Here is a 72089-nt window from a genome sequence, read left to right as displayed (position 1 = left end):
CAGCTTTTCTCCTCTGTTGGTTGTTCATGGATGATGCCTGTTCGAATCCCGGAGGATTTCAGGTCCATCCAAGCATGATGAGCCCCACGAACCCAGGCCAGCCCTGCCGTAAAGGGACCCATCCAGGCTGGGGTAGGGGGAGGCGGTGTGGTTTGGCAGGGCCAGACACAGGGTACATCAGCCACTGGGGCCTTGGCAACTTCCTGTCACCTCCCTGCTTCTCTGGGGCCCCCACCTGGGGCAGGGACCCCGCCCCATCCTGCTGCTGCCTTCCCTCCATTCTTACAGAGTCTCTGTGTTCTTGCCTTTTTTGCTTGAACTTAGAAAGTAAATACTCTTTGTAACTCTGCTGGTGAGGACACGAAGCAGACTTCCTCAATTCTCCGTCTGTGGACATAGATTCTAATTCAAAAGAACATGGTATGTCAGCCTGCTTTTCATGAGAAACTGTCTCCCCGTCGAGGCTCTCCCGGCCCTCGGGAGGCCGTGCTCATCTCTGCGCTTTCGCCTGGCTCTGTGGAGTACCGTCACATCCCGTTCAGTTTGAGGTCCTGGTCGCTTGCCCAGAGTGGTTGACATCACTGCCCATCACCTCATCGGTGGCAGTGCGCCCCCCCGGGAGTTTGGGGTGCTCCCAGGAGGAAGGGGATCTGGGGGGGCATTTGGAGCGACACCCCTGCAGGCAGACCATCTTTCTCCACACACAGCATCCCGCCACCTTCGGCTCTTGTTTTACCAGGAATCTGCAGACCTTCTTCTGGGTTCGCTCACTCACTGCACAGGGGCTCATGGAGCAAAGGTGTGTAGGGCAGGGGGCTGGGTGGGCGAGGGCAGCCTCCGGGGGCCAGTTCATTGCACTCGTCTTCCGGCAGATTCTCTCTGATGTTGAACATTTTACGAGGAAGCATCTTGTCAGGTCTTTGGTGCCGGCTCAGCATCATAGAGATGTGTGACTCTGCTTTTTCCAATCTTGGTTGTTTTTCCAGTTCCAGAAACACCCTTTAGCGATGGCTCCACGATTTCTGTGCTGTTTGGCTTTTTTTTTTTTTTTTTTTTTTTTTTTTGTGGTACGCGGGCCTCTCACCGCTGTGGCCTCTCCCGTTGCGGAGCACAGGCTCCGGACGCGCAGGCTCAGTGGCCATGGCTCACGGGCCCAGCCGCTCCGCGGCATGTGGCATCTTCCCGGACCGGGGCACGAACCTGTGTCCCCTACATTGGCAGGCGGACTCCCAACCACTGTGCCACCAGGGAAGCCCTGTTTGGCCTCTTTTGAAGGCTCTGCTTTCTAGGCTCCAGTCTCAGGGATCTCCAGAACCCCACTCCTGTGTTTCAATATATTCTTATACTTTTTTGTCCTGGGTCCGTTGTCAGAGCTTATCTTCTGTTTTACTCACTGAGGCTGTCGGTGCTGTCGGCTGGGTTTTCGTGCCTCTCGTGCTGATGGTAACGACCATGGTGCTCCGATGAGGCCCCTTTTGGGTCCAGACTCCGCTGTTTAGCTGGCATCAGACATGCCTGCATTTCTTCCAGGTAAATTATTCCCATCTTCCAAGCTAGCCTTGTCTGAGAAACATTGAGAGTATGGTTGCCGGTTGTAGGTTCCAACTCACTGCTTCTTCTCTTCTCACTTTAGGAAAAGCTTTTATGTTAATACAGAATGTCCTCTCTCTTTGTTTATTCATCCTTCCTTGAGGGTTGCTTGCTGGTTCCCATGGTGGTTGGGTTACCCAGCACACGAGGGGAGGGCTCCGCACTCTACCAGATGCTCGGTGAACACACGATGCGCGTCACTGCTGATCACCACTGAAGAGGTTGTCCAAGTCCATCTATTAGATGTTCTAATGTAACTGAAGGTTAAGTTCACCTCATCATTGTCCGTTCAGCCTCTCCAGGGGCCCCCAGGTTCACCAGCTAAGCCTTCCTCGGAGAAGGCTCTCCTGCACAGCCCGCCCTCCTGGAACCGTAGGTTTCTCAGGACACAATGACCACAGCAGAAAGTGGTCACACTTTCTTCTTCTGTCCACACACAGCTGGACAGAGAAGAAAGCTGACACTGGCCTTGGTCTTTGGCCATGCACCCCAGAGCCCCAGAGGGCAGACTCCACCAAAGGCAACAGTTTGACCAGAATCCCTGCACCCTCAGCCGGACTGAAGGGGCCACCTCTGGCGGCTCGGAGGAGCACACAGCACGACACGACTACCCTAAAACATCACCCGATGGATCCCCCGGGCTTGTAGGCGCCCTCTTAACATCAACCCTGACACTCTCTGGCCTCAGCCCCGTCAGAACAGTGCTACAGGGCGTGGACCTCATGAAATCTAGATTCCAGATTTCCGATTTAGAATGTTTTCCACTGCACACAGGATAGGTCTAAAAGAATGCCAGAAAGGTTCCTGGTGCCTGCATTTCTTCATGCATTCTCCTTGCTCTGGTTGCTTCTTTGCGGGTTCATTTCAGTGTTGACAGTTGGGACCAACAAGGGCACCCACAGCCAGCTCTCCCTTAGCAGATGCTGACGGCAGCATCGGGGCCAAAACCGTTGTTGACGTAGTGCCCATGCTTTGCCCTCCAAAAGCCACCCAGCGTTCATTACACAGTGTGTGCGACAGCAAACTCACGCTACATTACGGTTGCTAAGAAAATGACTCGTGCCCATGAAAACGAGGGTCTAAATAGCATTCCTGGACAATTTTTAATGCAGAATGAATGATACGTCTACCGATATGGAGATTATCAGGGAAACAGATTGACTTAAAGTGTCACATATATTCACCATGGCTACAACTTGGCTCACATATTAGGTATTTTATATCAGTGGGACAAAGTTCAAGTAATCACCGTAAATGTGCATTTTTCTAACATGAATCCATTGAAAATACCAGATTGATAAGGCAGGTCAGGAGACGTCATTTTCCCAGGAGTACAGGGACCTAACTGATTCAAAAATATATACTATTTTTAGTCTATTAGTACCGTTTTTTAGCTTCATTGAGGTATAACTGACAAGTTAAAAGAGGATATATTTAAGGTGTTCATCTTGATGAGTTTATAGATGTACATACTGTGAAATGATCACCATGATCAAGTTAATTAACATACCCATCACCACACATAGTCAACCATCTTCTTTCTTTCTTTTTTTTTCTTCCAAGTTGAGAACACTTATCTAATCACTGAGCAAATTTCAAGTATATAAAACGGTATTGTTAACTATAGCCACCAGGCTGCACATGAGCTCTCCAAACCCATCTTGCATAATTGAAACTTTGCACCATTTGGCAAACGTCTCTCCATTTCCCCTCCCCCAGCCCCTGGAAACCACCATTCTACTCTGCTTCTATGAGTTGGACTGTTTAAGATTCCACAAATAAGTAGTATCATGCAGTATTTGTCCTCTGTGTCTGGTTTACTTCACTTATCATAATGTTCTCAAGGTTAATCCATGTTGTCACAAAGTGCAGACTTTCCTTCTTTTTTAAGGCTGAATAATATATATATAGATATAGATATATCGCATTTTCTTTATCCATTCATCTTTTGATGGACATTTAGTTTGTTTCCATATCTTAGCTTTTGTGAATAATGCTTCAGTGAACATGGGAGTGCAGATATCTCTGAGACCCTGATTTCATTTTTCAGGTAAAATCCTAGAAGTGGAATTGCTATGATCATATGATCATATGGCAGTTCTATTTTTAATTTTTTGAGGACCCTCCATACTATTTTCCATAACGGCTGCACCAATTTATATTCCCACCAAGAGAGTGCAAGTGTTCCCTTTTCTCTATAGTCTCACCAGCACTTGTTATCTTTTACCTTTTTGATAATAGCTATCCTAACAGGTACAAGGTGATATTTCCTCATGGTTTTGCTTTCCATTTCCCTGATGATTAATGATGTTGAACACTTACTCATATACCTGCTGGCCACTTGTATGTCTTCTTTTGAGAAATGTCTATTTACATCCTTTGCCCATTTTTTAATCAGGTTTTTGTGTTTTGCTATTGAATTGTATGAGTTCCTTATATATTTTGGAGATTAACCCCTTATTAGATATATAGTCTGCAAATATTTTCTCCCATCCGTAGGTTGCCTTTTCACTCAGTTGATTGTTTCCTTTGCTGTGCAGAAGCGTTTTAGTTTGATGCAATCCCACTTGTTTATTTTTGCTTTTGTTGCCTGTGTTTTGGGGATCACATTCAAAAAAATCAGTGCCAAGACCAATGTCATGAAGCTTTTTTCCTATGTTTTCTTCTACTAGTTTTACAGTTTCAGGTCTTATGTTCATGCCTTTTTTTTTTTATGTCTTTATTGAATTTGTTACAATACTGCTTCTGTTTTATGTTTTGTGTTTTTGGCTCCAAGGCACATGGATCTTAGCTCTCTGACCAGGGATTGAACCCACACCCCCTGCATTGGAAGGTGAAGTCTTAACCACTGGGCTGCCAGGGAAGTTCCCTTCTGTTATGTCTTTAACCCACTTTGAGTTGATGTTTGTATATGGTGTGAGAGAAGGGTTCAATTTCATTCTTCTACATGTAGATATCCAGCTTTCTCAACACCATTTGTTGAAGAGACTATACTTTCCCCATTGTCCTTGGCACCCTTGCTGAAGATGAATTGACCATAAATTGACCATGAATTGACCATGCATGGAGTTACTTCTGTACTGTCTATTCTGTTCCATTAGTCCACATGTCGTTTTTTACTCTAGCGCTAGACTGTTTTGATTACTGTAGCTTTGTAATATATTTTGAAATCAGGACGTGTGCTTCCATATTTTTTCTTCTTTCACAAGATTGTTTTGGCTCTTCTGGGTCTTTTGTGGTTCCATGTGAATTTTAGGGGTTTTTTTCTATTTTTTATAAAAGAATGCTATTAGGATTTTGATACAGACTGCACTGAATCTATAGATCACTTTGAGTAGTATGGACATTTTAACAATATTGATTCTTCTAACCCATGGACACAGAACGTCTTCCCATGTGTTTTCTTTAATTTCTTTCATCAATGTTTTAAAGTTTCCACTGTACAAGTTTTTCACCTCTTTAAGTTTATCCCTAAGTATTTTATTTTTCTGTTGCTACTATGAAAGAGATTATTTTCTTAATTTCCATTTTGGATAGTTCACTGTTTATCTATAAAAATGCCACTGATTTTTGTATTTTGATTTTTGTATCCTACAACTTTACTGAATTTATTTATTAGCTCTAATAGTCTTCAGAGATTTCTATACATATGATCATGTCATCTGAAAAGAGAGATAATTTTACTTCTTCCTTTCTGATTTGGATTTCTTTTATTTCTTTTTCTTGCCTAATTGCTATGGCTAGAACTTCCAGTACTGTGTTGAATAGAAGAGGTGAGAGTGGGCATCCTTGCCTTGTCCAGATCTTAGAGGAAAAGCTTTCAGTTTTCCCCATTCATTATGATGTTAATTGTGAGATTTTCACTTGTAGCCTTTATTGTGTTGAGGTTAGCTCCTTCTATACCAATTTTGTTGAGAATTTTTTTTCATAAATGAATGTTGAATTTTGTCAAATACTTTTTCTGCATCTACTGAGATGGTCATGTGGTTTTTATCTTTCATTCTGTAAATGTGGTATATCATAGTGCTTGATTTACATATGTTGAACCATCCTTGCATCCCAGGGATAAATCCCACTTGGCCATAGTGTATGATCCTTTTAATGTGTTGTTGAATTCAGTTTACTAGTATTTCAGAGAGGATTTTTACATCAATGCTAATCAGGGATGTTGATTTGTGTTGGATGTGGATCTCCCCATCCACAGGCCTCCAGCATCAAGTTCAGAAATATAAGATGCCATTAAATCAAGAAGTCAAAGAAAAAAATTTCTACCAAGATTTATATGCAAAACATCAACTTTTCACACTTTGGTCGTTCAGGAGAAGATTGTTCTCTACAGGAAGTTCCCATCTAGGATACACCCAACCTCGTGCCCTGACAAAACTTCAGTGTGGAGATCCTTGGTAAAAGTCCTTCCCTCTGATGAAAACCCTGATTATCTGACACAGACCTCCTGATGGTAATTGGAAACACTAAGTCACTATTCCAATTACTGAACTGATTTTTTTAATAATAACTTTTTTAAAATGTATTTATTTTATTTTTGGCCGCATTGGGTCTTTGTTGCTGCACACAGGCTTTCTCTAGTTGCAGTGAGCGGGGGCTACTCTTTGTTGTGGTGCGTGGGCTTCTCATTGCAGTGGCTTCTCTTGTTGCGGAGTATGGGCTCTAGACATGCATGCTTCAGTAGTTGTGGCATGTGGGTTCAGTAGTTGTGGCTCACGGGCTTTAGAGTTCAGGCTCAGTAGCTGTGGCACACAGGCTTAGTCGCTCCACGGCATGTGGGATCCTCCCAGACCAGGGCTCAAACCTATGTCCCCTGCATTGCAAGGTGGATTCTTAACCACCATGTCACCAGGGAAGCCCCAATAATAACTTTTAAAAATGTAATCATAGACCAAAATTACCAATCCTCCGTTTGCAGAGATATTTTTATCATATTATACTTTTCTGCATTGCAAATAATTTCCTCAGGTATCTTTATCCAGTTATTCTTTCCTTCATTCAACAAAAGTATGTGCCAGGGTCCAGGCCATGTGGACAAAGGTGACCAACTGACCAGGTTCTTTCCTTCAGGTGACTCTGCCCTTTTGCAGGAGACAAATAAGGAAGCAGTGAACATTCAGCACCAGGACGCGACTCATCCTGTGAAGGAATTGAAATGAAGCCAGTGAGGAGCAGGAAAGCAGTGGGCACGGGAGGAACCATGGGTACGACATCAGACAGGCCTACAAGTGCAGAGGATGGAGGCAGGGATGCACCTGAAGGACAGGTGGACAGAGCAGGGGGACTGAGATGAGAGAGCAGGAGCCAGGCAGGAAAGGCAGGGACAGACCAAAGACAGGTCTTCGTTCTCGAACTGGGGAGTGATGTGATCTGCTTTGGGCTCTTTAAAGAACCACCCTATGGAAATCAGTGGGGTGGTTCCTCCAAAAATTGAACAGAATTACCATATGATCCCACAATTCCACTTCTGGGCATATGCCCAGAACTAAAAGCGGGGACTCAAATATTTGTACACCGACATTTATAGCAGCATCATTCACACTAGCCAAAAGGTAGAGACAACCCAAGTGAGTGGAGAAAGAAAATGCGGTCCGTCCATACGATGGAATATGATTCAGCCGTAAAAAGGAAGGAAATCCTGACACCTGCTACAGCGTGGAGGAGCCTTGTGGACATTGCGCTGAGTGTAATAAGCCAGCCACAAAAGGACTAATACTGACTGATTCCACTTATAAGAAGAGGTCCCTGGAGTAGATAAATTCAAAGAAACAGAGTCGAATGGGGCTTGTCAGGGGCCGGGAGAGGGGGAGGTGGAGAGTGAGTGTATTTAATAGAGACAGAGCTTCCTTCTGGGAAGATGAAAAAGTTCTGGAGAGGACGGGGTGGCAGCTGCACAACAAAGTAAGTGTGCTCAGCGCCACAGAACCGTACACGTAAAAGTGGTTACGTTGGGGAATTCTGTGTTTTGCGTATTTTACCACATTAAAAAAATCCTAAATTAAAGAAAGCCCTCGAGTTACTAAGCAAGCAGTGGGCTGTAGAGGGAAACATGAGGCTAGCAGACAAGTCAAGGGCATCCCTGTGTCTAGACAAGAGGTGGTGGGGCCGGAGCTCACCATGACGGAGGCCCCGGCGGTGGCCGGAGTGGCTGGATGCAGAGTAGCCTTTGGAGACAGGAGCTGGATGTGGGGTGGGATCCAGGAAAGGAAGAACAGGACGAGATCCTGGGTGCGGTGCCGAGGTGGGTGCGGTGCCGAGGTACGTGTGCTGTCAGAGGCTGGCTCCGCAGGTGGGCATGTTGGGGACAACGAACTTGGGTGTGAAGGGGAAACTCAGCTGGGCCCCTGCTGGGTGTGCGTAGTCTGCGGGCATCTAAGAAAGGCAGCCGGAGACAGGCCGGCTGCAGGCAAGTCCCCTCGGGGTGTTTCTCACGAGGCACATGCTGACACGGTCAAAAATACATCATCTTGGGAATAATGGACACAATAACTGAGAAGAAAAGCCATTTTCCTGCGGTTAGAAAATATTTATATAACACTTTTAATTAAAAGACACACAGAAATCTATTTTAAAACATAATAGACAGTGCAGTAGGAGGGAGATACGCTGAGCTTATACGGAAAAGAAAGTAAGGCTCTGGGCATCAGAAGACTGAGGAAATAGAGCATCTAAAAAGCAAAAGCCCTTTGAGAGGGGGATGAACCCAAACTGGTTTGGTGAATCTGAGCACCCAAATAACCAGTCTGCGCTTTGCCAGGTGTCCCATGGCCCTGATTCCACTCACTTGTTCCTGTAAACCCTGTCGGTGACAGGACGTGAAATGCAAGAGAACCTTCTCGCGTATGTTTAAAATCAGCCCTTTGAGGGGAGAATGCATGTGAGGGTTTTGTCCGTAAGACTGAGAAAGAACTGAAACCTCAGCCAGCAGGCCAAGGCAAAATGCAGAGGACCCCATCCTGTTCCCTCTCAGGCCTCAGTGGTCACGCAGTGTCCTGTGCCCAGCTTTGAACCTCACAGGTTTCTCTCTCCCAGAATGGAGGCTGGAAATAGGAAACCAAGGTGCCGGTGGGGCCTCCTGCCCTTTGAAGGCTCTAGGGAGGATCCTTCCTGCCCCCTCCCAGCCTCTGGTGGTTGCAGGCAGTCCTTGGCCTTTGGCCACATTCCTCCAAGCTCTACCCCATTATCACACGGCGAGCTCCTTGGGTGTCTGTCTGTCTCTGGGTCTCTCTCCTTAGAAGGACACTGGTCATAGAATTTAGGGCCCACCCCCTCACCTCATTTTAACTCGATTACATCTGCAAAGACCCTCTTTCCAAAGTAGTCACATTTACAGGTTCTAGGGGTTATGTCTTCAGGGGACACAACTTAACCCACAACAGCGACCAGCCCAGATCCTGAAGACCACAGGTGCAGTGGGGAGTGTAAATACCAGCTGCAGTGTCCGTCCTAGAAGAAGAGAGTCGTGAAGGAGGCATACTTTCTTAGGTAAGACAACAGGCTCGATGGCCAAGGATGATAACAGGTTACTGTGCTGCAGAACTGTTTCTGCAGGGCACTAGTGGCAGGAGTTAGCTTTTAGATTTTACGAAATCAAGCGAATCCTTTCTTGTCAACAAATATTTGTGACTGCCTGCTGTATGCTGAGGGACAGGCCAGGTGACACAAGGCAGGGGCAGACCTGAGACCACAGGTAGAATAGAAGGTCCCAGGTGCCTTCCTGGCAAGAAGAAAGTAGGCGGGTGCGGATGGGAACCAATCCAGAAGCTGGCCAGCTCTACCCATGCTGCCTGGGTACCACCTGCACCTGTGGGTTGGGAGGGAGGCAGGGCTGGAGGCTCTGGAAGGACCACCCTGAGCACCCAGTGCAGAGGTGACCCTGAGCCCTGGAGGTCTGGAAAGGCGGAGAGGGGGGGGGGTTTGGCTAAGAAGATGCAGACAGAAGCAGGGGGGCCTGCATGGAGGGGGCAATGAATGGTCTGGGGTGACCCACAGCGAGATTTCCTAAGGGACATATCTAAACGTCATCGTGGACACTTCATGACAGTGAAAATCCACGCCTGGTGAGTTCCTTCAGTTCCAAATGGAGCCAAAGGAGATAACAAAAAGCAGGAAAATGCGGCAGATGCAGAGGCATCGGCTCTGGCAAGCTGGTGGAGGGCCCCCAGGCTGCAGCCGGCCCGGCTCCATGTGGGAGCCATGGGGGATGCTGGGCTAATCTGGGCCAGGCCGGCAGCGGGCTCAGGGCCACCTGCCCCTCCAGCCGGCAGCCTTCCTCTGCTATTTCATGAGTAGGTCTCTCCCAGTGAACTCATATTTGATAAAGGGGCTCAAAAGGGTTTAAAAGAAAAGAATAAAGATCTGAAGTAATCACAAGGTTGGGGGCTGCATCAGCAGAGGCTGTTGATAAGCTTGGCCTCTGCGCTCTGTTCTTCCAAAATTACACACGTGGCACACGCTGGGCGGTGACTGGCCGTGAGCCCCTCCAGGGCGACTGCATGGGGTGCTGCGTGCCGACAGCACCCCACCCATGCCCCTCTCCGGGTCACCGGGGAGTGGTGGCAGTGCCTGGTCGCCTTGGGAGGCCAGTGACAGGCCCAGCCCTTGGACTGGGGAGCAATGCCTCGGGCTCAAACAACGCTGGTAATATTGTGACCTTTCCTCATTTTGCAAATCCTGCAACCGCGGAAAGAGGAGTCCCCCTGGAGATGATCAACCCTTCTAGGGGCTTCCCTGGTGGCTCAGTGGTTAAGAATCCGCCTGCCAACACAGCGGACATGGGTTTGATTCCTGGTCCGGGATGATCCCACATGCCACAGAGCAACTAAGCCCGTGCGTCACAGCTACTGAGCCTGTGTTCTAGAGCCCACGAGCCACAACTACTGAGACCACGCACCACAAGCCCTGAAGCCCACGCACCTAGAGCCCATGCTCCACAACAAGAGAAGCCATCGCAATGAGAAGCCCGCACACCACAATGAAGAGCAGCCCCCGCTCGCTGCAACTAGAGAAAGCCCGCGCGCAGCAACAAAGACCTAACACAGCCAAAAATAAATAAATAGATCGATAATAAATAAATAAATAGATAGATAGATAAATAAAAAAAATTTAAGTCATTGGTGCTTTCATCATGGAAAAAGGAACTGTTTTATTTTTTTAAAAAACCCTTCTAGAAAATGATGGCAGGAAGCTCTGTGGCAGTGAACAGGAGAGCTGGGAAATGTGAGGAGAGGCAGAGCGGGACCTCCAGGAGCTCCCAGGTAGAGGCGGGAGTGCGGTGGAGGTGCCGGGGCTGCTCTCAGCCGGACGGTCTGCATCACGGTGGCCGGCAGAGGGGTGGGGCCTTCCTACAGCAGAGTGGGCCGGCACCGCCCCAAGGCGCCTGCTGCAGCAGGTCCGGGCTGGGGCCTGAGAACCTGCATTCCTAGCAAGCCCCATGGTACTGAGGCTGTGTGTCGGGACCACACCTTGAGATCCTCAGTGCCGGTTCTCGGGTTCAGTGCTGGTCTCCCAGGCGCTCTGCTCACGGTTAGGCTTCATCACCCACGTGTTGAGTAGACTCTGTGGTGTGTGACCTCTTTCCGTTGTTTTCTAAGTTTCAGGTAGAGCGACGTGCGGGATAGATTCCCAAGGCCCCCCGAGGGGCTGGTGGGGCTGCATAACCCCGACTCAGAAGCTTCCTTGTGTGCGAGCTCTTGGACCTCCGTCACCTGCCACCAGCAGAGGGGACAGCAAGTGTGTCCCAAACAGCTCTGCGTCTGTCCTTGTGTGGGGAGGGGGGACCTCACGCAGAGCCCCTCGGGGACAGGACTCCCCATGCGTCACCACCCACCCCACAGTCAGGCCCCTGTGGAAGGCAGGGGTGATTCAGTCTGGGGCCCGGGGGTAACCCTGTGAAGAGAGGCAGTGAGGGCAGGAGGAGAGAGCAGGGGAGGGGACACCTGGAGCCCGCAGGGGGCCCTGGGGTGGCTCAGAACAAGCCAGGGGTCGTTAGAGCCCCCCTACCCAAAGCCTCCCCAGCCAGGACCCCTTGGCAGTGCCCAGGCCCCCATGACCCCACCATCAGCCCCCCAGGCTCTGCCACTCGAGCCTGCCCCCAGGTGGGCATGGATGCCCTGCACACCAGCCCTGAAGTTTCCAAATCCCCTCAAGGTGCCAGGGTTTTAGGCTGCTTTTCTTTAATTAAAGTGAAATTCACGTAACATCAAATTAACCATTTTTAAATGTACAGTTCCGTGGCATTTAGCACATTCGCAATGCTCTGCAACCAGCACCTCTGCCCAGTTCCAAGGCATCTCATCCCCCAAAAGGAAACACGTCCCATTAAGTAGTCGCTCCCCATTCTCCCCTCCCCACAGCCCTAAAAAACCACTAATGTACTTTCTGTCTATGGAGTTGCCTGATCTGGACATTTCCTAAGAACAGAGCTGCATGCTGTGTGCCTTTTGTACTGGACGTCCTTCACTGAGCATCGTGCTTTTCAAGGTTCACCCACCAGGTACCCTGTACCAGACCTTTATCCCCTCCTGTGGCTAATGGTGTCCCTCCCACTGTCTGGACACTGCACATTTATTTATTCACTCATTGCGGACATTTGCTTTGGTGGTGTGAATAGTGCTTCTGTGAACATTCGTGTTCAAGCACGTGTCTAAGGCTGTGATCAGTTCTTTGGAGTCTGTTCCTGGGAGTGGGATGGCTGGGTCCCATGGGAGTTCCATGTGCAGCCTTCTGAGGAACCACCATAAGATTTTCCATGGTGGCTGGACCTTTGCTTCCATAAGACGGCATGCAGGGCTCTCCAGGGCCCCCGCCCACCTCCACCCCAACCTCAGGAGGGGGACAGGTCCTGGGGGCGGGCCATGGAGGCAGGGCCAGGGAGGAGGCACAGGGACAAGCATGGGGGATATGACATCACTTGTGATCTCCAGCTTCTCACCAGCCTCAGGCCAGGAACCCAACATCCCGCCTTTTGAACTCCCCTGAGGGAAAGGTAATCTAAATACTTTTCAATCTGAAATCGAGGAAGTATCAAGGAATGATTTATTCTTCAGAGAGTCACACTGCTTCCGTTTTTAACTTCTAACAATTAAGTTCAGCTGGCCGTTGAAGTGACTTACTTCCGCAGACCCGTGTAAACCGGATCCGCAGTGGTCCACACAGCAGCCTGGGCCACATGGAACACGGCCTGGCCGCGCCCTCAGCAAAGTGCTGAGGGAAGAGCTGAGTAGGAGCTCTCCCATCGAGGGCCACATCCATCTTTCGCAGGCACCAGTCCAGCCACACACTGCCCTGCTCTAGAACTTTCACTGGCTCCCTATGTCCTTCCAAACCAAACCAGGCTCTGAAGCTAATGGGGGAGTGCAGGCTGCTCCCAGCTCTCCCAGCTGCCTTTGCGCCCAGGCCCCTCCGTGCGCCCTGCACCCTGGGTCTCCCTCCTCACTTCCTCAGCTCCTGGCCCTCACTTCAGCCCATCCAAACCACCACTGCTAGCCCCACCTTCAACGCCACCTGTGTGAGGGGTCCCTCGACCCACCCACCCACCAGGAGCCTGGCTACATGGACCCACCACACACACTCCTGCTCCGTTTGCTGGAGAAACAGGCCCCACGTTGTTCCATGTCATTGCTCTCCCTGCTGACCTTGGGCCGTCTCCTGGTCCTGACTGTGGTCCATCCTTCTAAGGATGATCAAGGGAGCTGCCTGCAGCCACCAGAAATGAGGCAAGAGGACCTGAGAATGTGTTGCTGGATAACCTGATGGACTCACTGAGCACACACGGGCAGCATCTCTCCACATCTGAGAACATTTACTCTTGAAGTAGAGTTGACCTTCAATGTTTCAGGTGCACAGCAAAGAGATTCAGTTTTATATTTATATATTTATATATTTATATATTATATATATATATATATTCTTTGCCAGATTCTTTTCCATTATAGGTTATTACAAGATATTGAATATAGTTCCCTGTGCTATGCAGTAGATCCTTGTTGTTAATCTATTTTATATATAGTAGTGTGTATCTTTTAATCCCAAATTCCTAATTTATCCCTCCTACCCTTTTCCCCTTTGGTAACCACAAGTTTGTTTCCGATGTCTGTGAGTCTGTTTCTGTCTTGTAAATAAGATCATTTGTATCTTTCTTTTTAGATTCCACATATAAGTGATATCGTATGATATTTGTCTTTGTCTGACTTACTTCACTTAGTGTGGTAAGTTCTAAGTCCATCCATATTACTGCAAATGGCATAATTGCATTCTTTTTTATGGCTGAGTAATATTCCATTGTATATATGTACCACATCTTCTTTAGCCATTCATCTGTCAATGGGCATTTAGGTGGCTTCCACGTCTTGGCCATTGTAAATAGTGATGTTATGAACATTGGGGTCCATGTGCCATTTCAAATTAGAGTTTTTGTCTTTTCAGGATATATGCCCAGGAGTGGGATTGCTGGATCATATGGTAACAACATTCGTAGTTTTTTAAGGAACCTCTGTACTGTTCTCCATAGTGGCTGAACCAATTTACATTCCCACCAGCAGTGTGGGAGTGTTCCCCTTGCTCCATACCCTCTCCAGCATTTATTATTTGTAGACTTTTTGATGATGGCCATTCTGACTGGTGTGAAGTGATACCCCATTGTGCTTTTGAGTTGCATTTCTCTATTAGCAATGTTGAGCATTCTTTCATGTGCCTTTTGACCATCTGTATGTCTTCTTTGGAGAAATGACTATTTAGGTTCTCTGCTCATTTTTTTTTTGATTGGGTTGTTTGATTTTTTTGATATTGAGCTCTATAAGCTGTTTGTATATTTTGGAAATTAATCCCTTGTCGGTTGCATTGTTTGCAAATATTTTCTCCCATTCTATAGGCTGTCTTTTCATTTTGTTTATGGTTACCTTTCATGCAAAAGTTTATAAGTGTAATTATATCCCATTTGTTTATTTTTGCTTTTATTTCCATTACTCTAGGAGACAAATCCAAAAAATATTGCTGTGATTTATGTCAAAGAGTGTTCTGCCTATGTTTTCTTCTAAGAGTTTTATAGTATCTGGTCTTACATTTAGGTCTTTAATCCATTTTGAATTTATTTTTGTGTATGGTGTTATAGAATGTTCCAATACCATTCTTTTACATGTAGCTGTCCACTTTTCCCAGCACCACTTATTGAAGAGACGGTCTTTTCTCCATTGTATGTTCTTGCTTACTTTGTCATAGATTAATTGACCATAGGTGCACAGGTTTATTTCTGGGCTTTCTATCCTGTTCCATTGATCTATATTTCTGTTTTTGTGCCAATACCATACCATTTCGATGACTGTAGCTTTGTAGTATAGTCTGAAGCCAGGGAACCTGAATCCTCAAGCTCCATTTTTCTTTCTCAAGATTGTTTTGGCTATTTGGGGTCTTTTGTGTTTCCATGCAAATTAAAATTTTTTTGTTCTAGTTCTGTGAAAAATGCCATTGGTAATTTGGTACAGTTTGCTTTGAATCTGTAGATTGCCTTGGGTAGTATGATCATTTTTACAATATTGCTTATGCTAATCCAAGAACATGGTATATCTTTCCATCTGTTTGTGTTTTTAATTTCTTTCATCAGCATCTTATAGCTTTTCAGAGTGTAGGTCTTTTGCATCCTAGGTTTACTCTTAGGTATTTTATTCTTTTTGATGTGATGGTAAATGAGATTGTGTCCTTAATTTCTCTTTCTGATATTTTGTTGTTTGTGTATAGAAATGCAACAGACTTCTGTGTATTAATTTTGTATCCTGAAACTTTACCAAATTCATTGATGAGCTCTAGTAGTCTTCTGGAGGCATCTTTAGGATTTTCTATGTATAGTATCATGTCATCTGCAAACAGTGACAGTTTTACTTCTTCTTTTCCAGTCTGGATTCCTTTTATTTCTTTTTCTTCTCTAATTGCTGCAGCTAGAACTTCCAAAACTACATTGAATAAATGTGGTGAGAGTGGGCATCCTTGCCTTGTTCTTGATCTTAAAGGAAATGCTTTCTGCGTTTCACTGTTGAGAGCGATGTTAGCTGTGAGTTTGTCATATGTGGCCCTTATTATGTGTGTTCAAGGTATGTTCCCTCTATGCCCACTTTCTAGAGAGTTTTTACCATAAATAGATTTGAATTTTATCCAAAGTTTTTTCTGCATCTATTGAGATGATCACATGGTTTTTATTCTTCAATTTGTCAAAGTGGTATCACATTGATTAATTTGTGGATATTGAGAAATCCTTGCATCCCTGGGATAAATCCCACTTGATCATGTTGTATGATCCTTTTAATGTATTGTTGGATTCAGTTTGCTAGTATTTTGTTGAGGATTTTTGCATCTTTTTAAATCAGTGTTATTGGCCTATAATTTTCTTTTGTTGTGATATCTTTGTCTGGTTTTGGTATCAGCGTGATGGTGGCCTCATAGAATGAGTTTGGAAATGTTCCTTTCTCTGCAGTTTTTTGGAGTAGTTTCAGAAGGTTAGGTGTTAACTCTTCTCTAAATGTTTGGTAGAATTCACCTGTGAAGGCATCTGGTCCTGTACTTTTGCTTGTTGGGAGTTTTTATATTACTGATTTAATTTCAGTACTGGTAATTTGTCTGTTCATATTTTCTATTTCTTCTTGGTTCAGTCTTGGGATATCTTCCTTTCTAAGAATTTGTCCATTTCTTCCAGGTTGTCCATTTTATTGACTTATAGTTGCCTGTAGCAGTCTCTTATGATCCTTTGTATTTCTGTGGTGTCAGTTGTAACTTCTCCTTTTTCGTTTCTGATTTTACTGATTTGGGCCCTCTTCCTTTTTTTCTTAATGAGTTTGGCTAAAGGTTTATCAATTTTGTTTATCTTTTCAAAGAACCAGCTTTTAGTTTTGTTGTACTTTGCTATTGTTTTCTTTGTTTCTATTTCATTTATTTCAGCTCTGATCTTTATGGTTTCTTTCCTTCTACTAAATTTGGGTTCGTTTATTCTTCTTTCCCTAGTTGCTTTCAGAACATTCTTCAGTACTGGGCAGAACTGCAGCTCCCCACTGTAGGCTACCTTTGCATCCTATGGTCTGAACGCCCCTCATTCCCCTCCCCTCCCCTCCACAACCTCCCCCGTCTATACCCAGGGCTCAAGCCACTATAACGCTCTCACAGCTCCCTGAGCTCAGTTACTCATGAGGACCGTTTCAGTTGCAGATGACAGAATCTCTACTCAAAGCAGCTTAAGCCAGAGAGGGAATTCTTTGTCTCCCTCGGCTAGGAAGGACCTTGGGACCTCACAGGACTGAAGAGAGAGCTGTGGGACTTGGAGTTTCAGAAGCAGGAACTGGGATTCTACCTAGTATGTCCTCCCTCAACCTCACTTCCACTTATCAAACTCTTATTCATTCCTCAAAACCCATGAGTGCTACCTCCTCCAAGAGGTCCCCCAATAACTTCCCTAAGCAGGGTCCCCTCCATCCTCTGGGATTCCGAAGATCATGTTTGTGCCTCTTTTAGTGTATTGTAAGTATTTTTTTTTCACACACTCACCTCCTCCAGGAACATACGGCCTCTTCAAGGACAACGGCTCTGGGTTCTCCTTGCTCTCTCCTGTATGCAGCCCATTCAAGCACACAGTAGCCTTTCAATAAATAGAATCAGACTCAGCCTTCAGTCCTGTGTCCCTTCACTCGGCGTTGGGCCAGGGGACATAAAGGAGCTTCACGGACTCAGTGGATGAGGTGCCCCGCCCCCACCCCGGGCTCCGCGTCAGGATTCTGCCTCCCGGGGGCTCGGCTCTTACTCACGTTACACATGCAGACCCCACCCCATGTTTGCGTACTTGATACACGTCACACTCGCCCTCGATAATTACAGGCTGCTGTGGACCCATCTCACCCTCCTTTGGAAGGTCCAAAAGCAATTACCACGAGCCTTCCTGTGCACGGAAGACGGAAGTAATCAGGGCTAATGACACGGCACTTACTGTGTGATCATCCTACCTCTACGCTGTAATTACCATGTAGTTAACTGGTCACCAGTTGCCACATAAACATGGCTTACATGGATGTGTCTTAAACAGCCCTACACACTCATTTTAATTTCAAAGTGTTGAATGGAAAAGAGTTGGTTGGCAGATATAGAAAACACAGGATTGGAAAAACATCGACAGACCCTCAGGAAAGAGGAAGATGCCATGGCCAATGTCGGTTCACAGGTGTGGGACAGGGGGGAGCAGACCAAGAAGCCCCAAGCAAAGATGATCCAGTGAGTGTCCCTGAAGGAACAGACCAGGCACCACATGCAGAGCATTTTGTAAACTATACAGTGCCAGCCAAGCTCATGGACTGCGTTATTATAGTTTGGCTGTGCCTTTGGGATTTTAGTTTTAAAGGGAATTCATTTCAGACCTTCTGACAAAATGTCCTAAGGAGGACCCTCTCTTTTCCAGGGAAAAAATTCCTGAGTGCGGCAACTCAAGATTTCTATTCTACTTCTGCAAGGTCCCAGGCCCTCCAGACGTCAGAGGAGAGGGGAAGTTCTTTCTTGCATCCCCACACCCTGAGAGCCAGGGTGGCAGGCACCCTGAGGACAAGGCCAGGCAGCAGACACCCCATGCTTGACCACCTTGGATGCAATTGGTCAAGCCCTGACCTCAACTTCCCCTGCTTCACCAACAAAGCGAGGGCACGGGGCGGACATCCTCCTGTCCCACTGCATCCCACTCCCATCCCACCCCATGACCATGAGTCCTTCAGTGGGGACAGAGCCTCGCTCTGCTGAGCCATGCACACCACTTGTCTGATTGGAGACTGGGGTCTCTTCCTGGGGCCTCCAAAACCCCAGAGGGTGACACAGACCCAGGGACAGACCTCAGGTCCTTCAAATCCGGGGGGAACCCCTGGGGCCACAGCAGAAACGTGCATGACCAGGTGGTCAGTGAAGAGGGTGCTGGTCAGTAGAGGACCTCCGTGTCAGCAAAGGCAAAGCCCCCACTTGGCCCTCACTTGCTCTATCTTCCAGGAGCAGGTGCCGTACGTGATCACGCCCTCCTCCAAGGTCCACGTCCTTCCTTTGGCCTCTGGGCTCTGTGCTTCCCTGGGGTCCAGTTCACCTCCTCTTCCAAAATACCAAGAGCCTCCCGTTCCGGCTGCACCCACCCACTGGTGATCCCACTTCCAGCCACATTGTTTAGACATCATCTTTACACCAGTTATTTCCAAATTTCTACCTCCGTTCTCCTCTCCCTTCTGAACTGCTGACGTATTCCAAGTGGTCTATGTGACATCTCCCACCTAAATGTCGAATATGCGTCCCAAACCTGTCAGGTGTCTAGTGGGTGCCACCCAGAGCCCTCTTCACAGCAAGACAACGGTCATCCCAGCTGCCAGGAGTGTTGGTGGCTGACACCGAAGCCCTCTCTGGGAGTTGCCCTCACCCAAGACTGCACCCAGCACAGGCCACAGGGAACCCCTCCCGGCATCACCCACCAAAGGACTGGATCATGCTGGCACCCAAAGGCCCAGACCCTGCCTCCTTGTGTGACAGATGGAAAGGGGCTGCCCTCTGCAGAACTCCCTGTGGGACCAGCCAGGCCACAGCTGCAACAGCATCCCAGCTCACTTCTCTCTGCACCTGGTCCTGCTTCCCTCTCTCCCTTACAGGTGATCTTTCTGGGAGAGACTCTGACATGGAGATTGTGTATGAAGTTTGTTTCCTGGGGAAGCAAATCTAGGGCTGTGGGTACCAGGAGGGTACCCAAGGAAGCAGGCTCTACAGGCAATTTGGATCCAGATCACCTACTGGCCGGCTGGACATGAAGGGCCATCCCAGGCAGTGGGTGACTCCCTCGTGGCCCTGCAGCTGTGACGGCACTGTTGTGAAGTCTTTCCTGGTTTTGAACCAGAGGGATCTCCATGAAAATGAGTGTGCTGGTGGCACAACGTCTCAGGCATTTGAGAGGTTCAGGGAAGTGGACCAGTAGGGGTTGCAGAACCAGGGAGCGATTGCTGGAGCTATGGATGTGTTAGAGACAGATCATGAAAGACCAAACGTAATTAATCACCATTTTCGGGCAAAGCAAGAAAGTTGGAGGGCTTCCGTGACAGCCCATAAAGAGATTTTCATCTCTTGCAGCCAGAGGGCAGAAAACACTGAGGACCATGGCAGGGCTTCATTATGGTGTGTCAGTTCCCTATTGCCGCTGTAACGAGTTGCCACAAACTTAGTGGCTTGACCCAAATGTAGTATTTTACAGTTCTAGAAGTTGGAAATGAGTCTCCCTGGACTAAAATCACGGTGTGGGCAGGGCTGCATTCCTCCCGAAGGCTCTAGAGGAGGATCCATTTCCTGGCCTTTACCAGCTTCTAGAAGCCCCCACATTCCTTGGCTTGCTGCCCCTCCTCCATCTTCAGATCCAGCAGAGACAGGTCCAGTGCTCACATCTCAACCCTCTGACCTCTTCCCTTCAGCACATCTAATCCGACTCTCATCCTCCCGTCCCCTCTCCGCCTGTAAGGACCCTCGTGATTATGCCGGGCCCACCCAGACGATCCAGGACCATTTATTTACTTTAAGGTCAGATGATTAACAACCTAATTCCATCTGCAACTCCAAGGGAAAACTTTGCCATGTGACAGCATGTTTGTAGGTCCCAGAAGCCATTATTCTGTCTCCCATAGTGCTCCAGTCAAGTTTGCCCATCCAGGGCAAGTCTTCTGCATCAAGGTCAGGACCCTGCTTGGGAAGAAATGGGACCTGAGACTTAGCATGGGAAAATCTGGGTTGACGTGCTCAAGACCTTGCATACCCAGGTCCCCCTGAGCTCTCTGAGTCTACAAAAGAGGCTCCCTCCTTGCCATCGAAGTCCAGTGATCTCCTGTGCTGGAGACAATGCAGAAGCCTCTCTTCCACAAGAAACAGTGTCCCATCCCCCACGGTAGCCACCCCATTCCCTTCTGGCCACCAGACCAATCACCAGGGTCCAGGCACACATAACCTGGTTACAGACATGCTGGGCCTGAGAAGGAAAGAGAGGACTAGCCCTGAAGGAGCTGCAGGACCAGCCGGCAACCGCGGGCAGAGGCAGGAGAGCACACACGGGGCTGCACCCCCAGGTGCTGGGCCCAGCAGGGAATGACAGACGGTGTGGATCTGGGGCACCATCTGTAACACAGGATGTCATACCCCAATAAGGATACCAGGAGACAGTGGAAAAATCAGTGTCCCACACCAAAAAAGCCCAAATTCCCATGTCAGATGGCAGAGGAAGGGCTCAAAGGGCTGGGAGAAGTGGGAACCCAGGAGTTGATAAACTACATGAGGCTGGAAAGCCCACCAGCTCACCGTGGGCCACGGAAAGGCCTGGAGGACAGGTCATCCACCAAAGCAGTAGGGGACGCATGGCAAGGGGATCACATTGTCCAGAAGCCTGGTGGTGGCTGTGCTGTGTAGGACTGGGATGACAGTAGGAGCTGCTGTTTCAGAGTGTGGCTCCCAGACCCACCCCTCCTCACAGCAAGAGGGAAGACAGGACCCCCAAGTGATGAGTAGAAGCGGAGTGCTGGCACCTACACGTCGCAAGAAAGGTATAGGCATAAATACTGAGGAGCAGCCAGGTGACGAGAGGCCAGGAGCCCCGAACCACTGACCTGCAGAGAGCTATGACATGGCTAACAGAACACAGTATTCTTAGGGCCAAAAGAGATGAGCCTCCATCCACCACTGGGTGTGTACCCAAAAGGTCTCAAAGAGGTATCTGCCCACTTGTATTCACAACAGCATTACTCACAATAGCCAAAAGGTGGAAGTAATTCAAGTGTCCACTGAGGGATGAATGGATAAACAGCATGTGCTCCATCCAGACAGGGTATATTGTTCATCCTTTAAAAGGAAGGCAGTTCTGACACAGGCATAAATGGGCCTTGAAATAAGCCAGACTCAAAAGGACAGATGCTTTATGACTCCACTTATGTGGCCTGTGTAGAACAGTCAAACTCCTAGAAACAGAGAGTAGAATGGTGCTTGTCAGGGGCTGCAAGGAGGAGGAAAATGGGGAGATGTTATTTAATGGGGACAGATATTCGGTTTTGCAAAATGAGAGTTCTGGAGATAGTTGCAGACCACATAAATATGCTTCACACGGCTGAACTCTACACTTGGAAATGAAGATGGTAAATTTTAAGTTATGTGTTTTGTATCTCAATTAAAAATAATTTTTTTGAAAAACGTAGATGAACATCCAAGAAGGATATTGCTTAAATTTCACAACCAAAAGAAATCAAGAACAGATCATTAGGAGGCTGAGGGCAGCCCCCCAATAAAGGGTTACAGCCCAGCAACCCCATGACCAGTCTATATGGTGATGACCCCCGTCCTCCCCCAAAGACACCTTCAACCATTCATTAGGGCACTTCTACATGGGGTGCTACGATCTGAAAGCTTTTGTCCCCCCCAGATTCATATGTTGAAATCCTAACCCCCAAGGTGATGGTATTAGGAGATGGAGGGAGCCTTTGAGAGGTGATGAGGTCATGGGTGGAGCCCACGTGAGAGAGATTAGTGCCCTTAACAAAGAGACCCCAGGGAGCTCCCTCACCCCCTCCACCACGTGAGGACACCGCGAGAAGACAGCCGTCTATGAACCAGGAAGCAAGCCCCACCAGACACCAAACCTGTGCACCTTGATCTTGGACTTCCCGCCTCAACTGTGAGAAATAAATTTCTGTTGTTAACAGCAACACATTCTGTGGTATTTCGTTAGAGCAGCACAAACAGACTAAGACGCTGGGGAAAGGAATACCCAGACATTTTAAAGCCTGCTGGATATAGAGTCCAAGTTGACAGTGACCCCTTTGAGACCTGAAGCATCTTCAGAATGTCCTCATACCATAAGATTGGGGTGTATGGAAGATAGGTAATGAGCCAGAGTCTTGGCCCACGTCCTGGCCAACAGTGATCTCCCGATCAGACCCACCCGGTGGTCATTTTCTTGGTCTCTAAATGTATAATTGGGATGGATACATGTGGAAACCTGCACAACACCCACATGGTCCTTTGCCCTGTGGGTGGGAGCCACAGCTGTGGAGGAGGCCAGGTGAAAGCCCCGGACAGTAAATCAAACCCATTTCAGTCCCACGGGAAGTGGCGGAGATTAGTACCACACCCTTAAAGACCTTCAGGAAGAAAGAAGGGACCCCATAGTATCCCCAGAGAATGTATCAGTCTGGCCCCTACATAAGCCGAGTATTAAACCCAAGTGCAGCCGCAGGGCTAGATCGGTCCTTTAGCTTGAGTAAACCACTGCCTCAAAAACGTGACATGCAGCCGGTGAGCTGGAGAACACATTCTTTTCCATCCTTACCGAGCAGGAGAATCAGAAGCAGTCAACGCTCAACGAGGACACAGAACAGCACATACACCTGCGGTCTTGCCGCAGGGTTAGGGTAACTGCCCCATCCTCTGTTGGAACGGTCTGCAGAACATTTCATTCACCCACCGTACTGATGATACCATATTAATTAGACCAGATAAGTCAACAAAGTGCGTCCTACACGTTGGAGGCTTTGGTAAGATAAAAGAGATCCAGAGGGTGGGAGGTAAACTCTCCAAAGATTAAGGGCCAGTGACATCAGTTCAGTTTTCCAGGACTCAGTGACTGGGGCCATGCTGGGACACCCGCTTCAAAGTACAAATTATGGTAGCTCATGCTTCCCACCACGTAGAAGAAGGCCTTCTTGGAGAGCCCCTTTGGTCTAGCCCTGCTCACTGTCACTGCCAGTGACATCACTTTGGAAATCTCCCCATCCTTGCAAAATTTAGACTGTATGGGTCCAGAGGAGCCTGCTTCCACCAAGGGACCAGCAGGCAAGGAACGGACCTGCCCTCCTGGCAGGGTCATCAACCCTCCGCAGAAGGAGGTGGGCGGTAGCTCGCACACAGCAGAGACAAGCCCAGGTGATGCTCTGGGGCACATTTTAGCTCTTCCTGTTCATTTTCGATGTTAAAGGGACAAAGACTGCCCTAACTGGGGCTACAGTTCATCTCACTAACCTTCCCTATACCTTTGTCCAGAAAACAATATGGACCGATTCAGAAGGATGTGTTCCCAGATGGGGTGAACTCACCATAGGACACGAGGAGACCTGGGGGGCAGATGTGCAGACCTTGGGGCACCCCTACATCTCCCTTTGGGACCAAGGTACTTTCAAGGTGTAGCCCCTCTCCTATCCGCACCCACTGACACCAGGGAGGGAACAGGGACTGGCCCTGCCCCGCACAGACCTCCTGAGCTCCGCAGCCTCCATCTCAGGGCCGGTTTCCAGGGAACCCAGTTGAGGAAAACACCCAAAAGGGAGCTCCTGGCTTTCCATCCCATACCTGCTTCCCCCACACGTCTGCTCTGGCTCACACCCTACCTTCGTTTGCTCAGACATGAAATCTGGGCACCGGTGTTGACCTCCCTCCTGCTCTCATGCTACACCTGCCCCATGAGCCAATGGTCCCAGAACGAACTTCAAAACCGGCACAGAATGTGGTCCCCGTGACTCATGACCTCTTCGATGGACCTTCTGGCGTCTCTCACCAGGGCGGCCCTGCACCCCACTCTTTTCTTTTTTTAATTTTTGTTGAAGTATGGTTGATTTACAGTGTGTTAGTTTCAGGCACTCAGCAAAGTGATTCAATTATACATATACATATATATATTATACATTCTTTTTCAGATTCTTTTCCGTTATAGGTTATTACAAGATATTGAGGATGGCTCCCTGTGCTATAGAGCAGGACCTGTTGTTTACCTATTTTATATATAGTAGTGTGTATATATTAATTCCAAACTCCTAATTGATCCCTCCCCCCTCCTTTCCCCTTCGGTAACCATGAGTTTGTTTTCTATGTCTACGTGTCTGCTGCTGTCCTGTATACAAATCCATTCGTATCATTTTTGTAGATTTCACGTGTAAATGATGTCATATGACAGTTGCCTTTGTCTGGCTGACTCACTTCACTTACTATGATCATCTCTAGGTCCATCCGGCGCCCCACTCTTGACCCGGCACCACACACACGCGCGCGCGCGCGCACACACGCACACGGACGATTCTTCCCAGAGCAACACAGGTGGACATTTTAGCACAAAATTAGATCATGTCACCCCACTGCTTCAAACTCCCCCTCGGTCCCCACCCCCCTGTGGGCCCCCCCCCCCGGTCCCTACCGTCCCTCGGAGAACCTGCATCAGCTCCAGCTCACCCCTCCCGCTGCATCCGCCACTCTCGCTCCTTCAGCCCCAACTCCTTCCTCCTGGGACTGGGAACACACAGGACATCATCCGCCTCATGCCTTGCCAAGCCGTGCACTCTGCACAACGTGAGGTCCCAGCGCCAACGCCACCTCCTCAGAGAGGCCTACCCGCCCACCACCGTGAAGGCCACCTCTGTCACCCTCGGCCCGGCCCCTCATTCCATGACTCAGCCAAGGACACACCCAAGCCCAGACGAGGCAGGAGCGCCTGCCTGTCAGTCTAGGACCCAAGTCTGACATCCGAGATGCAGACATATCACTCTTCCTACCCAGGCAGGGCCCAGGGGCACCCACTAGGCTCCCCACGGAGTGTCCCCAGGGGCTATTGTCCCTTTCCTGTGCTGGTTCCTTTGCTACGAGTAAAGCTGAGTCCTGCTACAAGTAACTAGCACCTTGACATCTACCAAGTGGGGGAGAAGTGAGCAGGGCGTACCCGGGCCGCCTGCTCCAGGACCAGAGATGAACGCTGGAGGGGGGCGCCATAGGGGACCGCAGTCAGGAAAGGTCCTTGGTGTCCGCCAGCTGGTCCTCAGATGAAAGCCACACCCACCGGCATGGCTCAGCCCCTCTGCTCAGCACCCGCCTCTCTGAATGAGTTTCTCCCCTGATGACGGGGCTTCAGCTGCCTGGGGCCAAGGAGACGGGCAAGTGGGGAAGGGCGGCCCCGGAGCATGTGGAACCAAGTGGAAACCGGCTGTAAAAGATTAAAGTGGCACAGGTGCTTCAAACCACCACCTTGTGTGGGCTTTGAGAAACCCTTGCTGAGAGGCACAAAACCTGAGAACTTTGGTCTTAACTTACTCCATGTGGCTCATTCAGAGGGGAGAGATGAGAGACTACAGCTTCTCTGCTTCCCAACCTTGAGCTCCTCACAACTCACCGAAGTCCTGGGGTGATGTGGATGGGGGTTAGGGGAGCGATGAGGTCTGCACGCGGGTCAGCCGGGTGCCCACCAGGTGACCTCAGGTTCCGCCCCGGTGCCCGCCCCGTACCCGCGGGTGTCTTTGAGGGCTTCTGGGCACGCTGCCTGTCCCCAGAGCCTCTTATCTCCCAGCCCCAGCACACAGAGGTACAGCCCAGCGTCTTCTACTCCAGATGGCTTCTTGACGGCCAGCAGCATAAGTGCCACTTGGGAGCACTTAGAAATGCCACCTCTGTGTCCCCCATCACTGTCTCCACCTCGTCCTGCCCCTGCCCCCAGGCAGCTATGTGCCTGCGTGGGTCTCTCCCTTTACCCTGAGGCTACCCTAACTGACCTCCTCCTGGGCCTTCCGCTGGCTCTCCTCGGAGCTCACGAGGAGGGCCCACGGCCCCTGGAGTGGAGGTCTCCACCCCACACATCTGCCCCCTCTCCAGGCTCCTTCGTCGCTGAGGGGCACCCCTTGGCTCCGGGTCCCAAGGTCCAGGGCAAGGCTGCCCCCCTGCTGCCCCCACCACTCTCGGCTCCGCCCCCGCTGTCACCGCAGTTCAGCCACCCTCCCACGCCCCCGGGTTACGGTCACAGCCCCACCCTCCCCTGCCTAACAGGCCCCTACACCTTCTCCTCCAGGATGGCAGTTGTGAGGACCCCCGGGGTGGCAGCCCCCCATCTCTGCTGAGATGGCAGATAGGTTTCAACTTGTTTGCCAATTCTGACTGATTGGGAGAGGCTTCCTGGAGCCTTGGTGGAGGATTCTGAGGGAGCACCTGCGGGACTAGCCACCTGTCACAGGATTGGGAGCAAGGGCTGAGGCCACCCTGCGGCCCAGGCTCTTGGTCCCTGGGAGCCCCTAGAATCCACGGGGCGTTCTCACCTGGGTCAGCTCTCCTGCTTCTGCCAAGTGGAGTTTCTAGGCTTGTGACCGAGTGGGCGGGGGACCAAGGAGCCACCTCTACCATGTCACCCTGCCAGAGTGGTGGCATCAGCTTCAGGCCCCAGCTCAGAGTCCATACTTTCTCCATTCCGGGTGGCGGGGAGCAAGGGTGTCTCCTGCACCCCTGGGAGACAGTCTCTCCTCCTGGGAGGACGGTGCGCCCAAAGAAACGAGGCACACCCTCCCCAAGGAGCAGCCGGGAGCATCGTCCTGGCCTGGAACAAAGGGTCCGGGGCTGGTCCCCAGCACCTCAGATGCGCCTGGGCCAGCCCTGACTCCCTCCGAGAGGTCCCCACCTCTCAGTCTGCCCCACCCCACTTTCCAGGGTCCACAGGGGCTTCATTTAAAGGGAGTTTCTGAGACATGCAGTCCAAACCCCTTGTCTTACAAGTAGCAAGGTCAAGAGGCACAGGGGAGCTCTGGAGCCACCTGTGATGGTGCAGGACCCCGGAAACAGGGACCCCAGAACAGGCCCAACAGGCAGGGCAGGATGCATGTGCAGTGTGATGCCCAGCTCCTCTCTGCGGCCCGGGGGCCTCCGTGTTCCCAGCTCACACCTCTTGTGCATGTGCCCGGGCCCTCCTGCCCTGCAAAGCCGTTTCCCATGGATAGCGGCCACCCGAGCTCTGTGTCAGGAGCCGTGAGCACAGCCTGACATTCAAGAGCCTGTTTAGAAAGATGCCCTACGTTTAGCTGATCTTCTGCCGGTTGCTAAATATCTGTTTAAATACGTGAATTAACACATCTGACAACAGCATTTAGAGTGGAGATAAAACACACTCATAGGGAGGAAGGTAATTTAAAACACAAACCCACGGCAGAATGAGCCTGGGGGGCGCCCCCCCTACAACAACAGCCCTCGCCCTGCGTTCCTGGGGCCCAGCGACGCAGGGCCACCAGGCGAGGGGGCCCATGACCACTCTCCAGGCAGGACTGCAGCAGTGACGGGCCCACGGAGCATCCAAATAAGAAGCACGAGAGCCCCCAGCCACCCGCATCGTGGCAGCTTCTCATGTCACCGGAGCCGTGGCTGCAGCAAAATGAAGAGCCCGTGTTTGAAGTCGGCCATCGGGGGCAGCGCCCAGCATGGAATTGGAATACTGGTTATACCCGCAGGGAGCTCCAGGCTCGGACACAGCAGGGCGCTGGGGACCGGCCCGGAGCCACTTTTCTTGGGGTCCTGGATGCACCTTCTGGGGCCACAGTAGGCCTGAGAACCTGCTCTGTGTTTTCCAAACCATGTGCCACCAGCCCCTCCGTCCTCTGGGTGGGAAGTCGGGAGACTGTAGGAGCAATTTGTTATCTATCATTGGACAATTTTGCCAGGAAATGGGAGGATTTCCTATTACAAATGAGTCCCCAGTGGCCATGATCACTTGATTCGAATGACTGACCTGTGACCTCTGCTCCAGCAATAAAATGCCAAGCAGGGCGTGTGCTCCCTGGTTAAGGTGGGAAGCGCGGACACACGCAGGGCGCTGTCTTCTGTCTGCCGGGATTAAAAGCAGCCAGGACATTCCAGGAAGGGAAATGGCTCGATTCTCCCCAGCTCCTCCCTAAGCTTTGGGCGGGAATTATCTCGGGATTATTATCTCCGCTTAATGGGACCGGAGTGATCCGTTAGGCCACCCGGGGCCCAGGGGAAGGCAGGCTGCGTTGTTACAATTACCTACTGTTATTTCTAAAGATGAGGAGTAATTTGCAGAATTACAAAGGCATTTAGTGATTATGCCAACATCAATGACATTGACGGCAATAATCGCAGCTGTGGACGCCCGTGAGGATCCAAAGGTAGTAATAATATTTCCAGAGAATATCCACAGACAATTCTCTCATCTAGAAAATAGGACTGATCTCAAGCAGTGAGGCTGTTTTCAAACAAATAGACCAAATGTTATGCATCCACATGGTTACAAGAAGAGTCAGGACCAGTCTGAGGAATCACTGGTCTGTGCGGCGCTCAGCCACACGACGGAGGGGCTCCTAGGGTACCTTGTGCTCAGGAACAGCCCTGTGGTCCCCAGACCAGCAGCCTCCGCATCACCTGGGAGCGTGTGAGCAATGCAGATTCTCGGGCCCCTGGCCCAGGTCCACACCCTCACAGCCACCAAATCAGAATCTGCATTTTGATAAGATCCCCAAGATATCTGTGTGCAGGTTTAGGCTTGACAGCCACCAATCTAGAGGACTCTACTGTGTCTTCCCCACCATCAACACCCAAGCAGATGATCCGGAGCTGACCATGGTCTGTTTTGTCAGGTCTGGGGCTTTGTGGAACCTCCTCCCTCCTCCCCACACCTTCCGTCTCCCTGTTCAATAGAGAGCAGTGTGTTGACAGACTCCACCCATCCGAGGTCTGTTCATCTGCTTCCGTTCCTCGAGCCTGGGCCTGCCGCCCCCGGGAACACACATGGCCCTTGGGAGTCACTCTGCAGAGCATGTGGACGTCTCCAGCCGGGAAGGGATGGCTGCCTGGGCTTCAGACGGAGCCAGGTTCAGTCCGAGCTGACTGCCCCTACTTCCTTTATATGCAACTTCTCCTCTGATTTTTCCCATTTCCCATTATTAAATACCTCCCTGGAGTAGCAGCTAGAATTGAAACCAGCCTGTCTGGCTTTTACCTCTAACCTGTGCTTTCTCCTTTGGTGCATCTCTGCAGCTAGAGAGACAGGTAAGCTGAGGCTTCAGGGAGGGGCGTGGGGAGGGAGCTTGGTGCTCAGACCCTGTTCTCCATTCACAGAATCACGTGGGGCATCGATTGGCTATTTTGCAGCTCTTGTCAGCGATCAGGGGTGTGTTCATTTGCTGTTTGTTTTTCTGATCCAAAAAGACCACTCGAGACCTCAAGCATCTTGTACCCGTGTGTTTGCTTCCATTGTCTGAAAACCCACTGAAATGACCAAATAAATGTAAACTGAAATACAATCTGTAGTAACACCTGGAAACAGAGGATTGTAAATGAAACAGTCTTTGAGAAATCTCTGCAACGCATGATACAGATAGGATGAGTTGAGCACAAAATGGGTCCGGGCAATCTGAATCTGACCCGTGGTCCGTGCAGGCCCAGAGGGGGTGCACTGCGATGGTAACTATGGGAAACCCCCCAGCCTGGAGCTGGAGGGCCTGGAGACCAGGGCAGGCTGGGGACAGTCTGAGAGGTCCACATGGACACACTTTGTGAGCCATGCCAAGCAGCAGGGGGCAGCGGTCAGTGGCTCCTGCTCCCCCAGGCACAGCCCCTGCTGAGCAAAGATACGGAGAAGAGTGGGCATCCCCTGTGTAACAGAGGCCACCAGGGCAAATGCAGGGAAAGCAAAGGACCTCCCTAATGCCTGGCCTCCACGGCCATGCCTCCCTTCCATGCCTCTGCAAAGATGTCTCATTGCAGACACATAAGCCCCTGAGATTGCACCAGCAGAGGAGAGGCATGGAAGGACAATCTGGAAGCAGCTACTGGGAAGCAAAGGCAGGACGTGGGAATTCCACCAGCGACCCATGTCCAGAGCAGCTGGCCAAGCACTCGCACCAGGGCGACTGGGAAAGGACAGCACAGTGAGTGAAGTGAGATCTTTGCCACAGGGAACCTCCACAACACCCGAGCTTGCTGGGGGACCATTCCTGGCCATGCATTTAGAGGGAAGTCTCCAGCAAGCCCACACATCCACACACTCACTAGACTCAGCCCAGCCATACAGCCCACATGGCGGAGGTGGAGAAAGGAGAGAGACAGCTTGATGAAGAAGTGCAATACAGCCCACATGGGCTACCCATGTGTGCAGGCAACACAAACTCAACAGAAGCATGGGATGCAGCATCAGGGTGAAGAAGAGGCAGGTGGGTGGCAAGAGCAATGACCCTAGTGAGACAAATACGCATAAAATATGAAAAAAACTTTAGAAGCCAAGTTCATAGTCACCAAGAAATTTGAGAGGGTAGATGAATTCTGAAAGTATGGCAGACTGGGAACATTTAGGAACCTAATAAAACAGTCTACTGACTTTTGCTTTATATATTTTGAGAACTATAAGGAAATTTTGATTAAATAAACTTTTTAGTAATAGTCTTCAGTATACCTTTCTTGATAGCTTTAAAAGATTAAAGTTCATAACTATATAGACTATTAGAATGTAATCATAAAATGCCTTATTTATAAGGCACATGTAGAAATACATCCTTAACAGTTAGAGAAGATGCATTTTCCCCAAGCACACGTGAAGCACTTACATAAAAATTGACCATGAGCTAGATCATAAATGAAGTTTTATCAAATTTCAAAAACTGTCATACAAATAAAGTTTTCTTAGCACAGAGCAATTAAATTAGAAGTCTTTAACCAAAAGATATATATATTTAATGACACAATGACTTACAATGCCAGAAATGGCAAACTAGGTAATTGTAAAAAACTTTCCACTCTGAGGACAAATAGAAAAGCTAGATAAAATATAAGAAAACCATCTACTTAGAGGTGTTAGCAAAATAATGAAGATAAGATAGCAAACATAAAATGACAGGTAATGAAAAATTACCAGACTATGATCTGGAAGAAGAAAGAATTCCACAGAGCTGAGCCCAGCGTTTGGATCCATGTTCATCCTTTTGACAGCCTCCAGGGTTAGGATTCAAAAATTAGAGACCAGAGCCCACTGAGACTGGAGGCACTGTTAAGCCCCCATCATTTAGAACAGGAATCAAACATGCTGTATCTGAATGTAAGGTGAATTCGAAGTAAAGGAGCCCTTGGACAGACTGTAGTTGGTTGTGAGTCCTCTGAATCACTCCAAAAAATCTCAGGTAATTGCCCCCTTGCTAGTATCCCTAGGTGCCTGACAGACACAATGAAAATATTTTCTGAATGAAAATAGCATCATCCCTAGCTCTCCAATTAATTCTACAACAACTTTTCAAACACAATGCCCAGCACAAAATCAAAGATAACCAGGCATAGGAGATAAGACAATACAAACAAAACCCAGCAGAAACAGCAGTCAATTTAAAAAGATAAGCATGTGCTTCACATACTGAGATGAAAAGACACAGGCTCTAAAAGAATTGTGCTCAAGGAGGATAAGGACAAGAGTGAAAATTTTGGCAGAGAACTGGAAAATACTCCTGAAGGACCTCCAAAATTTAAAAAGTATTGACAAATAGAATAACTGATATAACTGATTTTCTTTTCAAAAAAACTGAATGGATGGGTTTAACAGCAGTTTTGAAATGCATAGCTGAAGAGAGAATTGGTGAACTAGAAGACAGATAAGAAACAAATATCCAAAATGAAGTACAAAGGAAGAAAAGTTAAAAAGGTAAGATATAGAGAGAATTGAGTGAGAAATTTGATGTATGTTAAGTTTAAGTTCCAGAGAGAGTGAAGAGAAGAAGAGGAGAGGAGAGGAGAGAAGAGAAGAGAAGAGAGAGAGTAGGGCAGAAGCAATATTTGAAAAGATAATAACTGAGAATTTTCCATAACTGATGAAAGACATCAATTTACAAATGATTCACAAAGTTTAGTGAACTCCAAACTAGATAAAGAAAAAGTAAATCATACCTAGACACTTCACAATGAAAATGCAGAAGAACAAAGACAATTTTAAAAACAACTGGAAACAGAAATTATTATCTGCAAAAGAGCAACTATTATATGGACAACTGAACAGTCCCAACAGAAACAGTGAAAGTTAGAAGAGAAAGAGTTTTTAAGGTGCCTTTAAGGTACTCAAAGAAAAGAACTATCAACCTAATGTCACATTCTCAGTGAAAAAATCTTTTAAGAATGAAAGTAAAATAATGACTACCCACTCACAGACAAAAACTGAGAAACTTCATCAACATCACTCTATTATTGAAGAAAATGCTAAAATTTTCCTCAAGAAGAAGAAAATGATTTCAGAGAGAAAGCTAGAAATACAGGTAGGAATAAAGAGCAACAAAATTAACAAGTATGTACATAAACCTAAATAAACATTAATTTAAAAAATTGTAAGAACAAATTAATGGGGTTTTAAATAGAGGGAGAATTCAACATATGAGAATAAGGTCATGTAAGTAAGAGGATGGGGTTGTGAATGGGGAAGTTGAAGTCAAAGATCAGCCCCACCACGTGGAGAAGTATGACTGAAGACTCCCATTCTTCATGTCTGCAAAGTTTGGTCTACAAAGGACTATATCTTCCTGGGTAAGGAAAAAACAGAAAAAGCCATAGCAGAAAAACTGTTCTGGTTCTGATCAGAGCAGGGGTAATACAGTCCCTGAGAAAGTATTAACGATACCAGCCCTAGTAGAATTTGCAGCCCAAATTTACGTCACCTGTGTGGTTCATAAATCCTCAAGTTTTGAATTTATTTTAAGGTGTTCCTGTACTATAAATTCCCCTAAAAATTGTACAGAAAAGAATGCATATTGTCTCTGGAGGAGTACATTCTTCATTTTAAGCCTCAAAGAATGTTCACATAAATTTTTAAGAAAAGAGTGCTTCCCATAAAAACTGATCAAACACAAGACAAAACAAGTCACCATCAGCGAGGCATGTAGAAAGAATAAGTTGTGAAATCTGACCTGAAAAGATTCAGTCTTTTTCTGTGACTGTCATTTTCAGTCACAGATTTTAATATACGTCTGTACTATGTTCAAAGAAGTAAAACACAAGCTTGAAAATCTCTACAGCACACAGGAAACTGGAGCATGTGTCTTAGCAGATTTGAAAAAGATTCAGAACTTATAGAAATTTAAAATACAATAATCGACATCAAAATACAGGGTATAATTAACAAGTTATTTGATACCGCTGAGGAGAGAATGAGAAAGCTGGAAGAAAACTCAGAAGAAATTATCCAAAATGTACCACAGAGAAGCAGAGAAGTAAAATATTTAATAGAACAGTTGATAAATGAACATTAAGTTTAAGTACTAAAGCTAGACACATTCTCTAATGAGACTGCATTTCACTAAAGACAAGGGAAAAATATCTAAAATCTAAAAGAGGAAAAAAAAAGTAGTTTATTCAAAGGAATATAAGTTAGCTAACTTCTTAACAACAACAGAAGCCAGATAACAGTGGAATGAAATCTTCAGTGTATTGAGGGGAAAAAATGGCAATCTAGAATTCTAGAATGCTATAATCAGAAAATATATCTTTCAAGAATGAGGAAGAAATAAAGACATTTTCGGATAAACAAATAAAACACAACAGAGAATTTCCCACCAGCAGACCCTCACTAAAGGAAATTTTTAAGGGAAAATAATCTCAGATGAATGATCTAAACCTCAAGGAGCAAAGAACATATATGGGGGATGTAAATAAACTGACTAAATGACCATAACAACGTACTATGGCGTTAAAAAATAGAAATAAAATACATGACAACGAAGTGTTACATTTATATGCACCTCATAACATAGCGTTGAAACATACAAAGGGAATGTTAACAGGACCTCAGAGAAACAGACACATATATACTCATAATAGGAGATTTCAACACACTTTTTTCAGTAATAGATAAATAAAGCAGATCAATAATTAGTGAGTATACAGGTTTGTACAGTAAAATTAACAAATTTAATGAACATATATCAAGAATTCTGCCCATCAACAGCAGAATACACATTTTTCTCAAATCCATATGGGACACTTTTTCTAATTGACCATATACTGTGCCATAGAGCAAGGGATGAATTACAGAGGGCAAGTTCTCTCACTACAGAGATTAAGCTACAAAGTACAGGTAGACCTCAAAGATATTGTGGGTTTGCTTCCAGACCACCATAATAAAGCAAATATCACAATAAAGTGAGTCATGAATATCTTGGTTTCCCAGTTGTGGCCTCTCCCGTTGCGGAGCACAGGCTCCGGATGCGCAGGCTCAGCGACCATGGCTCAGGGGCCCAGGCGCTCCGCGGCACGTGGGATCTTCCTGGACCGGGGCATGAACCCGTGTCTCCTGCATCGGTAGGCAGACTCTCAACCACTGCGCCACCAGGGAAGCCCCATTATATATTTTTAAAAGTTCATACCTTAATTAAAAATACTTTATCGCTGAAAAATGCTAACCATCATCTGAGCCTTCAACTAAACATAATCTTTTTGCTGGTGTAGGGTCCTGCCTCGATGTTGATGGCTACTGACTGATCAAGGTGGTGGTTGCTAAAGGTTAGGGTCACTGTGGGAATTTCTTAAAATAAGACAATGAAGTTTGCTGCATCGATTGACACTTCCTTTCATGAAAGATTTCCCTGTAGCATGCAATGCTGTTTCATAGCATTTTACCCACGGTAGAACTTCTTTCAAAATTAAAGTCAATCCTCTCAGACCCTGCTGCTGCTTCATCAACTAAGTTTATGTAATATTCTAAATCCTTTGCTGTAATTTCAACAGTCTTCAAAGCATTGTCACCAGGAGTAGATCCACCTCAAGAAACCACTTTCTTTGCTCATCCATGAGAAGCAACTCGTCATCTCATGTAAGTTGTATCATGAGATCGCAGCAATTCAGTGACATCTTGAGGCTCCACTTCTAATTCTAGCTCTCTTGCTGTTTCCACCACATCTGCAGTTACTTCTTCCACTGAAGTCTTGAACCCCTCAAAGTCATCCATGAAGGTTGGAATCCAATTCTTCCAAACTCCTATTGGTGTTAATATTTTGACTGCTTCCTATGAATCACAAGTGTTATTAATGGTATCTAGAATGGTGTATCCTTTCCAGAAGGTTTTCAGTTGACTTTGCCCAGATCCATCAGAGGAATCACCATCAGTGGCAGCTATAGCCTTGCAAAAGGTAATTCTTAAATAATAAGACTTGAAACTCAGAATTACCTCTTGACCCATGGGCTACAGAATGGATGTGTGTTAGCAGACATAAAAACAACATGAACCTCATTGTACATCTCCATCAGAGCTCTTGAGTGACCAGGTGCCCTGTCAACGAGCAGTAATATTTTGAAAGGAACCTCTTTTTCTGAGCAGCAGATCTCAACAGTGGGCTTAAAATATTCAGTAAACCACATTGTAAACAGTAAACCAGGCTTTGCTTTTCCATTTCTAGAGCACAGGCAGAGTACATCTAGCATAATTCTTAAGGACCCTAGGATTTTTGTAATGATAAATGAAGATTGGCTCCACCTTAAGGTCACTGGCTGCATTAGCCCCTAACAAGAGAGTCAGCCTGTGCTTTGAAGCTATGATGCCAAGCATTGACTTCTCCTATCTGTGAAAGTACTAGATGGCATCTTCTTCCAATAGAAGGTAGTTTCATCTACATTGAAAATCTATCGTACAGTGTAGCCACCTTCATGAATTATCTTAGCTAGATAAGATAATTCTGGATAACTTGCTACAGCTCCTACATCAGCACCTGTTGCTTCAACTTGCACTTTTACATTATAAAAATGGCTTCTTTCCCTCAATTTCATGATCCAACTTCTGCTAGTTTCAAACTTTTCTTCTGCACCTTTCTCATCTCTCTTGCCCTTCACAGAATTGAAGGGAGTTAGAATCTTGCTCTGGCTTAGGCTTTGGCTTCAGAGAATGTTGTAGCTGGTTTGATCTTCTATCCAGACAACTAAAACTTTCTCCTAATAAGGCTGTTTTACTTTCTCATTGTCCGTGTGTTCCTCAGAGCAGCACTTTTAATTTCCTTCAAGAACTTGTCCTTTGCTTTCACAATTTGGCACAGGATGCCTAGCTCTAGGCCTGTCTCAGATTTTGACAGGCCTTCCTCAATCAGCTTAATCATTTCTAGCTTTTGACTTAAAGTGAGAAACTTGTGACTCTTCCTTTCACTTGAACACTTAGGGATCATTGTAGGGTTTTTAATTGGCCTAATTTCAATATTGTTGTGTCTCAGGGAATAGGGAGGCTGGAAGGAAGCAAGAGAGATGAGGAGACAGCCATTCAGTAGAGCAGTTCAGTAGAGCAGATTCACACATGTATCAATTAAGTTCACCATCTTTTATGGTGCCCCAAAACAATTACAGTAGTGGCATCAATGATCACTGATCACAGATCACATAACAAAATAATAATGAAAGTTTTGAAATATTGTGAGAATTACCAAAATGTGACATAGAGACACAAAGTGAGCAAATGCTATTAGAAAAATGACACCAATAGGTTTGCTCAAAGCAGGGGTGTCACTAACCTTCAATTTGCAAAAACATAATATGTGCAAAGCACAATACAGTGAAATGCAATAAAACAAAGTATGCCTGTAATAATAGCAAGATAGCTAGAAATCCACATATTATTGGAAATTAATATGCTTCTGAATAACCCATAGGTTTGAAACAATCACAAGAGAAATAGGAAATTATTTGTACTGAACAACAACAAATATTACTTAACAGAATTGTGAGATGTAGGTAGTGTTGTATTTAGAGGGCAAAATATAGCCTCATAATGTCTCTGAGGGAAAAAAACACTAAAAATTAATGAGTTAACCATTCATCTCAGAATATTTGGAAAAGAACACCAGAATAAATACAACAAAAATATCAACAAAGAATAATAAAAGGACTACAGATTAAGAGAATAAAAAAGAAAACATTTATTAGAGCAGATGTACACATTGGTTATTTGAAAAAACTAATATTAGTGTCAGTACTCTGGTGAGATTCATTAGGAATAAAGAAAGAAGGCATAAATAGGTAATGTCAAAAATGAGAAAAGGGACATCATTACAGGTCTTCAGATATGGGAAAGATAATAACGATATTATTTAAGAAATCCAATAATTTTTGCAAATAAGTTTGAAAATTTAGATGAAATGGGAAATTTATAAAAACTTGTCAACACTTAAGAAGAAGTGGAAAGCCTATAATCACTAAGGAAACTGACTTATAAGTAAAATTTCTCCCTCAAATAAAACTCCAGATCTAGAGAACTTCACTGGAAAATTCAGTCAAAAAACAGAACAGATAAGTAAACTGTATGAATCCAATATACTGGAATACTTACAGCAATAAAAATGAACAAACAACAACTACACTTGAATAAGACTCACAAATACAATTTTAAACCAAAGGAGTGAAATACAAAAGTATACCTAGAATAATTTGATTTGAAGTTCAAAACCCTGTCATAATGAATTGAGAGACACTTGCTTTCTGAGAAGGAAGGGCAGACCATTCTCCCACAACCAGGACAGCATTAAGACACTCGCCTTTTTAAGAATTAAATCACACGATTAACTCCAGGACCTGACACTGTCTAGGAAACTGAACTGCATGCAACATGATGAGTTATACCCTCCTTTCTCTGTCCTTTGCCATTTACTCATGGCCTATGGTACACATTTGGCACTCAATAAAGTTTTGCGGGTTGAAGAAAGAACCATCAGGGCCTCTTGCCGCTTCTCAGACATAACTTAAGCTACGGGTCCCATCCAAGAAGTTGAAAGTTTTGGCAGTTTGGGAAATGCTGGGAATAACAAAGAAAAAGTTTCCAAGACACAACCTGGGAATTCCTCTATATCTTTTACAAAAATCTCCCCACTTGACGTTCCTGACAAATAAAGTCCCCCTTTATAACTTCCTTTCAATGCAAGGAAAAATTCCTAGAGATTAGAATAGCTCTACCACCAATAAGGAGGAAATATCAATACCTCTTACATAGTGACATCATTCACGTTAATATATGTTAATGATACAAAGTGTTAAAGCACTACTTATGAGCAGACTTTCTGATGATAAATTGGGCTTTTCTCTACTTAGTTATCTAATGGGGAAGTCCCACATTCTTAGCACATTAGAAGAAAAAAAAAAGCCCTCTGTTGCCAAGAAGTTTTCAAAAGTTACTATTTTTGTAGGGCCTATAAAAATTCAGCATATTCCCTCTCTCTGCTGACTCGGCAGAAGCGTCTAACTCACAGGCCCTATTTCCAGAACCCGGTTGCCATCTGGGCCATGCACAGATGTTTTGGCAGGACAAGAACCCTCCAAACACAAGTTTTTGTTCATTGTATTAAAACAAAAGCAGCCCTGTTAATTTCAGTTCCATTCAGGACCGAGTTTGGAGGGGGGGAAGAGAATCAATATTTGCTAGGAGGAGAAGAACGAAATCAGTAGGGGGAAAACAATTATTTGCTGGCTTTTCAGAGAATATTACAAATAATGATGGTTCCAAATCATAAAAAACTGTTCAAAGAATTGCCTGACATGAGCCCTTTAATCTGTGGTACAGTTTACCCTTTGGTTCATTCTTTCTATGAAGAACTTGAATCCATGAAAATTTGTGTAGGAATACAAACTAATTGCTATGCAAATACCAACCTTCTCTGGTGCAGAAGGCTTTCAGCTGGGAGGGGACCACGCAGCACCCAAGCTCACTGCGACACGCTCGGATCGGCAGGAGGGCAAAAGATGTCTGCCGTATATAACAGGCAAAGTTTAGGTGCCCACGAGTCAGGGAGGCGTAATATATTTCACAAGTCCAAGCATTAGGCATTCCGGAAGATGAACCAATCCCAGAGGACTCCTTCAAGGTCAGCCGAGGAAAACATCTCCTTTTTTTTGCACACTCCTACTAAATGTTCTTCCTTAAGACATTATTAAAGTATAAGCACTGGTGGGAGATAAAAGAATGGCTAATCAGATGTAATCATTTTTAAATAGATTATCACTCAGTAGAAATCATTTTCTCCCTGGAACAAAGGGATCGTTAGCCCAAATATGATTCACTTCATTAACATGGGGATTCAGGTTGGATTTCGCAAAGCCAGAGGCTGGACTGTTTCAAAACACCAGTATTCCTTCAAGGATATAGAAATCAAGGCCTCCTGAAGTAAGAAAGGAAGAGGCTTCTGATGGTTTGAAGGGAATCTAAATTGCTCTCTGCTATTTCAGCCGAAGGGGCCACCTATAACAGAACTAAAGATGACACCTGGCTCCTGGCACCGACATCAGAGGTTTCCTTACTTTCAGTGATTTGCCCAGTACACCCAAGGATGGATCAGGTAGTGACAGTGGCTGACGCCATTTGCTGGATGGGGAAACTGAGTCAGTGCTCAGTGAACTACACTGGCCAAAAAGAGCTTTATTGACATAGCACGACAAGGGAGCTCTCAAATTCCTCACCCTTCCCCCGGTCTTACCCATTTCGACAGCGATCTCCTGTGCTTCTGGGGCTTCACGTGGCTCCATTTCTCCACCTGGGTGGTTCACGCCACGTAATCCACGACTCCAGGCACTGACATTTGACTCGTCTTTCTCTAGTGTGTTCTTTTTCACAACAGACGAGGTTTAAACATACAGCGTGGAAGTGGAGGGCCGGGGCCCCGCCCATCTGACTCCAGGGCTGGTATCCTGGACGTCGGTGAATATGGGAGAAGAGCTGTCAGGACTCCCCAGAGGGTGAGCCATCGGTGAGCAAACCAGTCTTCCCTGCCTGGTGAGGCAGGACTCCACGCGACCTCACAGCAGTCGGGAAGGAGCCACGTGAAGACACAGCCTCCGGTGGTTTATGAATGAAAGAGCTGGGCTATGTGTAATGAGGTGGATAGACCTAGAGTCTGTCATACAGAGTGAAGTAAGTCAGAAAGAGAAAGACAAATACCGTATGCTAACACATTATATGGAACTTAAGGAAAAAAATGTCATGAAGAACCTAGGGGTAAGACGGGAATAAAGACACATACCTACTAGAGAATGGACTTGAGGATATGGGGTGGGGGAAGGGTAAGCTGTGACAAAGCGAGAGAGAGGCGTGGACATATATACACTACCAAACGTAAAACAGATAGCTAGTGGGAAGCAGCCGCATAGCACAGGGAGATCAGCTCGGTGATTTGTGACCGCCTGGAGGGGTGGGATAGGGAGGGTGGGAGGGAGGGAGACGCAAGAGGGAAGAGATATGGGGACATATGTATATGTATAACTGATTCACTTTGTTATAAAGCAGAAACTAACACACCATTGTAAAGCAATTATACCCCAATAAAGATGTAGGAAAAAAAAAAGAAAAAAAGAAAGAGCTGGGCCTTGGACTGGGCCTTGAAGGATGGCACAAAAGAGGCCTCCAGACCGAAAGGGCAGCCAGAAAATGTGCTAAGGCAGCCCCAGGTAGAGGGCACTGTCCAGAGGCTTTGGTTAGGGAAACAGCGATGTGAGAAGGTGAGAGGAAAAAAGAATAACAGAGCCCGGAAAATTAGCCCAAGGATGTCAATGATGGGGACTCTGTGACCCACCCGCAGGGCCCTGACGAAGACCAGGCAGGGAAAGGGTGTCAGGAAAGTGGGGACCGGCCCCTGGCTGTTATCATGGGCGATTTTCAGAGCTCGTTTACTGCAAAAATTCAATCTGTAAAAGGATGTTTAAATTTTCCAGATTGTTGATCTGTGTACACGGGGGAATGCATTTAACTTCAGCAACGTGGCTTGGGGAGAAGCATCAGTTCCCTTAGCAACACCTTCTTCCCAGTCTCGAGGCCCCTGTTTGGGATGATACTCTGCTGTCAAACATGAGAGGCTTTTTGCGTGGAAGACGGAGGGGACGTTTGGTGGCGCTGCAGCCCCCAGAGGGTGGGAGGGAGGAAAGGAAAGATGAAGGAATTCCTCCAATGAGCCAGACTGTCCAGCAACACCAGGGCCTCATGAAAGGCAGGGAGCTACAGGACCACCTCCCCAGCGCACCTCTTAAAACAGAGTCCCGCTTTGACCCAGAGATGAAACAAGTGGCTCGCAAGCTCCTTGGTGCCGAGGTGCCATGGCCACACCTGGGCACAGAGAAGCTGGTCGCAGCCGACGTGCACACCAGGTGCACCCGGCAGGGGAGCCCCCGAGCTCACTTGCTTGTGCTCCAAGGGCCCCTCCCTGTGAAGCCATGAAGAGGACCCCATGAGACAATGGATGTGAAGTGGCCGTGAACTCCCATCCCTTGACCCCTGCCCTTGGTGTCAGATGCCCTTCCAGTGCCGTCCCAGAGGCAGCCTGGGCTCCTAAGAGCTGCCTGTTCATCTTCCCAGTTCTGCTGTTAGTAGCCTGACATCTACCACCCTGGGAGCATTTACACCAGAGAAATCGGCAGATGCTACAAATCAGGGCTTTTTACTTTTCAGAGAGCTTGTCAATAAGCGTTTACCAGCACACCACTGGCTCCAGGGCAAAATCCACGGGAACCCAAAGTGTCAGAGTGTCACTTCTCCGCGCCGTCCTGCCTGGTCCTGTCTCCACGTCCACGTCTGACCCCGGAGCTCACGTTCAGCCTCAGTCAGGAAACTGCATCTGGCTCCTCTCTGCTCTGCCTCTGCCCTCTCCACCCACTCACACTGCCTCACTGCACACACGAGACAGTCAGCAGCCACTAAGGTGATCACTGCACACATGCGAGCTCACTGCATCTCCCCAGCTGAACTCAGGGCAGGTCCTCTCCTAGCACTGCCCCCGGGCTGCAGAGGGGGTGCCTGGGGTTCAGGAATGCTCAACAACTTGCCATAAAAGACACAAAATCCAGGTAACCCACAAGAGTGCTTAATCGAAAGTTGGCTTTTCTTTGGGGGAGGGGTGGAATACGTCACATAATTGCGGTGCAGGTTTAGCTCCCGATAACTTGTGCTTTATCCTCTCCCTGAGTGAGACTGTATTCCCCCTGAGAAAGAGACAGAAGAGAGCCTATGGTTACAACTTGCTGAAGAAAACCAACAGAAAGGACCGTTTTATATGGGGACCAATTAAAGCGATCATAGATACACACAATGCCTAGCGGAAGCCCATTTTAACACTCGTACCCGGGAACAAGGACAAGTTCCCTTCAGATGCTTCCCCTCTGACCACACAGGTGCCTCTTTGTATCTGAGACATCTTCTGACTTGTAGGAACGAGTGGTGTGGGCGGTTCCGAAAACCTCTGAGTTTCTTCTTCTTCACGTGTAAGACAAGATAGTCTGCCCTCCCCCCTCCTCCAGGACCATGGAAGGAACGGAAGCAGAAAAATGCACATGAAGATACGGTGCAGATTAAAAACCCTCCATAAATGTGATTCTGAGGACTTAGCTGAAGGTTTTGTGAGGTAATCTGTAATGAGAGCTTAGAGTTTAAGCTAGAAAACGTAGGCAATGGATGCTTCCAGATGTCCCAGGTGGAACATCAGAGCAGGGAATCAAAGGGCGCTTTTGGATTTCAGATTTTTATGGACGTTTATCCAGAGGCCCAGATTCTATTTGTCCAGCTCTCTGATAAAGTGCTCACAAGGGGAGCACTGCAAACGTATAGAACAAAACAGTGATCGCTCCCTCCAAGCGGATGTCAGCATCAGAATCTCAGCGATTGCTCTAGATGTTTAGAGAAATGCCAAAGGGAAAGAGCTGGCCGCGGTGCCTGAGCTCACTTTACGATCCACGGGAGGGTATGAAAATCACTCGGTGTTTTAGGCCTTGGGTCGTGTTTCCACCTCGGGCTCTTTCAGGGAAGAGGCGAAAGCTTCCCTGGCTCTGGAATAAACACTGCCACCACCAACGGTAACGGAGACTCCAAGCGCGGGCCAGGAGGACTGACCCTGGAGAGTATTTTCACAGCTGTGAGAAGACTTTTCCACTGGAGTCTTTAAAAATAGGTTGTCATCCCTCCAGCTGCCCTCCACCATCCCCAGGAGGAGTGATGCAAGTAAAGCCCACATCTCCTTCCAACCGAAAGAGGTTCAGTCACCGGTGCGCTCTGTTTGTGCCTTGTCCGCCAGCCAAACCCAGCCTCAGTCAGTACGCGGCCCCTGAGGGTCTGACGTCACTCCCACCAGGTGGTCTTCCGGGGCGTCTCGGAGTCTGAGCTGTGCTGGAGGGGGAGGGACAGCCCCCCGCCTGAGTGGTATTCGACAGCTCAGCCCCAGGGGTCTGCCAGCCTTGTTTGGCCAGCGGAGAGGCCTCACGCCTGCCAAGATCCAGCTTCAGAGAGAGCGCAGCTGGGCAGAGGCGGGTGCGGGGAGTGGGCAGGGAGACAGTCTTTCCTCCCTGGGCCAGACGCCCCACCGGAGCTGCGCCCCCTGACCTGGCATCTGAGGCCGAGGCCCACCTAATTGTCGATCCAAGTGCATCTCACACTCCATCCTGCAGTGCGCCGGGCAGCCGTTTAAAGACCGACAACGGTGTGCAAAACAAGTCTGCTGCTCGTGCTGGTCAGAAGCGAAGCCCACGCAGCTCAGCCCCCTGGGCAAGCCCGGGGTGGAGTAGGAGCAGAGGGGCTGTGGTGCTGTGAGCTCACCCCTCCTCGTTATTCTCTTTGCCCCGCTACCAAGGCTGGACCACTGGTGGGTGATGAGACAACAGATCTGGGGACTTAGAGGGGCATTTTCTATGCAGTTCAGTAATTTTCCAGATCAGCTGCATGAGGACGTGGATCATTTTCCTGGGAAGATGCCCTCCCAGTTTTCTGTTAACCCGCCGAGGAGTTCTGCCTGCCAGCTCCTTGGGAGGCAGCCTGAGGACTGATTGTGCAGGAAGGACCCACCGTCTGGGCCCAGGGATGGCGGCTGGCACGTCCACTCAGTGATTAAATGGCACTTAGAGGTCTCGGCCCTCTACCCAACACTGCCCAGGAGCTGGGATTTGGACAGGATGGGTACTTGCCTGCCTCATGGAGCTTGAAGGCCATGGGGAGACAGGCAAGTGGCAGAGGGGCCTGGTTGGGACAGAGCTCCAGCCACACCTGAGAGCCACAGCCAAGGGCCCTTGGGGACAGATGGTACCGTCTTAGGGATGAGAGGTCTCTGAGTCCCATTCTGGGCCTGCTTGGAAATGACCTAGCACATCGGCAGCATCACGTGTCCGAAACCTCGTGCTAACGTGCGTGTGAGCTGTTTCTATCGCTCTGGGGAAACCAAGACAGCCACGGCTTAGGGTCTTCTGTGAGCTACACCATCAGCTCCCCATCGGCACCACCGCCCCCTGGCAGGGAAGACTGTGGCATCCCGATTGCAGAGAGGTGGAGACAGAGGCTCTAGCAGGTCAGTAATTTTGCCAAAAGGTACCTGATAGGACATGGTGGGATGGGACCAAGCCCAGATCATCTGCCCTGTACGTGAGTCCTTCTCAGGACTTCCTGTGGCATCCACAGGGATCGAACTCTTCGGATGCCAAGGACTTAGCCCCAGAACCCCCACTTGATGAGGCTGGGTGAGCTGTCCAGAGTATTTCAGAGGTTCTTGTCACCTCTGTGTCCTCTGCAGAGGTGAAGAATCAGGAGCGCTTGTGCAGAGCCTGTGGCCTGGTCCTCCCTTCTCTCGTCGTCCTCCTTGCACTGGTGTGGAATGAAAAAGGCCACCCAAATGAGGCAAAGGCTGCTCACCCAGAGCTGGCTCTAGCGAGGGACTCCGCCACCACCACCTGGGTTTGGCAGAGACTTGAGGCAGGCAGGGGAGCGGGGAGCTTTACGGTGGACAGAGGGATGCCTCCAGAGCGCCCTGCTCGGAGGCTGGGGGCCCAGGGAAGTGGGGGTGGGCTAACTACCATTGGGGCGTCCCATGTCATTGGTTGGGGTGCATATTTGGCTTCCTCTGGAAGGTTGGAAACAGGGACAGAAATTAGAGATGCTGCCAGTTATTAACCATGTCCTGGTTGTTTGGGGCCAATTGTTATAGGGGTTATTGTTTCACTTCCTGGTTCCTAGAGACAGTTGTCTGATTTCCTATATAGTAGAGTCCGACTTACAGCAGCTGCCTTCCTGGGCTGGTTACTGCAGAGAAGGGGTTGGTTTCCTGGGCTGGTCACAGCAGGTTGTGGGTCAGGGTTCTGTTTGCATATGCGGTTGGTCTGGCCATTGTCCGTTTGTAATTCAGGCTCTCAAAGGAGACTCCATCCTGGACAGCGCCCTCCAACCCAGGGACTAGACAAGCAGGTCTGGGAGAGCTGGCCCACGGCTAGACCAGGCAGCCTCTGGGGCTTCAGGAGCCCACCACCCACGTTAGCACAGGGCTAGGCACTATTAACTACAACTCAGGTGGGAGGGGGGTAACACTTTTCTTATTCATTAAAACTGAATTTAACTTCATTTTGGGGTCTCCACTACTGGGGGGAAACTTAACTGTTCCAGTGGAAGGTAAGTCAATCACTCTGGTTTAAAACTCAGTGTCCATTGGTCCAGGATGCCCCCCAATCCTTCCCTGCTCACCAGGTGGAGCTCAGGTCCCAGGGGGGCCTCAAGTCCACACCAGATCCCGGGGGCCACCTGCGGGGGTATTGGCTTCCAGAAAGCATGACTCCTGTCCAGCCTCAGAGAGTGTGCAACCTGGGTCCCGGCGTATCTGCAGCTGGCTCGGGCTTGTGGCCTGGCAAGGCCCCCAGAGCACACGAGGCTGCCCTGCTGGTGTCTCCCTGACCCTCCCCAGGGCTGCTGTGCCCTCAGCCAGACTCTGCCTGCCCCTCGGCCGTCAGGACCCCGCCTCGTCCCACCCGGCCCTTCTCTGGGGCCTGCCTGGACCTTCTCTGCAGCTGGGACCACTGTCCCACCTCTGACCCCCATCCCGGCCCAGACCAGGCTGGGCTCCCAGGAGAAGCCCTCACCCCCAGGCTCCACCTGGGCAGTGAGCTACACACCCCCAGTCCGTATGAGTCCCTAGGTTTATCGGGGTTCCCACCCCCGCTGTCAGGGTTTAAAGCCAGCAAAGGGGGCTGGGCGGAGAGCAGGCACCCCGCCTCCTGCTAGGGCTCCCCCGAAGCCCCTCCCCAGCCCAGAATGGGTTCTTCACCCCACCCGGCCTGCCCCTCCCCCATGGGCCCCTCCCAGAGCAGAGCCCGCCTGCGGCGTCCGGAAGGCCAAGCACAGACTGGGAAGGTGCGGCACGTGGGAGGCGGCAGCGGGTGGACAGTGCTGCAGCGTGAGCATCAGTGGCCCAGGTGAGGCGGGAGCGTGCAGCATCCGCTCCCAGGACAGGGCTGCCCTTCATCCGCCGGCCTCCAGCTGTGCGATGTGGGTGCCCAGCAACCTCCAACCATAATGACTGACAGGGTAGTTCATGCCTGGGGTTTTAAATGTCACTTCTTTTGTGAACCCAGGAAGGCCTGGTAAGTTCTGCCTGCCCTGCCTGTCACTCTTTCATAACTGGCTGTGTGCCCATAAAACTTTATTCACAAAAAAGATGAAAGACAGTGGCCTGGATTTGACCTATAGGCTGCATTTGCCACGCCCTGTTATAGGAAAACCAAGATTGTCTAAGTTCATGGTTGTTGAAGGTGAGTGATGAGTACCTAGGTGTTCTTTATAAGTACATATACATACACGCTCACACACACACATACGCACATGTATACATTTTGCATATCATATATATCTATGTGTTTGAAATTTTTCAACTTTTTGAGAATAAGACGTTAAAATTTAAATTCAAAATCGTGGATTTAACTCTAAGCATGTTCGTTACAATGTTATTTATCATTGCAAAATTTTGAGAAGTGACCTAAATGTCCAGTAACAGGAAATTGATTAAATAAGGTGTGGTAAACCATGCAATGGAACACTATGTAGTTACGAAAGATGATACGGTAGAAAATGTTTCATGACCTGAAAAGAACTTCTCAATGTCTATGTACCAAGAAAAACAAGTTGTGGTACGCAGTACCGTATTTCTGTGACAGAATATGTTAGGAGACAGGTAATTCAGAAAGCACGTGTAGGTAGGTAGGTTAAATAGACAAATTGATAGATGCAGAATAGAGAGAGTGAGAAGGAAAGGAAGGAAAGGTGGGAGGGGGAGGGAGGAGGGTGGCAAGGGGGATGTATTAAAAGTGGGTTATCTCGGGGCAATAAAATTATAGATGCTTAGAATTTTATTCTTCTTGCTAATCTATTTTATGCAGTTTTCCAATAAGTTTGTACTGCTTTTGTAGTAAGAAAGAAATAACAGTTTATTTAAAAACAGACACTGTCAGTATTTTGATGCACTTCCTTCCAGGCTTTTGTCTCTGTGTACACATGTGACAAAAGAAGCATGATTCATCTGTGCGCCTTCCCAGTGCCTCAGCCCACCACCCTTTCTGCTTCTCTCCACCACCTCGCCCCACCCACCACTGACTGTCCCCCTGACCTGTGTTCTTGTCTGTGGTTTTTCGCTGAGAACCAGGAGAACTGGGGAGAGGAGCAAAGGCAGAGAGAAAGCCCAGGGCCGGGGGAGGGGGGATCCCTTCCAGGAGATTTAGGAAGAGACATGAAGGAGCAGGGCAGTGAGAGGACAGTGGCTGGGCGCGAAAAATAGGCTTGAATCAATTCTCCCCAGATAATGGATCCTCCTCACACCCTGCGTCCAGCGTTGGGCCCAGGAGACCCAGTTGTGGTCTTCTGGGGCTAACTCTGCTGCAGACGGGGACACATGGAATCTCTGGGGTCTCCGCAAAGATGTTTGACAGGTAACCCCCATATTACCTGCCTGGCACAGCATCCCACACACGTGTCATAGCATCGTGGCCTGTAAGGAAACCTTGTCTCCTGGGGGAGGTACTGTGGGTCCTAGCCGGTCTCTCCAAGAGGGTTGGGATGCCTCCAGAAAGTCAGTCCCAGCCAAAGCTTTGACAGGGAGGTGAAGCAAGAGGGACAGCGCCCAGGTGTGCTGCTTGGACAGGTCCTCTGACTTCTCTGGGCCCCCACTGCCTAAAGGGGTGTAGCGCCCACCTGAGCTAGGCCCACCCCAACGAGGGCCTCAGAGAAGTGCTGGGGGTGGAGGTGGGTGAGCAGCTGGCTGAGGCCCAGCAGGGTTCCAGCACCTCCTGTTCCAGCTGCCTCCTGCTTTTCCTCCCTGTATCCCTTCTCATCTCCTGACAGGGAGGAGAACCCTGCCTCTTCTCCGTCAGGGCCAACCAACTCATGCTGGCATGGCCCCTGCCAGTGTCCCAAGGGGCCACAGTGCCAGGCCTGCTGGAGGTCTCCTACTGGCTGGAGCAGAGCAGTGCTGCCGCCAGGTCGGTACCTGTAGGAGTGCGGCACCCACGTTACCACCAGTCCAGCCCGTGCTCAGAGTACCCTAGAATTGGAGGTCCACTTCCTAGAGCATCTCCCACGCCATCCTTCCTGGAATGGTCCGCACATTAAGCCTCCAAAAGAGATGTGATAACGAAGCAATTTTGTGCACGTGTGGTGCGCCATCTTCTAAAGGTTTTGGATTGCAGCGGCTCAGCATTCTGCCTGGTGCAGCTGCAAATTAAAAGCTTCAGAAATGTGTATTGACTAAAATGTCTCCAAGATTGCACGTGATTTCGGTGAGAGGATTTTTCCCTTTCTCTCCCTTGTTCCTTTTCACTTGGCTTTTTCTCACTTTTAAAAAACAAGGTCATTAGAGAAGATCCCTAAGGAAATGAAACACAGAACACTGTGTTAACATAGCATAGAAGTTCTGACTTTCAATACCCAATTCCCCAGAAAATTTTGAATTAAGCCGGTTAGTTCCACATTTACAGAAACACTGGAAATTTTCTGGGGAAATTATTTCGAACGAAATGAGTAGCTGATCTAGTCTCTCTCTTGCTCTCAATCTGCCCAAAGCTACTCTTTCACTTATGAAATTTTTATGAATGAAAAACCATGATTACCAGCAGCTTCAGTGTGTCGGCAGCCACGGCCGATCTCAGGTGGGACAGGCCTTGAAATGTGCTGTTACAGAACCTGCTGGTGTCATCCAAGCTGCTATCAGATTTGTGTCGTAGGACCTGCCTGGACATTTCTGGAAAGCTTAAAAGATAAATGTGACTCTATATTTTAACAAATGACCATATAAAATTCACCTTCTTATATAAATTCAGTAATTTCTAAAATCATAAACTCCAACCCCATCTCAGATCAAAATAGCATATGTGATTATTGCTAGTTCAATATTAAGCTCTCTTGGTAAGTACATGAGAGGAAATTTAAAATATGTGTGTATATTTGAAAATAGTCTGTGATAATACCTTAGTTCAATTAAATATTTAAATATTAAATATTTTCTAAATATTTATATTTAGAAATATAATTATTGGAACTTACGGCATAATTGCATTGCATAATTGTACTATATGAGACAGGGATTGTTTCAATAATTCTTTACATTTCATGATTCCTCAGAAAGAATAATTTTTGTCATACAGAAATAGCATGTTCATTATAACCTGGATAGTTTTTCCATAAGGCATAGTCATATAATCCTAGCAAGGTGATACTGAATAATATTCTGTCATTTTATTCATGTTTGATTATGTAAAATAAATTTAAGACTTTTCAATTAGCATGAAGTAAAATTGACTATGGATTTTAAAGCATGTATAGAAAAGGAAACCTTTGTGAAGTTTAGAAATAATTTTCATCTGGCATTTTTCAAGCATCAATATGACAAATACATTCTAAAATAGTGTCTAACAAGTGAGCTAGCAGAAAGAGAAATTAAGAAAACAATACCATTTTGAATCACAACAAAAAGAATAAAATAAGACCTGTACACAGAAAACTATAAGATATTCTGGAAAAAGATTGAAGAAGACACAGGTAAATGGAAAGTTATTCTGTGCTCATGGATTAGTAGAATTAACATTGTCAAAAAGTCTATATTACCTAAAGGAATATACAGATTCAATGCAATCCCTATCAAAATCCCAAGGACGTTTTTCACAGAAATAGAACAAAAAATTCTAAAATGTATATGGAACCACAAAAGACCCCAAATAGCCAGAGAAATCCTGAGAGAAAAGAACAAAGCTGGAGGTATTATGCTCCCTAACTTCTAACTATATTACAAAGCCATAGTAATAAAACAGCATGGGATTGGCAGAAAAACAGATACATAGATCAATGCAACAGAATTGAGAGCCCAGAAACAAACCCACGTGTATATGTATAATTAATTTGTGACAAAGGAGCAAACAACATACAATGGAGAAAAGACAGTCTCTTCAATAAATGGTGCTGGGAAAACTGGACGGCCACATGAAAAAGAATGAAACTAGACCCCTATCTCACACTATATACAAAAATTCATTCAAAATGGATTAAAGACTTGAATGTAAGGCCTGAAACCATGAAACTCCTGGAAGAAAACACAGGCAGTATGTTCTTCGACATCAGTCTTAGCAATATCTTTCTGGATCTGTCTCCTCAGGCAAGGCAAACAAAAGCAAAATAAACAAATGGGATTACATAAACTAAAAAGCTCCTGCACAGAAAAGGAAACCATCAATAAAATGAAAAGATAACCTACCAAATGGGAGAAGATATTTGCAAATAATATATCCTATAAGGGGTTAATATCAAAATTATATAAAGAACTGATACCAGTTAACAACAAAACAAACAACCAGATTTTTTAAATAGGCAGAGGAGCTGAATAGACATTTTTTTTTAATGAAGACATACAGATGGCCAAAAAGCATGTGAAAAGATGTTCAACCTCACTAATTATCAGGGAAATGCAAATCAAAAACACAATGAGATATCACCTCACACTTGTCAGAACTGCTGTTATCAAAAAGGCAAGAAATAACAAGTGTTGGCAAGGATGTGGAAAGGAAGGAACCCTCATACATTGTTGATGGGAATGTAAATTGGTGCAGCCGCTATGGAAAACAGGATGGAGGTTCCTCAAAAAATTAAGACTAGAACCACCATATGATCCAGCTATCCCACTTCTGGGTATTATACAAAGAATACAAAAACACTAATTTGAAAAGATATATGTGCCCCTCTGTTCACTGCAGCATTATCAACAGTAGCCAAGATATGGAAAAAATCTAAGTGCCTATCAGGGGGTGAATGGATGAAGATGTGATATATATATAGAAACATGGATAAATAGATATAGATACAGATATAGATAAATATATACAGTAGAATACTACTCAGCCATAAAAATATGAAATCTTGTCACTTGCAACAAACTGTATGGAACTAGAGGGTATTATGTTAAGTGAAATAAGTCAGAAGGAGAAAGACAAATACCGTATGATTTCACTCATATGTGGAATATACAAAAGAGATAAAATAAAATACATGAACAAACCAAACCAAGCAAAAACAAACATGTAGATACAGAGAGCAGAGCAGTGGTTACTAGAGGGGAAGGGGTCAGTGGAGGGTGAAATGGGTAAAGGGGATTAACTGTATGGTGATGGTAGAAACTAAATTTTTGGTGGTGAGCACGCTGTAAGGCATACAGAAGTAGAAATATAATGGTGTACACATGAAACTTATGTAATGTTATAAATCAGTGTTATCTCAATAAAAATAAATAAAAAGAAACCCCAAAAAAGTTTTTTAACACTGGAAAAATAAATAAGGAAATTTTTAAAATAGCATCTTATCTGCTACTACAGAGTAAGAGATATGCTTTATAATATTCTAAGGACAGCCAAGAAAACAAAGGTAATAATTTTTTTGCTGAAATTTTAGTAAAAAAAGTTACTGAAAATACTGTTTTTATACACAACTCTGGAACTCAAAATATAAATACAAAAGAGAAAGAGAGGTCATGGACAACTTCTTTGATTATTATTGTACTTGTCAACTCTGGTCAGAATCCTCCCTTATCAACATTTTAGGTTCGTCAACATTACAAAATCAATCTGTGTGCCACCTCTGTTAGGTATTTTCCCTTGAAATAAATGAAAGTAAATAGGAAAAGCTAATAATATAAAACAATTTTAACAAGTCAGAATGAATGATTTTTTAGGCAAATTAATATTCAACAGTGAATCTTTCATGCCTATGAATGAAGATGTTGACTTTAAGAAAAGCAATGAACTGGTCCAGATGGTGAAGTCATAACTTTCTTTCTATAATATGACTTTCTTATTCTTCTGGGACTAAATCCAGGAGATTTTTTAAAAATTTTATCAGACTCCTTAAAAATCACTTTAAGGAAAATAGAACCAGACTTCAAGTGTGTGTAAGGAGATGGAGGGAATACAATTCTCCCAGCAGCTAGCATCAGAACTGTTTTTAGGAAAGAATCCAGTTTTACTGCAAACTTTCTTGCAGAAGGTGAATCCTCATGGGAGAGGTGTGGGAAGTCAGAAGCTCTTGAATCCAGCCAGGTAAGTAAGGGTGTGGGGAGCCGGGGGAGGTGCTGACCTGCACTATCTGGAGGGGGAGTCGCTCCTCAGCTCCAATCAATTTTTGGAGGAACCTGGCTAATTCTCCCATCTTTTTCCAGGAAATCCAGGAATGTAGGTGTCTCTGAGAGATCTTTCACTTTTTAAACATTCACTCACATTTTAAAAATATAAGTTTCTACAAACTTACAGTTACCAAAGGGGAAGGGAGGTGGGGCGAAGGATAAATTAGAAGGATGGGATTGACATATACAAACCACTATATATAAAATAGAGAAACAACAAGGTCCTACTGTACAGCACAGGGAACTCTACTCAGTGTTCTGTAATAACCTATAAGGGAAAAGAATCTGAAAAATAATATATATATATATCCTATATATATTTTATATATATATAAAAGTGAATCACTGTGCTGTACATATGAAACTAACATAATATTGTAAATCAACTATACTTCAATTTTTAAAAAGTCATAAAGGCAAAATTCAACACCCATTTCCTCAACATAATAAAAGACATATATGACAAACCCATAGCCAACATCATTCTCAATGGTGAAAAACTGAAAGCATTTCCTCTAAGATCAGGAACAAGGGTACCCACTCTCACCACTATTATGCAACATAGTTTTGGAAGTTCTAGCCATGGCAATCAGAGAAGAAAAAGAAATAAAAGGACTCCAAATTGGAAAAGAAGTAGAACTGTCACTGTTTGCAGATGACATGATGTTATACATAGAAAATCCTAAAGAAAACTATTAGAGCTAATCGATGAATTTGGTAAAGTAGCAGGATACAAAATTAATGCACAGAAATCTCTTGCATTCCTACACACTAACAATGAAAAATCAGGAAGGGAAATTAAGGAAACACTCCCATTTACCATTGCAACAAAAAGCATAAAATACCTAGGAATAAACCTACCTAAGGAGACAAAAGACCTGTACTCAGAAAACTATAAGACACTGATGAAAGAAATCAAAGATGACACAAACAGATGGAGAGATATACCATGTCCTCGGAGTGGAAGAATCAACATTGTGAAAATGACTATACTACCCAAAGCAATCTACAGATTCAGTGCAATCCCTATCAAATTACCAATAACATTTTTCACAGAACTAGAACAAAAAAATTCACAATTTGTATGGAAACACAAAAGACCCCAAATAGCCAAAGCAATCTTGAGAAAGAAAAACAAAGCTGGAGGAATCAGGCTCCCTGACTTCAGACTATACTACAAAGCTACAGTAATTAAGACAGTATGGTACTGGCATAAAAACAGAAATATGGAGCAGGATAGAAAGCCCAGAGATAAACCCACATACACATGGTCACCTTATCTTTGACAAAGGAGGCAAGCATATACAATGGAGAGAAGACAACCTCTTCAATAAGTGGTGCTGGAAAAACTGGACAGCTACATGTAAAAGAATGAAATTAGAATATTCCCTAACACTATACACAAAAATATACTCAAAATGGATCAAAGACCTAGATGTAAGGCCAGACACGGTAAAAGTCTTAGAGGAAAACATAGGCAGAACACTCTATGACATAAATCACAGCAAGATCTGTTTTTGACCCACCTCCTAGAGTAATGGAAATAAAATCAAAAATAAACAAGTGGGACCTAATGAAACATAAAGGCTTTTGAACAGCAAAGGAAACCATAAACAAGATGAAAAGACAACCCTCAGAATGGGAGAAAATATTTGCAAACGAAGCAACTGACAAAGGATTAATCTCCAAAATATACAAGCAGCTCATTATCAAAAAAACAAACAACCCAATCCAAAAATGGGTGGAAGACCTAAATAGACATTTCTCCAAAGAAGACATACAGATTGCCAACAAACACATGAAAAGATGCTCAACAACACTAATCATTAGAGAAATGCAAATCAAAACTACAATGAGGTATCACCTCACACCAGTCAGAATGGCCATCATCAAAAAATCTAGAAACAATAAGTGCTGGAGAGGGTGTGGAGAAAAGGGAACCCTCCTGCACTGTTGGTGGGAATGTAAAGTGATACAGCCACTATGAAGAACAGTACGGAGGTTCCTTAAAAAACTAAAAATAGAACTACCATATGACCAAGCAATCCCACTACTGGGCATATACCCTGAGAAAACCATAATTCAAAAAGAGTCATGTACTACAATGTTCAATGCAGCACTAATTTACAATAGCCAGGACATGGAACCAACCTAAATGTCTATCGACAGATGAATGGATAAAGAAGATGTGTCACATATATACAAGGGAATATTACTCAGTCATAAAAAGGAATGAAATTGAGTTATTTGTAATGAGGTAGATGGACCTAGAGTCTGTCATACAGAGTGAAGTAAGTCAGAAAGAGAAAAACAAATACCATATGCTAACGCATATATATGGAATCTAAAAAAACGGTACTAATGAACCTAGTGGCAGGGCAGGAATAAAGACACAGATATAGAGAATGGACTTGAGGACACAGTGGGGATGGGGAAGCTGGGACAAAGTAAGAGAGTAGTGTTGACATATATACACTACCAAATGTAAAACGGATGACTAGTGGGAAGCTGTTGCATAGCACAGGGAGATCAGCTTGATGCTTTGTGATGATCTAGAGGGGTGGGATAGGGAGGGTGGGAGGGAGGCCCCAGAGGGAGGGGATATGGGTATATATGTATACATATAGCTGATTCACTGTTGTATAACAGAAACTAACACAACATTGTAAAGCAATTATACTCCAATAAAGATATAAAAAAATTTTTTTAATTAAAAAAATTATTTTTTAAAGACAGTAGGAGGGACTTCAAAAAAAACTCATAAAGGAAATAAGAAGTGGAGTTACAAAATAAAAATAAAAATTTTGAAATACAATAAAATAAAATATAAGTTTCTAGTACAGAATGCTACTTTTCAGATTTGAAGAGAGAAAATCTGATCCGAGTGAGGCTCAGAGGGCTTTGCTCCTGCCAGAGCACAGGAAAAGAAGAGAAGGAAACACACAATGTCATGAGGGGATTTCTGTCCTCGAGCCCCCACTTCCACTTCCAGAAGATCCTTCAGGCTGGGTCTCTCAACACTCACATCAAACCCCTGGTACTACAGAGAATGGAAATTAAAAATTCAATCTTGCAGCCTCCCCTGAAGATCATAGTTGCCATGTGGCAGCTGAGTAGCACTTCTGAATAAAAAGATACAAACTTATCAAAGCACAGCTCTTTACCCATTTTTCCTTCTCCTTTCTTCCTTCCTGAAATGTGGATGAAAGATGGAGAGGCAGCATCCCTATGGTAACCATGAGGGTAAAAGCCACAGGTTAAGAATGGTGGAGCAGGAAGGTGGAAAGAGTCTGGGTGTTCAGGAAACACTTGAGTAACTTCCCTATCCTTACCCTGTTTAGCTCTAGACTTCTGGGTAAGTGAGAAAAATAAATGCTCTTTCTTACCCTGGTTTCCTTAGAAAACAGAGCCTGAGGCAAGGATTAAGTGCCAGCACTTAGTTTGCAAGAGTGAGGAAAAGCAGCAAGAGGCCAGGGGTCCCCAGCCTCTGGGCCTCACAGCAGGAGGAGAGCGGCAGGCGAGCGCGTGAGCGAAGCTTCATCTGCCGCTCCCCATCACTACCCGTCACTACCCGTCACTTGCGTTACCAGCTGAACCACCGCCCCACCCCCATCCATGGAAAAATTGTCTTCCAATGAATGGGAGATGAATTGGGAGATTTTGATTGACATATATACACTAATATGTATAAAATAGGGAACTAATAAGAACACGCTGTATAAAAAATGAATAAAATAAAATTCAAAAAAATGTCCTTTTTTTTAGTGATGTGTTGGTGATGGTAGATGGTATAGCGTATTCACATATTCATGTGTTTCTTGTTAAATAAATAAATAAAACTTTCTCTTTGTAAAAATTTCATGAATTACAGAAAAAGCTACAGCTCCCCTCGACAACTACCCCCAGTCACCATCACCCTCCCAAAGGTAATCTAAGTCATGGGTTTGGTATACAACCTTTTAGTCCTTCCCTGTGTTTCTTGTATAAATGGGGTTTTGTTCTTCTGTGCTCCGTTTTCTGTGTCATTTATCTGTTTTTCTAAATCAGTGGAAGAAATAAAAAGAAACCATATAAAACATAGACATCAGAGAGGAAATATTTTCAAATCACATATCCAACAAACGACTTGTATCCAGAATATATAAAAAGCATTTAAAATTCAACAATGAGAGAATAAACAATCCAATTTTTAAAAGGACAAAAGAATTGGAGAGACTCAACCAAAGAGGCTATATGAAGAGGCTATATGAATGGAAAACGAGCTCGTGAAAAGGTCCTCACCATCACAAGGAATTACGGAAATACAATTTTAAACTATGATGGGATACCACTACACACTTACTGGAATGGCTAAAATAAAAATAAAATAAATACATATACACATACATAAGTAAGTAAGTAAATAGAGCCTGATAGCATCCAGGGCTGACGAGGGGGCACAGCAGCTGGCACATTCATACACTGCTAATGGGAATGAAAAATTGTACAATCACTCCGGAAAACAGCTTGGAGTTCCTTTCAGATCTGAACACTCACTCGCCATATGACCCAGCAATCTCACTGCGCTTGTCATAGAGAAATGAAAACCTATGCTCACTCCAAAACCTATACATTAGTGTTTATAGCAGCTCTGTTCATAACTGCCTAAACTAGGAAACAACTCAAGTGGGGCCAACATTTAGGGTTTCTTCTGTGCTGATGGACTTGGGTGTGGAAAAGGAGGTTAAGAGGCTGGTTTGTACATTTAACAACCTTGTCCGACTTAGGGGACAAAAATTGGAGTCTGGGTCCTGCCAAGGGCAGGGAGCCAAGTAAACAACCCCACACTTTAGGTGGAAACCCCGAAGGGCTGAACCCTAGGAGGACTCATATGGTGATAAATTTTTAACAACTGGCTCTCCAAGATAAAATGCCCTGATTTGTAACATTTGCTAATTTACATGGTGTAAATACTCCCAGCAGAGCCAATTTCAAGCTACCAGTATGACCTCACTGAACACGTCGTTGGGAAAAGACACTCATAATCGGCTCTGATTAGCTAGTGCTAGCTGGCCCCAGCACACCACTTCCTAGAAGTCAGGATGAACATGAGTAAGCCACCTCTGGTACTAGCTCTGAATCATTAGGATGGTGCAGAAAATCTCTCAAATCCTGAGACTGGATTAAAGTGATTGTAGGCTGCCAGTGACTCACAGGGCCTCACGCATGACTCATAAAGAAATGAAACTCCTCTGAAAGAAGAAAACATAGTACAGTTCTCGATTTTCTTCTGGAAATAAAATTTCCAGAAGAAAAATTTCCAGAAAAAAAAAAAAAGCACTGTCCCCCACACCAGCAAAGATAACCAGGCAGGTAAGTAAGCAAGACCACGTGGACAAGAACCAGCACAAACAGACGAAAGCAACCGGCCTCCAGATACTCCAAGAATGGAATAAGCAGGAAAGAAGCCAGTGGAAGGACTACTGTATGGTTGATTCCATTTACGCAGCAGTCAAATGGCAAAATGAAATCACGGTGTTTGGAGATACATATTTGGGTTGAAAACTATAAAGAAAATAGGAAGTGAATACAAAAAAACCAGGATTGTGTCTGGTTTTGGGGGGTGAGAAGGGGCTGTGCCTGGGAATGGACGTGCAGGAAGATTCTGTCTCTTCTCCTGAATGGTGATGACCTGGTGCTCAATGCATAGTAATTTATTAAACTGGAAATGTAGGTTTTATGCATTTTTCTCTTCATATTCTAGTTCACAGGAAAAAAAGTTTAAAAATAGTTCATTATGTCCAAGGAGTCTTTATCCAAGTAACCCAGAGGTAATTCAACATTTGCAAAATATATCAGTGTCATCTCCATAATAGATCAATGCAGTAAAGAATCTCAATTTTTATTCGCCAAATAAAAGGGGTTTGATGGATTGAAACCACATGTGTGTGACTGAAAACAAAACTCTTAGGAAACTAAGAATAAAAGAAAACTTCTCTACTTGTTAAAAAGCATCTACCAGATATCTAAAGCGATGACCATACTTAATGGTGAAGCAGCAGAAGCATTTTTCATTAACATCAAGAAAAAAGGAAACTGTGCTCATTACCTTCGTATCACGCAGCATTTTACTAGCAGTTTCAGCCAGTACAATGGTAAGTAAAAGGAATACAGAGAATAACAATTCAAGCAGAAGAGAAAAAAAATGGTCATTCTTTGCAGTATATAGTTATCTGCATAGAAAACCTAGGAGAATCCGGTGGTTCTGCCCAGATGCTCACCCCTCAGGGCTGCCATCTAACAGAACACACATGCGTGATGCTGCCCAGAGGCCCTGAGCAGCTAGGAAACTACGAGAATTAACAGGAACGTGCAAGGAGACAGGGTCACAGACCGAGACACACAGCGTTCACCTTGAAAACGGGATAGGAAAAGAGCCCTCATTCACAACATCAACAAAAACGGGAAAAAGCCTCAGAACAAATCCAATAGGAAGTGTGCTTTGACTGTCTAAAGGAAACTATGAGAGTGCATGGAAGGATTTTGTTTGTTTAATTTGACCTCAAGAAAATAGAGGAAAATAGTACATTCATTGATGAGAAGACTCAAATCATACAGACAACAACTCTCCCCTAAATTAACCTAAAAATTCAGTGAAATTCTAACCAAAATTCCACCAAGATTTCACATGGACCCTGGCAAACTGTCCCTAAAATTCATGTACAAGTATAAGGCTCACAGAGAGTTAGGAAGGTTTGGGAAAAGAACAGTGTGGGACACTTGCCAGCCAGATATCAAGATACGTTGGGAAGCCGTTATAGGTGACACAGCATGGAATCAGCCATGAACTGACACGTCGGTTCTGGTTCTGTTTCCCGGGATCCCTGTGGAAGAGTTGGGTTCCGCCCCCAGGGGGACGTGGGAGTGGACGAGACATACCAGCTGAGTCGTGGGCAGGAGCTGCAGGGGTTCCTGTGGCTCTGAGTCCTTAGGTGTGCTCAAAAATCTTGCTGAAGATTCTGGACTTTATTAGAACCTGGAATTGGGGAGTAGGAAAATGGGGTCCTTCAGAGAAGTTTCTTTCTTGGTGCAAAGGGCAGGAGGCTCCCAGCTGACATGGGAGCCTAGCACATGTGTCCAGCATTAAAACAGATGTAAAAATCATACGGGACCCCATGAGATAGAGAACTGATTAATAATCATATGACCTTCATTCACCATCATAAGAATATTCTGAAATTTCTTTTTCAAATATTTATTTCAATTTTTAAATTGTATTACTTTTTTATTGCGGTAAAACACGCTTAACATAAAATTCACCATTTTAACCATTTCTGAGCGTCCAATTCGGTGGCATTAAGTGCATTCACATTGTCGTACAGCCAGCACCTATATCCACCTTCGGAACTTCGTCCATGTCCCAAACTGAAACTGTGTCCCCATTAAACAGCTCCCCGATCTCCCTCCCCCCGCCCCTGACAACCCCCATTCTCCTTCCTTCCTCTATGAACTTCACTATTCTAGGGACCTTATATACGTGGAATTTACATACAGTATTTGTCCTTTTGTGACTGGCTTCTTTCACTCAGCCTAATGTCCTCAAGGTTCATCCATGATGGAGCCTGTGTCAGAATTTCCTTCCTTTTTAAGGCTCAGTGATATTCCATTATATGGATGCTTTTCCTTTCCTCCTTTGATGGACACTTGTTTCCACCTTTCAGCTGATGTGAATAATGCTGCTGTGAACGTGGGTGTGCAAGAACCTCATTGAGTCCCTGCTTTCAATTCTTTGGGGTATGTACCCGGAAGTGGAATTGCTGGATTACATGATAATTCTCTGTTTAATATTTTGAGGAATATTTCAATTATTAAATGCGCTATTAATCTACCACAATGTGTTGTACCAAAAGTATCCATTTTTGTGGTTTCAAAAAGAATCCCAATGCTAGGGATGGTTTAGGAAAGGAACATTTTTTTTTTCAGACATAAGTAAGGTATAATACAATGCAGCATTCACAGAACAAGCAAATGCTCAGCGATCTCACAACTTTTTTCAAAACAGATCATCTACATTTTCTGAAGCTGATCATTTATACTTTACGGTTGCATCTGGAGTCTGAACGAAATGATAGGGAAATGGCAGCCCCTTGTGCAGGCTTGGTCCAGCCAAGGGCCTCCTCCCCAGTGGCCTGAGGAGCTGGGTGGCCTCAGAGCCTGGCCTGGCCCCCTGGGAGCATCTCCCAGGATGGTCCTTGGGACCACGTGCACGCCTGGCCCTCAGCATCCCCCGCCGCCCACGCTGCGCGGCTAGTCCACGCACATGCGCGTTCCAGCTACTCTTGCAGCCGAGGACCCGCTCTCCTACCTTTGTGGGAGGAGAGAAGCCGGCGTGGGTTGCTCTCCCTCATCTGTGCCCAACTTGGGAGGAGAACCGTCATGCATCCGTTTTCCATTGAATCCACAGAACCAGTCGTGAATCAAGAGTTAAAGGGAATTTTTAAAATTAAATCTGAAACCACAGGATATGTACAAGAGGGTGATGATTATGCCTGGGAGTTTTTATCAGCCACAGCTGTTCCATTATGTTTGTTTACTTTAGGATAGAAATGGTCCTTTGAAATACATGACCAAAATAAACACACTGGCAGCTGTAGTTAGCATGGGTAAGTGAGCAAGCAGAGCCCGCCCAGGAGGCCGCGGGTTCACAGTCACCCGTGTCAGCGGCAAAATAAATAATCCTGTGCTTTCTGCCCGACAACACCCGAGAGCAGAAATCCTCTATGAAGAATCCTACTGGAATCTAAGAATTAGGAAATATCGTGGAATGTTGCAATTCCAGCAAAAGCCAAAAGTTTTTTTTTTTTTTTAATACTGGGTATGGAATTAAGTGTGATGCTATAAGAAACCACTATGATAGTATAATACATTTGTACTGTCGATAATTAATATACACCAAGATTTACTGAGCAGTTAGTATGTGCCAGGCATTCTACTCAGTTCTGGGCACCCAGCAGTGAAAAGGAAAATCAAAATCCCTCTCCCACAGGAAAACCAAAATTAACAAGAAAACCAATAAATAATATAATTTCAGGTAACGATTTAAGCTATTAAAAAGTTTCAATTACAATTAATTTAATTTAAATTATTGAATCTGGTTGATCACATATGTATAAACACATGTTACTTGAATTAGGTTAAAAACTTTATATATTTACAAACCCCAAATCATCTCTAACCGAAAATCAATAGAGGAAAATAAAAGCAAAGGAAGTCATAAGGGACTTGTTCACATATAAGAATGTGCATTGTCTGTGAATTCACAATATTTCCCTTCCTTTACTTAACTTTTTTTTAGAATGTTGGGAAGGAATCAGATAGGAAAATTTTTCATTTCAAAGAAAAAGGCTGAAAAAAATTAAATTTGAAATGTTGGCATTGGTGTCCCAATCTGAGATAATTTCATTATGGTTTCTGACAGTGTTTCCCTTTTTATTGTAATTGAAACCACTCCATGAGTAAGGAACCACTTATAAGAACATGTTGTATTCAAATATCTGTTTCCAAGATAGAGGGGATCTCAGTGGTACAATTGCTCTCTGAGGTAATGGCCCAGAGAAAAAGTGATCATGTTTGCTTCTCATTCCCTTGAACACAAAATGCATCAAAGGAGAGAAAATAGAACCAGTGGGACAGTTAAATGAAGAAAGATTGTGCAGGGACATCCCGTGGATCATCTGCCCCGATTCTGATTCTGACTTTGCTGGAAAAAGACAGACTGGAGGCAGCACTTACATTGCAAGACTGAAAAACAAACTGGTGCAAACTGGGAAGCTCTTTGATCTTAAAGTGACTGAGTCCCAGGCTGTTGCATTCCCTCCCAAGCAGGGCCATCTTCCAGCGGTGTTAGAAGATTATGAAGAACAGACACACAAATGTTAACACCACTTTCCGGGAAAGCGTATCCTTTAGTGCACAGAGCCTCGTCACTCTGAGACACCCATCCTTGGTTCTCAGGGTCAGACCTGCATTTATTTCCATCTAAGATACAGATGTGCCCACTGATTCAGGTTTGTACTAAGTGTATCTATACTAGATGAAAATGTAACTGAATCAGTAGGACTTTTCTAGATTACAGAGAGCTAAGTAACGTGCACCATGGTCCTGCTACCTCTGAGTATATGTGGAATCATTTTAAATTATACCTTCAATCGCTTAGGAACGCTTTGGGCTGCCTGTAAAGTTTACTCAGCCTCGGCAGCTTAAACCACTGTGTGTATTTTTCTCACATACAAAGTCTGGAGGTGGATGGCCCAAGGCTGCCACAGCTCCTCACTGGTGCCATCCAGGACTCCAGCATCCTTAGCAAATCAACTTTCATCTTTATGTTTTTTGCCTCCTGATTACAACAGGCTCCTGCGCCTCCAGCCTCACATTCATGTGATTCATCATACTCAGTTCATAAAAAGGGAAGAGCAAAGGGCAAAACGGGGAAGGCGTACCAGTCTATCACTTTTTATCAGAAAAGAAAAGGCATCCCTGGTAACCGACCTAACTGACTTCCGTTACCTCTTGTCGGCATTAGGACTCCTGGCTGCCCCTCTACTGTATACTGGCCGAGAGACATGAGATGCTAATCACGGGTTAGATCAACCAGATTTAAACCCCAGACTGAGGTGAGTGGAATATTCCTGAGATCTAGAGATGGCCATCCAGATGTGGACAAATGGCCTTCTGTTATCAGAGAAGGAGCATAAGGATGAGGTGGTCGGGGGAGCAACGTCTGCCTTTCTTTCTCGTCAACCACGTGGAGGCTCTCGTTCTACTGAATCAACTCTGCGTCACTGCTCCAGAGGAGCTGGAGGGGAGTAACTCTTGTACAAGATGGTTCAATTGTAAGAAACCTAATTAGCTTTAAAAAAGGTAGCAAATTGTATTGACCAGAATTCTTTTGTTTTTGAATTTTATTTTATTTATTTTTTTATACAGCAGGTTCTTATTAGTCATCAGTTTTATACCCATCAGTGTATACATGTCAATCCCAATCTCCCAGTTCATCCCACCACCACCACCACCCGCCATTCCCACCCCCCCTTGGTATCCATACGTTTGTTCTCTACATCTGCGTCTCTATTCCTGCCCTGCAAACCGTTAACCAGAATTCTTAGGGAGCGAACTGCATTTGTTGGGAGAGGGCTCAGGTAGAAAGTGAGAGCCAGGGGGCGCGAGTGTGGGTGGGACTGTCCCACGTGAGGCAAGGGGAGGGCTCCTCTGGAGGCAGAGGAGGGTTCAGGGCTCTAAATCCCAGGAAGGACCAAGTTCTTGGGCTGTGCTCTAAGTTGTGTGGTGTACTGACTTTCTTAATCCTCCCAATAGTGCCCTGAGGCGCTATTCAGTGAGGAACTTGATGCTGGAGAGGTTCATTAACTTCTCAGCCTCACAGCTGCAGTGCTGGTGCCCGAGGCCGGGCGTCTGTGCTCTGCCCTCCAAACGGGGAGAGAAAAGTGGAGAGGGGACCCACCCTCCTCCCCCATCCACCTCGCAGAGCTCTCCCTGCATCACTTGTGAGGTCTGAGCTCACAAACGTCTGAGTAGAAATTGGTGAAGGAAGGGGCAGTGAGCCTACAGCCTTGAGAAGGGGGGAAAGGACAGTGACGAGGATGCAGGGAAGCTGTCTCACTGGTTCTGGACCTAAAATTATGGAATTCGAGTTTTCATCAGGTTGGACCAGCTCCGTGAAGGACATGGGCCCAACTGACCTCTGGGCTCTGTCCGGGGCCTTGCCACACGTTGATTGGACTTGGAGGGAGGCCGCAGGGAGGCAGCTGCCCCGGTGAGCTAGGTTCACCTGACATGAGCGGAGTGAAAGTTTCAAAGGTGTGGTCTTTGTACCTCGTTCACCGCTGTGACACTCTACTTACAAAAGATGTTATGGGTACCATAAACTCCAAGCCTCTGACTGTCCCTTCTCAAGTCCCTTGGAATCCAAAGTAAAAAGATATCAGTGTTCAGATGAATGGATAAAGAAGACATGGTATATATATACAGTGGAATATTAGCAATGAAAATGGATGAAATAATGCCATTTGCAGCAAAATGGATGGACCTAGAGATTGTCATACTAAGTGAAGTTAAGTCAGAAAGAGAAAAACAAATACCATATGATATCACTTATATGTGGAATCTAAAATATGACACAAATGGACTTACCTGCAAAACAGAAAGAGACTTGTGGTTGCCAAGGGGGAGGGGAGGGAGGGGAGGGAAGGATTGGGAGTTTGAGATTGGCAGATGCAAGCTAGTGTATATAAGATGGATAAACGACAAGGTCCTACTGTAGAGCACAGGGAACTATATTCAATATCCTGTGATAAACCATAATGGAAAAGGAAATTAAAATGTCAGTGTTGCCCAGGCATCCAAGGTGGGGGTGGTGGGAGGAGGGCTCAGGGCTCTAAATCGTGAGCACAGGAACCGAGAGCCCCCCTGGGACCACAAAAGCCAGCGGGTGCCTGGGGGCAGCTGAAGGGGGGAAGGGGGAGAGTGTGGGGTCCCCAGTGCAGGTGGTGTCGGAGCATGAGGACGTCTGTACCGAGGCTTCAGGCCTCAGGGTCAGTGTTGCTCCTACGTGGGCTGGGGTGGGGCGCTCCTCAGGCCTCTGCAGGAGGTGCCCACCCAACCATCACCAGGACCTCTCAGAGCAAATGTCTGGGGAACACCGACCTTTGCCTTTGGATGTGTTTGGGGACATCGTGTCGGCAGACGAGGCAGCTCACAGGAAAGCAGTTGAGTGCCAGGAGTGATGCTGTGGTGACATCGTTTTGTCGTTTCAGCTGCTGGTCCAGCTTTCTCTAATTCTGAAACAGGCTATCGCGTGTGTGCCACGGCTGACGGTCGACGGTTGTTCCTGCCTCTGTTAAAAAGGCCGTCCTAAAGAGCACGATGGGTACTCGCTCCCGCAGTGTCCTCCTCAGCCTCCGGATTCGCCCTTCTGTCTCCAGATGCCTTCCAGCAAATCTCACCCCGGTGCTGTATACACCCCCGTGCGGTGCTACCTTTCATACAATCCTCGTCTTGAGTGATGTGTAAGTCTTAGGTCTCAAAACTATCTTTCTCTGTCCTCCCTCTAAAACTACCTGTTTGACATCAACTTTTTCTCCTTTGAGACCTCAGTCTTGTCTCACAAATAATGCTTCCAGGTCTCATGCACTGTGGTTAAAAAACACCTAGGGAAAGTCATTTTCCACCAGGTTGGACCCCTGAATCCCTGCCTCAGCCAGTAGGCTTCACCCACCGCTCAGTCCTGGTCACCCAGCCCCCTTCCTGGGCCGGCCCTGGGGACAGGCACCTCGGACAGCCAAGGTCTGGCTCACAGTGCACCCGGGCTGGGCTCCCTGGGGCTCACGCTGGGCACACTTTGGTGTCCCGACCCCGGTGCTAAGGGCCGGCGTGCAGTGCCCAGTGGTCAGAAAGCCGGTATGAAGACAGTGGAGCAGCCCTCACATGGGTCCTGATGAATTTGAGGTGCAGACCCCTTTCTGAGTTCTGGGGCTGTTGAGCCTCTTTGAGGTGCTTGTTCCCCCCCACCAGTGAGCATGCCCCTAAACATTGAGGTCCCTGGCGGGGAGGACACCTGCCGTGGAGCTCCCTTGCAGCCAGGGGGAGTCACAGTGAAGGCACACGTGACCATGATTAAGGATGCTTTTTTTTTTTTTTTTTTGCGGTACGCGGGCCTCTCACTGCTGTGGCCTCTCCCGTTGCGGAGCACAGGGTCCGGACGCGCAGGCTCAGCGGCCATGGCTCACGGGTCCAGCCGCTCCGCGGCATGTGGGATCTTCCCGGACCGGGGCACGAACCCGCGTCCCCTGCATCGGCAGGCGGACTCTCAACCACTGCGCCACCAGGGAAGCCCTAAGGATGCTTTTGACAAGTTCTCTGAAGGAAGCAACTCAGGGCTGTAACCGAGGGAAACCGGAGCCCAGAAGTTGAGAGGGGAGCCCAGAAGCCAGCCAGTGGTTCCACCCTCTGTGCCAAGGGCCACGAGCTTTAGCAAGCGATGAAAGAAGCGAACGGGTACAAGGCACTGATTGAATTCGGAACCTGGTATCCATCTTTTCCATAAAGTACATGCAGATGTCTTTTATATGATCAACACATGTGCCCATATCTGTACACATTTGTACTGACTCTCTTTACCTGTTTGAACATATTTTCCTCTCCTCTTTCTTGACTTACGTTCTGCTTTTAATATTCTCAAAATATGGAGAGCATTTTTAAAAACTTGATTCCTTTTCCTTCCTAGTCTGCCCTGTTTCCCACAATTGCCCATGTTCTTATTGCCTGACCAACAGTGCAAAGGCCAGGACACCAGATGCAGTCACTGTGTAGAGGCTATGTTTTGCATCTTCCCACCGAGTTCATCTATTTGCATGTGCTACCCAAGTGTACACAGCACGCTTTGCCCAAACTGATACTCTTAACAAAGATAGCTTGGCAAATCACATTTCTAATTTCCCAATGATATTTTGAATTCACCAGGAAACCTCTACTGGAAAAAAACAACATTTAATATTTAAGAGAATCTCTGGTAAATTAAAGTCTATTGTTAGTACGTACATAAAAAAATCGTCCGTGACTTTAATAAGAGTCCAGATTTTCATATGCTAAGATTTACCATTTCAACCCCAGCGGCCATGGTTTCTACCCATGTGTAGCCATAGGTCATGTGATGTGTGGGAACATAGATGGCCCACCTCTGGCTCTTACCTGTTTAGCTGTGTGATTTTGGGAAGCTGCTCAGAGTCTCTGAGTACTCAGTTTTCCTCTCTGGAAAAGAGGAATAATAATAGATAGCTTCTGGGTTGCAGCGAAGAGTCATGTGGTCCACATGTGAGATGCACCATGGGGCCCGGCAAAGCATAGACGCTCATGTAAATATAAGTTCCCTTTCCTGCTCCTCCTATTTCCCTTAAACTACTCAGAATAAAAAATAAGAACCTTACTCAGCAAGAAGTCTTCCCACATAATCCTGCAGTGTGACCCTCCTGTCCTCAAAATTCCCAATGCTATCTCTCCCCACCATCCCTCTAACTGGTAGGATCACATCCAGTTGAGTTTGACATTCAAGAACTGAGATCCAGAAAGATGCCACATCAGAAGCCCAAGCCTGAGAACTTTATCTGAACAAGAGTGGGGACCCTGTGAAACGGCCATGAAGGAGGCTGGGAATGAGAAGTGAGGGGCCCTGGGGAGACTCCCACCCCCATCCCCGCCCCGCCGCTGCTGCCATCCCCCATCAGAATCCTCCAGCTCAGAATCACTCAGATCACCTGGCAGCAGGGTGAGCCCGACTCCTCCTCTGGGGTTGGTAATCCAGTGCTGTTTCCAAAGGATGCCGCCCAAGAAGGAGGGTCCTGAGAACAAGCCCTCACTCTCCACTTCTGCCCAGACCTCTCAGGCCCCCTCCCCAGGGCAAGTGTTTCAGCCACACCCATCCTCTAAAGCCCAGCTCCAATCCTCATTCTTTTGTAAGCTTTCCTGGGCACTTCACAGAAACCCTGGGAGATGTCCACATCTGCAGGTCACCCAGCACAGTGGTTTGCAATCTTGGCTTCCCAGCAGATTCCCTGATAAACTTCCAAAATTACTCATTCCCGAGCCCCATCCACACAGGTACAGTGTGTGCGTGAGAGCTATTGGAACAAGTGCTGGGGGAGGGGAAGATGAATAAGAGACGGTCCAAGCCACAGACATCTACAGTCTGACAGAGGAATAACGCATGCATGCAAATGACCATTACACAAGACAGGAATTGTCAAGTGTTGAAAGAAAGTTATGCTACGTTGCAAAAAAAGTTCAGAGAAAAGATTTCTTCCAGTTGAGGAATCAAAGAGGCTTTATGCAAGAGAAGGCATTTAAACTTGCCTTAAACATGAGAAATATGGGGATATATGTGTATATACCTTGTCTTCCCAACCATCCTGTCAACTCCTTGGGGGATGGGCACACAAAATCCACATATTTTTTGTTAGTATCTTGAGTATTTTGGGTTCGCATTGAAATAAGTTCTTACTGATTGAAGAAAGAATTAAAAACCTTGGTCCACAAGATGATAGGGTAGGCTACCCATCTAACTAATCACCTCAGATGACTAAAAATAATCCAGCTTCTACTCATGGCGTTTGCTTAAGAAGTGATTCAGTGAAAACAGACGCTCCATGTAGAAGGGAAAGGCACAGCCTATCAAATGTCTTCCCATCCCACCGTTAGAAATCTTTTAGAGCCCAAGAGGACAGGCATGGGCTTGCCCAACATCAGTCTTGGGCTACATCTACAGGAGGCCACCGGACCAGTTCACGTTTGTGGCATTGACCTGACTGCCCGGTGGTCTGAGCGTCCTTCAGGCTGGCCTGAGACTCCATTCACGCAGACATGTGCACTTCACCCGATGTTCCAAACGACCCAGTCTGAGTTCGAGTGCCGACACTAATTGCTGCTTTGTCTTTGTGTGTCGTCCTCCCCCAACCACAGACATAACCCTTGGGCAGTGCCATGACAGTTGGCTTGCATTTACAAGCAGTAATTGGCTATCAAATCCCTTGTGAATCTGTTTCGAGAATAAAAGAATTGTAAAAACCCATTCTGGGAGCTGGGAGGCTTTGTCTCACCTCCTGCCCCGTGTTTTGGAGAGTGTTCCAGTCCACAACGTCCTCCATGGGAATGAATTGTTATCAACAGGGCCGGCGCTGGAGAGGGCCTTCAAGGGCAACAGACAAAACACACAGTCTCTCAGGGGAAGAGCGAGGAGTTATGGGCAAAACGCAGCCCTTCTGAGACTCCTCAATAAAGATACACAACATGAACAAAAGGTAAGTATTTCACTCAGTCTATGAAAGCCTGTGAAATTTATTTTTTGCAAGCTTTTACAGTCCATGGCCTTCCCATTCAATCTTGAATAATAGCACTGAATTGAGCTGTAAAAGCTTCCGAAGTTTGAAGCCTTTTGACAAGTTAATTTAGCAGTATGGTAAAAAGTTTTTCCCCAAGATAGAATACAGCCATCATATCATGAATGTAGCAGTCATCCCGAGGAAAGAAAACACCATTAGTATTAGAAGTGATGTGCTTTATGGAGAGAGTTTGTGGTTTCGTGTAATCTACTATCAATATTTCAGGAGAAAGATGTTCTACTCATCAGTCAGCTGGAAGTCAATATCTCCACTTAAAACCAACACCCAGGGGCCAGATCACATATATCTTTTATTGGAAAAATAACATTCTCTGTACAGCTTTCCTTCCTACAGTTCTTTAGATTCTAATTGTGAGGGTTCTGTTTTTTTTTTTTTGATGATATATATATGTATATATAACAAAGAGGTCTTTTTTTCTAGGAAAAAACAAGGAAAAGACAGAAGCAATATTTTCTTTGTCTCTCCCCTTACATACACAATATCTCCCACCCATGCTTTTCCCCCAGCTGCTGGAAGTTGCTTTTCCTTGCCCATTCAAAGTGAAATAGAATAAGCTCAGTCACTTTCTTAGATGAGAGGAAAGCTGACTGAGGCTGATTTTTTTCTTTGGTGGTCGTTGTTGTTCGTTTTTCAAAATTTAAGTCAGGAACCCAAAGTACACGGCTCAAGATGTTTCTCCATTTTATGATACGAAGACAGGAAAAGAAACAGCACTGCTCTCTCCCCTTCAGCATCTCGGTGGTTGATGCTGAGACTCTTTGGGGAAGGGAAATATTCACCTATAAATAGGGTGAATGGTACAGATCTGGCTTTGTCATGATGGAGGAGAAAAGCCAGGAAAAATTAATTATATTTAACAAAGATGCCATTTGGTCCTGTGCCCTGAATATAAATCTCCAAATGTTTCTCACTTGAATAGTTTAGTGGGGAAAAAATAAAATTAAAATTAAAAAACAGATGCCCTATTATTATGTTTACATAGTGAATGCATGGGTTGCTTTGTAGCCCTCCTGGGTAGTCCAGCAAGTTCAGCGATGGTTTAGGGATGTGAGTCCTCCAGTTTTTGGCTGGAGGAGGTCTTGTGTGAGGCTTGAAGATGCTGTGTCAGTCTCCAAGGACAGACTCCAAGCTGTGTGAGAGCAGAAGGGGATACCCTTTCTAGGTGAATCTTACCTTTGGTTTAAGGAGCAGAGAGTGATTTTTCCCTTTAGTAAATGAAAGGTTATTTAATTATTCCTATTCTACTGGAGCATTTTAGGGAGAAAATGCCCAGCGGGTTGGGATTGAAGAGAGAAATAACAAAATTTATGGTGCTGATTTAAAAAAAAAAAAAAGCACGTGCTTTGAATCAGCTAGAACTTGGGTGCAGACTCTACTTCCACCTCATAACAGACGCTCCTTGAATGATTCACTCAGCAGGTGTTCTCTGAGTGTTTACTATGTGCTGGGCAGTATGCTAGGTGCTAGGGCTACAGCTGTGACTATAAGATAGATTTGTTTCCCCACCCACCATGGAACTTGTAGTCTAGATCAGCTGTCCCCAACCTTTTCCTCACCAGAAACCAGTTTCGTGGAAGACAATTTTTCCACGGATGACGGGGTTCGGGGGGGATGGTTCAGGCAGTAATACGAGCGATGGGGAACGATGGGGAGAGATGGGGAGAGACGGGGAGCGACCGGGAGCGCCGGGGAGCGCCGGGGAGCGACCGGGAGCGCCGGGGAGCGCCGGGGAGAGACGGGGAGCGACAGGAGTGACAGGGAGCAACGGGGAGTGATGGGGAGCGGCAGATGAAGCTTTGCTCACTTGCCTGCCGCTCACCTCCTGCTGTGCGGCTGGGCTCCTAACAGGCCGTGGACCAGCAGCGGTCCTCAGCCCGTGGGGCTGGGGACCCCTGGTCGAGACACATGTCTGTAGGCAGGTTCTTATGTTCCCAAGTCTCTCTGTCCTCATCTGTACCACAGATAATAGGAGCTCCCATGCGGAAGCTGTTGTGAGGATTAAATGGGGAAAAGCCTGCCTGTGTGCCTTGCACGTAGCCACCGCTCAAATGTCCAAACTATAATCAGGCAGCTCGGTCGGCCCAAGCTATAAACCATGGCAATGTTTTGGGGGTCAAATGTTTAAAATATTTTCAGAAAAATAAACATTTTCACTTAAAAGTGAAATCATGATAAAACACCATGTCTCCTAGTAAGTTTCTTCCTTCTAAACAAAAATAATTCAACACGACACGGTCACCTGAAAAGTAAACTGTTTGCCCACATTTAGATATTCATTTGAATGATCATTATGATATTCTGGAATTTCTTTTGTGTCTAAAAATAGAAACTACTTGTTAGTGAACATGTAATTTGATTTTCATATAGAAATAACTTG

This window comes from Phocoena phocoena, chromosome 7 (assembly GCF_963924675.1).
Source record: "Phocoena phocoena chromosome 7, mPhoPho1.1, whole genome shotgun sequence".
Lineage (NCBI taxonomy): Eukaryota > Metazoa > Chordata > Mammalia > Artiodactyla > Phocoenidae > Phocoena > Phocoena phocoena.
This window is presented reverse-complemented; position numbering follows the sequence as displayed.